Consider the following 72,089-nt stretch of genomic DNA (forward strand, 5'->3'; position numbering starts at 1 on the left):
ATATATGTATGTATATATATATATATATGTATGTATATATATATATATATATATCTGTATATATATATATATATGTATGTATATATATATATATATCTGTATATATATATATATATATATATATATATATATATATATATATATATATATATATATATATATATATATATATATATATATATATATATATATATGTATATATATATATATATATATATATATATATATATACAGATATATATATATATATATATATATATATATATATATATATATATACAGATATATATATATATATATATATATATATATATATATATATATATATATATATATATATATATATATATATATATATATATATATATATATATATATATATATATATATATATATATATATATATATATATATATATATATATATATATATATATAAATTTGATAGCTTTGAAGCTCAGCTCAAGTAATAATATGCTTTAAAAAAAACTCTTAGACGTATGCATTCAACTTAATTTTAACTGTAATCTTGATACACCCATTTAATTTGCATCTGCTGTTTACATGTGAGTCTATATTTCTTTTGGTATTTTTATTATTTATTTTAAACTTATAAATTTGTGTATATTGTTTTATAATTGCCCTATATTTTTATTATTCATTCAGTTTTTTTGGAAAAATAAATATGTAAGCCTAGTTTAATAAAAGTAGAAGCACCGTTGGGATTAATTTGATCGTTTTATGCCAGTTCTTATGATAATTTTCAAGATATAAGTGATTTTCGAAGTTCATATTATAAACTTATTCTAAATTGTTTTTAAGTATACTGTATCAAAATTTCGTGCTTTCATGTTGATATATAATCAAAGAAATATCTAAAGCAGCTAAAAGGATTATTTTGACCTTCATAAGTAAAACGTGCATTTTTGAAATTGTATGGCTGTTTGTGGTTTTGCAGAGCTATAAACTTTGTGAAGGTGATTTGTTGAATAGAAAATTAGGACTGTAGTGTTAAAAAAGGCCACATATTGAAATACATTGTAGTGTATAGTATCTTAGAAGCGATGTGCAAAATAGCTAAACTAAGCTCTTATTGATTTACAAATTCGTTATTTCGTCCTAAACTACATACATGCAGATTATTAACAGTTTTTTTGTTTCCTGTACATGAAAGAACTGTTGGTAAACATGTTGTTGCCATGTAAATCGTTTTTCAAATTTATAACATGACGAAACACCATTTAACTCTTTAGTTTTTGTTTTCATCCGATATAAAATGAGAAAAAATTGAAAAGCTATATTTTTTGATAAAATAGACAAATTAAAACTGGCATTTTAAAATAGACAAATGAATTTTAATTTATGAATAATATATGCATTCAAACCTCTATTTAACGCACTTCCATTTTTCAAATTTCTTTATTTTGTCATTTTTTTCGAGGAACCGAGAACATTTTGGAAATTTCTGCGTAAAATAATATCCGAATAGCGAAGTTAATTTTCAATTTAACGAACTTTTATTTGAGATCCACTCTCCCTATTTTCAAAATGTTTCAGAACATTTCAAACTTGTTAACGCATTTCCTGTTGGAAATGATCTTGAATAGATTTTCGAAGCCACTTAACTTTTGGAGAAAGCAGTAAAATCTTTTTCGCTTTTTGTTTGCATTTCAAACGAAAAACTCAGACAAAATTAACGAATTTTATCAGTCGCAATTAAATTTTGAAACGCATGCGGTAATGCATGTTTAAAATTACTTTTACAATAAATGCAGTAAGAATTGTATACATAGATTTAGCTTTTTTCTGTTTAAACTGTGTGTAGCATGATAATACAACTTTGGATAATGTTTTACTCTATTCTTGATTTCCATGCACATTTCTTTATGCTAGATACTAGCTTACAAGGTTCATCAATTTCCTTTTTAATCATGTTTATGAATTTAAAACCTGTTTTGTGTTGTTTAAGTATTTTTGGAGGTGGTTTTCCATTTAACGAATTTTCCATATAAAGAACTTATTATCGGTATTAAGAGACTTTGTTAAATGAAGGTCCGACCGTATTTGCAATAATTGTAGAACCACACCTAAACTCTCCACAGATAGTAAATTCAGATATTTTTTTTTACCTCTGAAAAACTAGTGGAGGATTTTTTTTCCCGAATCTTACATCAAATCTTTAAAAAAAAACTTACATTATTGCGATAGTACATCTTAAGAAAAAAAGTTTTTTTTAATATCAACAAATTTTCAATGATGCGCCGAGAAAGAGAAACATAATTGGTACTAAAAATACCATGATTCTGAATAGTATTTATGAGAATATGTTCTCAGACTACAGCACAGTGTAGAAGCTACGCATTGTCACTTACTACAAAATTACAAAACGTTATATACAAATTAGCAGACTGTATGGTAAGGAATTATTCTACTAAAACGGAAAATTTGCTGAAAACTTCCAAAACTTTTCTGATACTGCTGTCTTCTATGTTTGGATAGTTTTTAATGTATCCTTTATCATCCAAATTACGAATTGAGAATTCACTCATTGTAAAAAATTCGGTATCAAATTATGGTAAAAAGTTCCGGAACTCTGTGTTTCGATACGTTTTACCATTAAATTCATTTTTATCGGAACATGTTACGGAACAAAAGAAATCTGATGAACAGTAATTTTTACAGTATTAATCACAGTAAAGTCACTTAATAATTATTGCTGTTAAAAATACAGTATAATATTTTATGATATAAATGGATTTTACGAATAATGCGCCAAAAATGCCGGTACTTAATATTTCTTTTGCTTGTAATTTGTTCTGGAATATTTTTAGTGTTCTTTTGCTTGTTCAAAAACTACGGGTTACTGCTGTCTACATCAGATCGCAATTAATTGACATAATTTGTCTCTAAAATAAAATAAAATGCTTTTTTCATTGCAAGGGACCAAATAAAACTTCTGTTAGCTATGAGAGATGCCAAATACTAATTTGCGAATGTTTTGTTGACACTTTCGCATTGCGTAGATTTACTGTAGGCCAACACTAATGTCTTCAACGGTAAAGTTCACATTTTAAAACATGTTGTGTGTTAATTCATATTATTTGTATTCACATCTTTTACTTATTTTTGTATGATTTGCTTTCCGGCTAAAGAATAATCTGTAATACAATATTGCACTACATTGTATTTTACACTGGATTGTATTTTTCACTATATTGTATTTTTCACTATACTGTATTTTTCACTATATTGTATTTTTCACTATACTGTATTTTTCACTGTATTGTATTTTAATATAAATATATTGTATTACGTTAAATTGTATTTTAATACACTATTACACTATGCATATTACAATATATTGTGTTTAAATACAAGAAAAAGAGAAAAAGGATGTAATCTCTAAAACCTCTTAAATATTGTATTTTCAACTAAAAACATCTATTAAAAAATTATTTGCTTTTAAATGACATGAATTTCTTATGAAGGTCAAAATGACCCCCTATGGCGGGTTTGAGTAAATCTGAAATCCCGCAGTTCTAGTAATAACAAGCGTGAATATGCAGTTTGTGACCTTTTTTTTCATCATTCATTCAAATTACAACAGATCATTTTATAAAAGCCGCCAGGAATAAATGATATTTATAAATATGTGATCTTATAAGCCAATTGTCACTTTAATATTTTTTGTAGATATTTTATATTTCTTTGCATATATGTATCCTTCTCATTTAAATAAGCAAAGCACATTTTTTTTCTGTCAGCATAGAAAGTTAATATAATATTCAGAAAAAAATTACCGAGTCTTACAAGCAGTAATTTAAAAAAAAATAATGCATGATTAATAAAATATTAATTGCTGCATCTTCTGTAAAGATGAACTCAACTAAGCATAAATAGTTAATATGAAACATGTAGCAAAATAGAGTAAAATTTGCATTATGTATTACATATAATATAATGCAATCCCTCTTACACTATTTATTAAATGATTATAAATGCATCAGATTAAGCGAATTTAAAAGAATTTAAAGAACTCTCACATAAATAAGATTTAAAACATTTATTCTAAATCCTAAAAGATTTTGTACATTTTAAGAAGAATAACATCAACTCGTTGCAATGCATTTTTTATTCATCTATGTTAATATTTTTAAGCATTTCTACTTATTCCGAAACCATAAAACCATGTATCTATAAATTATTTATTACCATTGAAACATTTCTTTAATAAAAGCTTTCCAAAACGTTCTGAAATTTAAATCTGAGAGATTTTCAAATTTTATTCCATAACTATATTTATTTTTCTGTTTAAAACATGCCTGCATTAATCATTAGATTTGCGGTATATGCTATTTAAGCTGCTCTCCCTTTTAAAATCATGAATTTTAATATTTAAATTTTATGCTTCTAAAACTGAATTATGCTATTAGTTGATTAAAAGAAAGGAAAATAATGTTCATATAAGGGAAAAATAACTGATAAATTGATGGTTTTGGTCTTGAACAGTAATTATTAATATATTAGGGATATTATTAATATTATATAATGCACCAGGCAGCTACTTAATCTGTTATTTCTCTAGCCAACACTACTATAACTTCCTTCGTCCATTTTCTTTTTTTTTTATTAACTCAATATTGATTAATCCTCCAGAAATTAAAATTGTGCATTAAAAAATATTATTATTATTTTTTTTTTTTTGCATTGGCTCTTCCTAAAAATATTTCACTGTCTGAAAGAGTTAAGAGAGCGATTTTAAAAAGTTAAGTTTTAATGCCTAAGCATGTAAAAAGGGGATATTTTCTTTTTCGAAGCAAAGTAAAATTTTGCATTTTTCAACCAAATGGTTACAGCGCCATTCTGCGGTACAAAGTAGAACTAAGCGTTAGGCGAAGAGCGTATCGTTTCCTTTTCCTTTTTCTCAACTGAATTTATGAAATTATTTTTTACAGTTAAGTTATGTATTTCATTTTAATTCCATAAAACCCATAGTCATTTTTAAGGGCGTTGCAACATAAGACAAATAAACTCTAAGTCATGGGCGAAGAACTTTTTTTTTAGAAAATAAAATAAATTTGGAATTTGTTTAAATAGTTTAACTTATTTGTTGTTATTGCTTATTTGTTGCAAGCTGTTGTTCAAAAATTTTATATGTTCTTAAATTAGCAATTACGTAGAAAAAATACGTTAATGACATGCAACATTTATTTTTGGAAAATCATTCACCGTATTTCCTTTTAAATTAGAGTACCATTTATCCTTTTAAAAGAACTCATTTTACCTTTTTAAAAATAATTAACTTTATGATTTCACACTAATTGAAAATTAATACGGATATGAGTTATCACTTATAATTTCTTCCAAAATGTTTAAAGATAAATTATTAATTTACGTTATTTCCTTCTCTCTTCTTACACTATTGTACACGCAGATGCATTACACGACATTACATGACTAAAAAACAATTTAAGATTCAAAGAGCTAAAATCTATAAAACTTAGGAAGAGCTGTTTATTTTTTTTTATCCTGGAAGTGCACGATGTGGCTAAAAATTTCAAACACTAAAATAACTCTCTGAAATGATTTTTATTGAGATGAAAAATAAATTATTAACTTAAAATTAATGTGAATTAGTGGAAAATAAATAGAGGTGAACAGAATGGAAAATATAATCTAAAAAATGTCTTCGCCTGCAAAGATATGTCATGTCATTGTAGAGAAAAAAGAAAAACAAAGGTAAACGAAAACAGCATACGGAAATTAGTACTACTCATTTAATACAGTTTAGCAGTTTTTTTACTTATTTACGCTGACAAAAAGTTGTGGAATTGTTCCTACTACTCCGTAACATAATCACAAAGCACAAAGAATATATATATATATATATATATATATATATATATATATATATATATATATATATATATATATATATATATATATATATATATATACTTACTTAACCCGTTACTTAATTTTTATTTCTTATTTTCCTTATTTTCTTCTCCTAACTTTTTTATTTCCGTTTGCTTTTTTCTCTCATTTATGTAAGAATCTTTTTCTATTGATTTATGTTACTAAAGCTTTTATGATTATAAACAAGTGTTCTCAAGAAAGTGGTTTCGATTTTTACAATATGAGCAAACTAAAATACTGAAGCTGTTAAAATGCAGTGTGTGCAAAGGAAAAAATGGAACATCTTAATAACTTCTGATCTAAAGATCGGATTATCATATACTACGATGCAATCATAATGTTTTCATTTTTCAGATTAAAATATGCTACTTAATTTGAACCGATGGTATTTTAAGTTACTAAATTCAAAACAGGTAAGAAGTTTCTCTAAAAAATAACTATTATTCGACGGTTTTGGATATTTGATGCAAGTTGCAGCAGCAATCTAGAAAATATATCCGCGATAAAGTAATCAATAGATTGATTGAAATCTTGGATATTATGATATTGTTTTAGACGTATATTTGATCGATATCACACACGTGGCCAATTTATTTCATTATTTAATTTTTTTAGTTCAAGTTGTAAAATATTTAATTATATAAGACGTTGCATGCCCTAAAATTCAATAATTTTTCAATCATTATAAATAAGAAAAGCAAAAAATAATAAGTAATTGAAAATGATTTTATGAAAAACGTTTCTTTTTATATTTTTGTTTTCAAATTGTTTTTGATTCATTTAAATAATTCCAGCTTTGCGAAGATTATTGCGAATCGTTCAAATTAGCAGAAAGTTGCATTAAGTAGCATTAAAGTTGTATTAAAAACTTTTCTGATGCGACTATACAATGTGACTAGATATATTGTGACTGTCCCATATTTTAAGGGTCCAGAATCCGTATCAGTCAAATAAAATAAGTTTTAATGTCAGACTTTTTAAGAAACTAATCACTGGACAAAAATGATTTGCAAATTTAGGATTGCATCTAACATTAATATTACATATTGCAGTGAAATAAACTGCTCAGCAAATAAAACATTAGAAATAAATCAAGTTTTTTTAAACCACTACGACAATTGCTGAATTTTCTAGGAATTGAGACCTTTTAGAAAAATATATAAACACGGAATGAATCCCATTTTTATGGCATATTTCACGTCCCTTTTTTGCATTCTAAACATGCGACACAATCAATGCAAAATATCGAAAAATATATTCAACAAATTTCCTTTTTTTTTCTATTCCTTAGAATTTTTTCGCCATTCTTTTTCAAGTTTACAGGGGGAAAAATTTAAGTTGAAAAGTCTGTACTCCATCTGATAAAATACAGTTTTTTTTTATTCTTTTGCTGTGACAGCTGCCTCTTTGAATAAAATAGTTTCACTTTAACTTAAGTGTTAAAGTTTTTGAAAACTACTCTTTGTCCTTTCTGTTTTACGAATAAAAATACCGTTTATATTTACTAAAGGCAATACGTAGAGTTGTAATGGGTAGAAAAAACGAACTTAAATACTGATTTTCATTTTAAAAAAAAATTTCAGCGTAAAAATAAGACTGTTAAATAATATTTTATGCCAAAAAAAATTCCAAAGCTGTACATTTCTTCTTATTTCTATTGTTTTGAAATGAATTAAAGCATTTAAGCTAATTTAAAAACGTATTTATTTATAAATAGTATTGCAAAAAAATATATTTTGAAAAATTCTGTTCAGTCTACATAGATATACACCGTAACAATAATTCAAAACAAAACATAGATTTAAAATATTATAGTAATAGTAAGAATTAACCTTTCATAATATTGCTACACAATGCCTTTAACCAGTTTTATATTACACTATAAAAACTGTGCTGTAGTTGTCATTTCCAATGGTACTTGGACAAGCTATGCTTGTTTGTAAATTAAGAGAGGAAGGTTTGTCTTTTATTTGACAAAAAAGTACAGCAAAGGTGAAAGTATGTCTTAGTTCAGAACCCTGTGGACAGATGGCAGCATCTCTTATTCGCGAGGCCACTTCCTCAATTCAGACGCAGATCTGAAAGAGTTGAAAATTTTCTCCAGATCCCTGAACCCGAGGTACGGCATAATATATCACATGTATTTGATGGGTCTTAGCGGAGTCGAGGCTCGTCTTTTACGAACCGGAGTCCGATTTTCTAACCGCTTGGCCACCTCGATCCATAAAATCTGTGGTGCATACTTTTCTTAATTAGGACTTAAAAAACTCTAAAAAAATTAGATAATAAGAATTTTTTCCAATATTGACGATAATAATTCATTAATAATGCGAATTTGTTGTAAGCTTTATCATTTATCAAAGTTTGGATTTAGCACAACCTTTTAAAGCAATTGTGAACGCTCGATTTGGTATTAACTGTAAATAACACATTTTTTTGGAGTTTTTCTTAAACTGGAAGTGCAAAACTGGAAGAATAATGCTAATTATGAAATGATTAACATTTGAACTTCTAGAAGTATTGGTTAATTTAAAAAACTAATATTTATTTAAAGCTGAAGGAAGTTCATCAATTGGTATTATACATAAACATTAGGTAAGTGCTATCTGTTTATTCAAATAAATTTTTATTAAAATTATAAAAATTGATTTGACTTTTATTCTTATAGGAATTTATTTTCAACATATATCTTCGAAACCAATTAAATGACAAAATATTTTACATTGGCTTGCAATTCGGGACTGAAGTAATAACAATGAATTCTCCAAACATTATTTCTAAAATTTGAAATCCATCTAAATATTCAATTCACTCTAAAAGCTGTGTGAAATATTTTATTGTACTCAAGGGACTAGAATAAGATATAGGCCAGATTGTAAATAACAAGTTAAATATCTTTATTGTATTTAATTAAGTGTAATAAGAAAATTGCTCTCAAGGGTACTTTTTTAATGATGAATAGTTTTCGAATGAACCTGGTCGTATTCAGTAGATATTTCATTAAATAACATGCACGATAACTTGCATTGTCACTGTTAAAAAGAAAATATCTGAAAATAATTAAAAATATGTAAAGCATTCATATCCAATCGTAGAAAATTATATAGGATTAAAACGAAAAAAAAAATACGCAACTATGAAGAACGGGACTTATATACTGTAAAAAATTCCGATCAAATTATGGCATAAAGTACCGCCTCTTTGGGTGCATCATCCGTAAAATCCATTTTACCGTAAAATTAATTTTTACCGTATAATATTATACTGTAATTTCACAGTTATATAAATGTGGTTAGATTCATTAAATGATTTTACTGAGATTATTACTGTAAAGGTTACGGTACATCAATTTTTTTGTTAAATGACGTGTTCCGGTGAACATTGATTCTACCTTTAAGAAGTACTCGAACTCAGAGTGGTAGTACTTTTTACCGTAACTTGATGTGATTTACAGAAAAGGGAAAATTAAATTAGTTTATGCAATAGGGAACCACACCGAATCATAAAAGGGTGAACTTTGTGTTATGTATGAATAAAGAAAATTAATGCTCTTAATACTCGGATAAAGTACAGAAATTTGTTCACAATAGTTTCGACTCTGTAGACAAGAACAATCCTCAGTGTCCTTTTCAATTTCTTAGACACAGAGGAAGGTTCTTGTTTATAAGAATCAAAACTATTGTATATGCATTTCTGTATACAAGAACCAGATTCATAAAAAACCAATTTTCACACCGAGGAGATGGTTAGATGATGCAACAGAAGATCTATCATGAAAATATCAAACTGTAATCTAAGTTTAAAAGCGGAAAGTTTAAGAGAAACATTAATCACGAAGTAAAAACACACTACTAGCCGAACCATTATAAAGAAAAGAAACAAACAAAATAAATTTTAAAATATACTATGAAAATATGTTAGCAGATGAGCATGAAGGAGATTTGAGCCACCCTATATTTTTTATATTTAAAATTTTTAGTTTAGGATCACCAAATAGAATTATTCATTTTACATATAGCATGCAAGCAATTATTATTACATACAAACAGTATTAACCCTTCATATTACCTCTGTATATAAGCATTTTACAAATAAAATAAAGGGGAAATCATACAAGATATCATTTTCAACCAGAAAAAAATTCTTTTGGTAAGTTCTTAGCTTCTTTGCCTCTTGCTTTAAATATGTGTAGAAAAAAATTTATTTGTTTTGTATTTTTAGACTAGAAGCCATACGCTTATACTTGAAGTCATAACCCTCAATTAATATTTTTATTTTTTGAATACTTTTTTTAAAAAATTTGCTTCACAAAATGACTGTTAAAAATGTTTCAGCTCTTGCACTAATCTAAGAATTCAACAAATGTCTCAGTCAAAGAGAAAATTAAAATGAAGCAAGGCATTAAAAGTTAAAAAAAAAACAATCTGTACAAATTATTATAAAAATAGACAATGAAACAAAAAAGTAAAGAATGGAATTGTTTGAGATACTTCAATTTATTAAACATCAAATATAACTTATGTCGAAATTTCACTGCAGATTTGCAATTATAAATAATTCTTTGATATTTCTTCAGATAGAATTATTACCGCGCATTTGACTAATTGAGCTTAATACTTTTAATTCTGGTGGGTCAAACTTCTCTCATAACGGATCAAACTACTTTTAAGTAATACCCAACCCCAAGTAATAACCAATATCAAGTTTGACTCATTTTTTTTTTGGTCAAAAAAGGGTCATACCTTACATGTTTCCTACTTTATTTTCTAGAGATTTAAGCTCCAATTTTTTGCAAATACCTAATACTTAAGATTAGTTTCAGAAAAATTGCGCCATTTTATAGAGAATATTAGTAATTCGCTTCAATTCAAATGCAACACTGATTTTATCTTTTTGTTCTTAGGTATTAAAATTCAGTTATTAGGTATTAAAATTTAGGTATTATTAATTTAGGTATTTTTTGGCATTAAAATTTAGTTTAAATTATTATATAAGATTTATAGAAAATTTTTCAGATGTTAGTTTAAAAATATGAAAGCAACATTTTTTTTTCCACATTCTATTTAGACCAGCTTCAGGTTATTCGAGGTATTAAAATTAATAAAAAAGATAAATTTCTTAAATACTTTCAAAATATATTCAATTCCTTTACTATATCAATGACGCTTTAAGGTTTCTTAGAATACTTTAAATTTTTATAGACACTGTCATCTCTTAAATGTCTTAGAAGAACACTCATTTTTGTTTCGTTTAATATGTTTATTGGCATACTTCATACCTACACATAGAATTAGCTATAGTCTACTAAATATATACAAATTATTCTAATGTGAGATATTAAATAAGTAAGAGAAGCTGCCATCAGAGAATTTTGAGCAAACAATTTGCAAGACTTTTAATATGCTTCACGGAAATATCTCATAAAACACATTTTATACGACCCATTAAGATTTCTTCTCTCAACACAATAAGTAAATGTCTTATTGGCGTCAGAGATACTCCATTAAATTTGCTTAGATAATTCATTGAAGAAAATGTGCAATGCTTCAAGTGCAATGCTTCAAAAAATCCAAGGAATTCTTAAATATTTATAATACTAAGTTCCTACAAAAATTAATATTAACTTTATTTTATTTCATATCTTAACTTAAAACATACAATACGGGTTGTGGTTGTGTCAATGGAGTGGCAGAAGTAGAATTCCTGGCCATAGATGGCGCCACTGAAAAACAGGAACAATCGCACCCCCACTGCCTAAACAGGCATACGACAATATATATATATATATATATATATATATATATATATATATATATATATATATATATATATATATATATATATATATATATATATATATATATATATATATATACAATTAAGTCAATATTAATTAATTCACTGATAACATTGATAACATGCTGTTGTTGTTGTCATATGCCATTAAGGCATGGGGAAATTGTTCTTGTTTTCTAGTGCCTCTATCTATGGTCGAGAATTCGACTTCTAACTCACCCCATACATCACACCCGTTTATAGAACTGACACATTCATACATCCATTTATTCATCCACAGATCATATTTTTAACCTGAACCAGAGAACGATCAATCTCCAATCCAGCGCCCCCAGAGGTAAAATTTATTATGGGAACATGGAGAACTTTGTGAATCGATAAATTTATCGTGCACCAGTCACCATTTTCAACATGGGGAGTAGTCAGCCTGATGGATTCGAACTCCTGTTACCAACCAGGCTATCTCGGCCAAACTTATAAAGTAAAACTGGATATATTCTATCGAAAAAAGTATAGATAAATAATAAGAATGCTCTGTATAAGAATTGTCGATTAAAAGATTTATTAATAACTAAAAAAAGAGTTATTCATAAAAACCGTCTTGATAAATTGAATTTGATTTAGTCATAGTTAAAAATTCTTTTTTAAAATGAATTAATTTTTCAATGTGTTAACTCAAATTAAAAGGCGTAACGCCACTGAAATATTTATGATAGATATTTTTAATTTCGAAACTTGTTATATTGTTATTGAACAATATAATTTACTATTTGCTTAAAATTTCGTTTTTAACTTATAATTAACAGTTTGCTTATGAACTGTGAAATATTGCTAGTCCAAACGAACTTCCAATATATTAACTAAGATTTTATTGAAGCAACTAAGTGTTAATTTATTAGAAACATTTCTTAGTAGAAAATTACTATTCAGCATCGAAATGTTACGGAAAGCTTTCGATATTATTTAAAAATTTAAGTGAAATTTACTCATGAAAAGTTCGCTTATCAGCTTAATAGTCTTTATTTTAAATAACAAGCTCAGTTATAAAATATATTTTCAAAAATATAACTTTCTATTGGTTAATCGAGATTTAAATAAGTATATTCATTTAAATTTATATGATAAATACCTTTAATCACTGAACAGTTTTACATTTTATTCGCGAAATCCATTTGAAAAACATTTTTTAACTCAATTTTTTCTGAATTTAAAAAATTGTCCCTACACTGTAAAAACTGGTGTTAAAGCATCTAAAATGGCGGCCTAAGTGGTGTTTCACGAAGTGTTCTATTGCACCAAAACCAAGGATAGTTTCTGGTGTAGTGAAACACCTAGAATGTTCTTTTAACCTAATTGGTGGCAATAGCATCCCCTCTGCCTTAACGGCAACAACAACAACCTAATTGGTGTAAAATAATATGTTATTCAATAAAACTAAAATTTATAATTACAGTAAGATCTGATACACATAAGAATCATTAAAATTACTTTTACGATACAATCTTAAGCAAGAATCATAGATTTAGGTTGCCTATTTAAAATATTTCTTAAAATAAAAATAGTTTGATAATCAAACTGCACAAACAGCATATTACTATGAATTCGTAAAAAAACAGAAGTGAATAAAATTTAAATATAACAAAATTATTTTATGCAATTTTCTGATTTATGTAAATCTTGGGAGAATCTAAATATCTTTATTACTAAACTAAAAACAGGCATGGACTGTATAACAGTTTATAAGAGTAGCTTATCAAATCAATCCGACAGAAATAATGAAATTACTTGAAAAATTTCCTCCTATATGAACATTTTTATCTATCAGTAACGATTATTGAAATTTTCTTGGAATTAAATAAGCTATGTCTAGTTCATAAATTAAAATTTTATACTATAACTTTACAGTAATATTTATTTAAATACTGATTTTACAATAAATATTACTGTTAAAATTACAGTAAATCATGTTTTTTTCAGTAAAATTTAACGGTGAAAATGGATTTATGGTATTAAGTACTGGCACCTTTTACCGTAATTTGTTCTGGACTTTTTCTCAGTATAGTTTTACAATTTTTGTCATTACAGATATATTTCGATCAAAGTTTTTCGTTTCACCCACGCCTTTGGGTTGTAATGCTTCGTTGAGTTTTGATGCTTTTTTTCCCAATGGATCAAACTAATCTTTCTCAGAAAAGACAAACGCATTTGTCTTCTTTCCTCTGGATTAATGTTAGCTGTGATGATTTCTGCTACACGAGTTACATTTCAAATTGAAAGGACCATATAGTTCCAGTTACGGCTGGTAAACCCTGTAATAATATTTTCTCTATTTTATCCATATCATAATTGAAAACATAAATCTAAAAATACAAAAAAACACTACATTTTACTTCTTATATCTACAAGCAATGTAGGGTAAACTAACCAGTGAAGGAACACTTAAGCTTCTCTTGCCTTTTAAAAAATCATATTAATTTCAAAATTCGTAATTTTAGTTAAATGACAGTGTCAACATATTTGTTACTAATTGCAAATTATGTAAAAAAAATTGTAGTAAGTAAGAAACCCTCTTGTATATTTTCCCTAATGGTGATTATGTAGATTTGATAATTTATACTTTGGTAAAAATAATTATTTATATTTTAAATTCGGTAAAACCAGTAAATATTTCATTTAAATTTGATAAAAATGATCTCTTTTATTTCACGTTATCTAAAAAATAGTGCGTGGAGTCCCTCCGCGCGGAACAAGTTAAACTTAGCAACCTGCGGCGTTAATTGTAGAAGAATCAGCAGTCGTAGAAGGATCACTAGTTCTATTCAACGACTCTTTTTCCTGCTCCGCTCGCTTCCGTGCTCTGTAATCACGGTAATATTGTGCATTGTGTAATTATTGTGTAATTATAGCAATGTAGATTTTAAAACTTAGTTTAGGTGCGAATTTGTTTCCATATTTTACCGAAATTTGGCTACAGAGATTTATCGTTTATATTTTGGTAAACTGTTTTCTGTATATTAAATAAAGAGATTTTAATACTTATACAAAGAGAAATAAAAATCTTATAAAACTACCGTGCAGTATGCTAATCACATTTCTAGTAAAAAAAATCACAATAAATCATAAAAAATCATGGTAATTTTTCCATTCCGTTATTTAGACATTTCTATGCTTTTTTATAATTAATTCTGGTTTTAACAACTAAAATATACCGTATTTAAACCTTCCAGTTAGTAGTTTTTCCTTTCATGTAGCAACGGATTACTAAAAATTCTGGTTTTCAAAATTATACGTCTTTATAGCCACACATATAGCAAAAAATGCAAAACTGAAAAGTATATTTAACCAAGTAAATGCATTCCATTCCATGTTCTAAAATATCGAGATAAAATTACCATGTTTTACCGCATTTACCAAATTGAACAAAGTATTATAAGACTATAATTTGTTGATAATTTTACCAGAATGATTACCAAAATGCTTCTGAGCAATTTAGCGTGCTTTTTGGTGTTCTCACAGAGCGAGAAACACTGTAAATTATACCAAAGTCTGGTAGCTTTGCAAATATTTTTTTAATTGTACTTATATTTAAAAAAATTATATTTCTCTTAATTTTTAAACTTGGGTAAATTATTTAACATGTACAAACAATGAAATGAAATTCAAACTGTGTTTTCAAAATAATCATGGTTCAAAACAAAGACAATGAGAGAATATAAACGATATTTAAACAAAATTGTAGCAAAATAAAGCGTCATCAATATGGAAAGTATCATACAAAAATATTCAATTATTAAATTTTTTAGCATAGACAATTAATTAAAAATCAGTTAAAAAAAACTTCTAAATGAGCAAAACATCTAAGTGAGAAAACAGTACTTAGTGCAATATTTAGCTGTGTAGTACAAGCAACATTAATGTAATGTAATATAATATAATATAATATAATATAATATAATATAATATAATATAATATAATATAATATAATATAATATAATATAATATAATATAATATAATATAATATAATATAATATAATATATTATAAAACATGTATATTATATTATGTTACATGTGTATTATGTTATAACATAATACACATGTAACACAGGTTTTCCCTCAAATGTGAGGAAACACTAGTTTAATGAAGTTCAAAGGATAGCTTTCTATCTTTAATTTCTAATGTTTACCCGTATTGCATGAGATTAAATGTTCCTTATTACGCTTTTTTAATTGTTTACGAACTAAGATGAAACGGTTTAATTACGTAAGAACCTATTTCTTTTATGCAAGTTTAAAGTTTTTCCAATAGGGAGTTTGTTTTTTAAAATTGCTATTTAAATCTCAGTATGAAAACTACGTAACTTGTTTTTTCAAATTGAATTAATAAAACATTTTTGAAAGAGCTTTTTAAATTAAAACATTTGTTTCTTGAATTGCGTGTACAATAAATTGGCTCCATCTTTCTGGAAATTGCTTGAAAAAAATAACAAAATAACTAATTTAAGTAACGAGAGTTGAAATTAAAATCAATTAATTTTGACGGTCTTGAAAGATAATTTAGTTGATAGTTCTAAAAACAGTTTTTTTTTTCTTTTTTTTTGCCTGCAGTTAATTTATTCGATTTCTTTTTAAATTAGAATAGACCACCCACCTCACACCGATAACAGTGCTGACGCAAAATATATTGGATGGTAGAAGGGTCATGGGTTAGAGTCCCTATGCGGTCAGGCTAACCATGGGAGGTTTTCCTGGTTTTCTATTCCATGTTTCTCAAATATGGGTTAGTTCCATCAAAATGTCCTCCATGATGACAAATGTCTCCCAATACTTGATCAAAGATAGATTTCAAATATAGAGTTCAAAATTACAAACCTACTTAGTTTAATATTTTTAGTTGCAAACTGAAAAATTGAGTCGCCTGTTCAACTACGGTTATAAAATAAAATGAAATGAAATGACAAACACAAAAAAAAACTATATGTGTTTTTTTAAACTATAATCTTTAAATTAAACTCGTCGGTAAGCATGTGGAATGTCCACTTAACTTTAAAAGGGCTGTTGATATATTTATAAAATTGATGTCTACTCTTTAAAAATGTTTGCGTATCTTAACACCAAAATTAGTGGCAACTACTTCACACTAAAGTGGTTTTTTCACCACTACACCAAAAATGTTCTTTTACACTACTTGGTGGAAAGTAGTGAAATGTTTGTTATTCAGTAATAATAAAAATTTATAAACGCAAAAATTCAGAAAGTGTCAGTACAATATTTCTTTAAAAAAAAGGTAATCAAAAGGTATTTGTATATCCAACATATACACAGTACAGAAAGAACATTAACAGGAATTTGAACTGGGCTTAATAGAACCGATGTGAATAGAAATTTAATTTATAATTAACTTTTTGATCTAGTTCACAGAAATTTGAAAAGTAAAATTTTAAAACCTTATCACACGACCAAATAGTACAACTAAAGGCAACTTAAGCAGAACTTATTACACAACTAAACAGTATTAATCCTTATTACACAAATAAAAGCATACATTAAATTTTAACGGTGATTTTTAGTTTCAGTAAATATTTTATAGCGGTGTGGAAGAAAACAACGAATTCACGCCAACTATTACTCAAAGTAAACAAAATTTTGGCGATATTTAAGAAGCGTTAAGAAGCGAGTGTTTTCGAAATTCAAAATGACTCATCTTTTTGTAAATGTGTGCAAAGTTTGGTGTAATTTTTTTCTACGTTAGGTTTTATTCTACGCTACGTTTGATTGTATACGAAAGCTCCAATTGGTGTTTACATAAAGTGCTCCTTTGCACAATGCTTTAGTTTGCTCAACTTGAAATTCGAAGAAATATTACACCACAGTTTTTGTAGTGTAGAAGTTGTAAAATGACTCTGCCCTAAAACATGAGATCACCCACAGCTCCACCTGTGGGAAAACTGGGGAATTCAAACTAAAAATCAAATAAGAAATGGGGTAAAATGAAATGCAAAGTTGCAGAGCATTCTGTATTTGGTGTTGATTCATAAAATTACATTGTAGTTTTATATTTTCTTGTAAAAGCGTAAAGTACATATTATTTTATTTGTTAAGAACTTAAACGAATGAGCTAAATTATACAGAGTGCATGTACATTTAAAATAACTACAATCATCACCTACGCTTTATATTGCTTTTATAATTTTCTCATTTATTCGGAGATACATAAAATTACATTGTAGTTTTATATTTTCTTGTAAAAGCTTAAAGTAAATATTATTTTATTTGTTAAGAACTTAAACGAATGAGCTAAATTATACAGAGTGCATGTACATTTAAAATAACTACAATCATCACCTACACTTTATATTGCTTTTATAATTTTCTCATTTATTCGGAGATACATAAAATTACATTGTAGTTTTATATTTTCTTGTAAAATCTTAAAGTAAATATTATTTTATTTGTTAAGAACTTAAACGAATGAGCTAAATTATACAGAGTGCATGTACATTTAAAATAACTACAATCATCACCTACACTTTATATTGCTTTTATAATTTTCTCATTTATTCGGAGATACATAAAATTACATTGTAGTTTTATATTTTCTTGTAAAAGCTTAAAGTAAATATTATTTTATTTGTTAAGAACTTAAACGAATGAGCTAAATTATACAGAGTGCATGTACATTTAAAATAACTACAATCATAACCTACACTTTATATTGCTTTTATAATTTTCTCATTTATTCGGAGATACATAAAGTTACATTGTAGTTTTATATTTTCTTGTAAAAGCTTAAAGTAAATATTATTTTATTTGTTAAGAACTTAAACGAATGAGCTAAATTATACAGAGTGCATGTACATTTAAAATAACTACAATCATCACCAACACTTTATATTGCTTTTATAATTTTCTCATTTATTCGGAGATACATAAAATTACATTGTAGTTTTATATTTTCTTGTAAAAGCTTAAAGTAAATATTATTTTATTTGTTAAGAACTTAAACGAATGAGCTAAATTACACAGAGTGCATGTACATTTAAAATAACTACAATCATCACCTACACTTTATATTGCTTTTATAATTTTCTCATTTATTCGGAGATACATAAAATTACATTGTAGTTTTATATTTTCTTGTAAAAGCTTAAAGTAAATATTATTTTATTTGTTAAGAACTTACACGAATGAGTTAAATTATGCTGAGTGCATGTACATTTAAAATAACTTCAATCATCACCTACGCTTTACATTGCTTTTATAATTTTCTCATTTTTCCTTAGAAAAAATTAAATTAAGAATTCTGTCGAAGACAAACAACTTTAGTTCTAAATGTTGCATACTTGATAAGTGGATAAGTCTTAACTCCAAGAAGCGTGTCTGTTTTGGACAGCTTTGTTTATGACTCTTGGATTTTTTAAGAAAATATACTTCTGACTATCATTCGAATATCTTCATGAAAAGTATTCAGAATATTTTAAATTGAAACTCGTGTCAATGTAAAGCTAAACTGAGAAACAGAAATGTTTATGTTTTTCATCAAATTTGTTAAAACGAGCTTTGAAAGTTTAGCTTGATATTTTGAATTTTTCTTTGAGATGCATACGACTTTTTTATTATATTTAAACAAGAATAAAACTTGAAGTATTTCAGGAAGCTTTATATTGAAGGATAAACAATACTAGTTAAATGAGGAATTAAATTTATTTAGAAAGAACAAAGGGTGTAGATTAAGATTTTTTAGAAGAAATAAAAAGTATAGATTAAGATTTTTTTGGAAAGAGCAGAAGGCATGGATTTAAATTTATTTAGAAAGAACAAAAGGTGTTTATTAAAAAATACTAAAACAAAAAAAGGAGATTTAGATTTGTTTAGAAAGAACTAAAGCATAGATTTAGATTTAAAAAGGAGGGGGAGCAATGAGAAAAAACGAAGATATTACTTGCATAAATCATGTTTCCTGTTTTGATCATTATTTCGAAAATATACCTTGTTACTGAAAAGGAAGCACCTTAAGTGTTTCTAGAAAATCAAACTGAATTTTTTTTGTAGAAAACTTTCAAAATACTAACAATTTATATAAAATTTTGATAAAATTTTGTATTTCTATTTCAAAATAATAATTTAAATCAGAAATGATAGAAAATAACAATTTTTATTTTGAATAGGCGTCAGCTTTAAATCATTCTACAAACAAAGAGTATTGTTTGCAGCAGTTGGTTGTTACACTGAAAAAACATTCCGTATCAAATTATGGTACAAAGTACCAGCACTTTGGGTGCATCATCAGTAAAATCTCTCTTTTGCCGTAAAATCCAGTATTGTCGCAAAATACTATGCCATAATTTTTACAGTAATATTTATTTAAATAGAGTTATTCAGTGATTTTATGGTAATTATTGCTGTAATGTTCGGTTTATTAGATTTATTTTTAGTAAGATGTCCTGGTAAAAATGGATTTTACGGTAGAAGAAACCGGAATGTTTTTGCTGTGTAATTTAAGGTATTTATTCTTAAACAGAAATTTCAATGTTTGTGTTTTTACACGGTAAAATTTAAAATTTAAAATGTAAGCATTTAAATGAAAATTCATTTCTTTTCATTGCTGAATTCCAAAGCTAATACATAATTTTACAGGTATTTTTATAACAACGATTTATTAGCTGAATTAAAACCCCACCGATGAATATTTCTAAATTAATTATTTTAAAACATCTTAAACACTACTTTTTGAACTTATTTAATTATCATGGCATTGGTGAAATTTCTGCTGCTTATTCTTCAACTAATATTTTTCGTAGTTTATGACAAATTCAAAATAAACAAAATATTTTATACGCATTATTTCATAGCAAAAAAAATTAGAAAAAAAATTATTAATATGATTAAAAATTCAGCTTGATTTGAGAGTAACAATTTGAGTGCTTTTCTTGCATGTAGCTATTGGACATCATGTGAGAAAATGTACCGGAAATTTGCTTTCAGATACTGTTAGCAGCTTTCAGAGAATGAGAAATTTAAAAAAAAAGAGATTTACGAAATGATAAGCATTTTATAGAATATTTTTAAAGAAAAATTTAAAGAATATTTCTTATTGCCGTTTAAGAAAATTTTAAACTTTTTAAGGAACATTTTTTTTAATTTTTTAACATTTTATGAAATATTTTAAATTTGTAAAGAATTCTTTCTAAAAGGAAATTAAAAAAAAATTTACAGTTTAGAAAGCAATAAAAATTTAATCTATAATCAGCAGTTTCAAAAATAAAAATAATTATCTTCAGCTTAAATAAACACAAATTCGAAACAAATCAATAAATTAGAAACATAACTTAAAAATAATCAGCAGAATATAGTTTAGAAATTAAAAAATTATTTTATAAACATCTTAATAAGTTATTGAAAAATAAACCAAAATTAAAAAAAAATAGGAAACAAAAACTTAAAAAAAAATGGAACAAAAAGTGGACAGGAAGTTTTATTAAAATTAATGAAAAATATTTCACCTGATTGGGCTTAACTCCTTTTTTTAATTTTAATTCTTTAGTTTTAAAATGTTTTCAAATTTGCATTTGCGGCATTTTTGAAAATGAAATTAAATTTATATATACTTGGTTATCAATTTTTGTCTCATTATACCATTTACTTTCTTAACAACATGGCTCACATTTTGTACACTTATTATAAGATCTCATTGCAGAAAACTACATAAAAAGATACATGCATACTGTCATATAAGACATTCAAACTTGACTTTAAAAAAATAAAATTTCTTTCAAATATCTGTAATTTGTTTGCTGCCCTGGCATATCAGTAGAATGTGATGTGTAATGAGCCAGTAAATAGTAAAATTTTTTAGAAAGTTTTTAGTCTAAGATCTTGCAAAAGAATGCCAAGAAAACATGAAGATAAGAAATTACCTGACAGGGAAAATGTCGAGAAAATATACTCTCTTAGCGGGGAAAATAACTTCTATGCATTCGATAAATCTTCTACCGGTGTTGCCAAAGTGTGTTTTGAAAAGTGCAACCAAATTTTTTCTGTTGCTCTAATATTGATTTTTTTTCGTGTAGATTGCCGTATTTTAGAACAACTCTTTTGATGCTGTATTATCACTTCCTTAAACTGAATATGCTGAAAATCTGCCATCTTTGATATAATAAGAACGTATTAAATAAGTTTTGAAGAACAGTATTAAAAATTATAAGAAAATACGAAAAATCAAACTGTATATTTATTTTAGGTTAATACTTTCAAACAAAAATTGACTCCTTTTGACCATACCCATTTAACTTCTTTATAAGTTAACTTGTTTAAAAAAAATTAGCAATTGTCGCTCGAGATAAGGACAATTCCATAAGAATTCACGAATCCTAAAAAACTTTGCATATACTGAACATTTTTTGGAACGGGTACCTTATCTATAGCTGATATTTTCTCATAAGCTTGGTGTAATCCATTTGCATCATATTTATAAAAAAAAACTAAATAAGAACTAACCTATGAGCTTTATTTAATTTTGAAAAAAATATTGCTTTTCGATAAATTGTGTGTGATCAATTTATGCAATTAAATTAATAAATACAAAAATATAAGTCTTTATTAGGAATTAAATTTTGCACGCTATTCCTAGATAATCACTTCGTCAAGAAACATTTAACGAGTTTTTATTGTTACCAGAAATCTGAATGAAACTTAAAAATAAAAAAAAAATATGGTCGATGAAGCGATGATAACTGTGTAAAATAATTAGATTTAAACTATGTTCCAAAGGAATCAGGAACTAAATCTGTGGAACCAAGCCTGCGTTAACACAATAAAAAATTCAGATATTTTAATTGTGTCATTTTTAATTAAAACTGTTTTAATGTCAGGAAAAGGTTAAAGAAAAAAAAATGATTAAAAAGTAATCGCTGGGTTTGGCATAGAAAGTGGCACTAAATGAAAGACTATTCTTAAAATGTGTCTTTCACAGAACCTAATGTTTTGAAAATTTACGAAATTTTCCGTAAGACATAATAAAGGAAAGGATATTTGCTTTAAATAAAAAATAGCTGATAAAAAATTAGTTTTTAAATTCAATTTCGTTAAACATAAATTTGGAAAATTTTTGAAATTTTGTGTAAGACATAATGAAAGAAATGGGACTTGTTTAAAATTAAAAAATAGCTAATAATAAATTAGTTCCAAATTTCACCACCGGGGACTTTTTTTAATGAATAAATACATAAATATACAATACATAAATGAATAATTTATAATTGCACAAATAAATTACAATAGTTTAAAATTCTTATCAGAAAAAACTTGCTCATCATGACTAACTATCACTTGCTCATCAGTTAAAATAACATCACACAATACATTTTACTATAAGTTGTATTGTCTCATGAAGTCACACAAATCCTTTAATAGAGTGTAATAATAATTAAAACTTTTCAAACCTAATTGGTCACCTCAACAATACTTCACAAAAGAGCGTGCCTTTAGTCACCACTTTTATATTCTGTGCCATTCTTTCTGGTCCACAAATCCAACGGCTTAAAGCGTGTGGACAGCGTTTAAGGACATATTCTTGGCATTTCAAAGAATACACTGTGGTCAGAGCTGAAACATACATCCATACAGTTCAACCATATAGGACATGTTATGCTGAAATTAAAGGTTTTTAGCTTCCATAAATGTTTACACATTCATATAAAAAAAATTCGGGCCAAATTATCAGACACACTATAAGATTCTATGTAAAATCTTAATCATCAAGTGATACTATGCAGCTTTATTGTTTTTACCCGACTGAAACCGGTTTGCACTTGTTTACGTTCGGGTACCAATTGGTTAATTAAGTGATATATAATATAAATTTGACGATTAGATAAATTAGATGATATATTATAGAATATTTATTATATCAGGTATTATATTATTATATTGTAATAATTAGATAAAATAATTAGACACACTGTATTTTTTTAAATAATTATATGTTTTGCAACAGTTTATATGCAATACTTTTATATTTAAACATACATGTAATGGGTTTTTATTCAGGAGATTTTTAATATACTTCCTATTTGTATTTATTCTTAAGGTATTGCATTACAATGTTAATCAATTGATACACGAACGTAAACAAGTGTAAACCGGTTTCAGCTGGGTAAAAACAATAAAGCTGTGTAGTATCCCCTGATAATTAAGGTTTTACATAGAATCTTATAGTGTGTCTAATAATTTGGACAGGTACTGTATATATCTGGGAATTTCCAACTAGTTTTTCATTAGCTCAAACGAATTTTCATTGCTTCAATACACTCTACATGAAATTTTCTAGGTTTTTAAACATTAGTTTCAGTTAATTTAAAGTTAGATAATTTAATTACAGAAACATTTACATGTATAAAATGTGAAAAAATAATTTTAAAAAAAATAGTGCGTGGAGTCCCTCCGCGCGGAGGAAGTTAAACTTCGTAACCTGCGACGTTAATTGTAGACGAATCAGCAGTCGTAGAAGGATAACTAGTTCTATTCAACGACTCTTTTTTCTGCTCCGCTCGCTTCCGTGCTCTGTAATAACGGTAATTTTGTGCATTTTTTCCTCGTGGACCTCTTGAACCAGTGGAGGTGCTTGTGGTTGCCTCATCGTCTCGCCATGGAAAATGTATTTGTATTAATTATGTATGTGAATGCGTCATAATGTAATTTCAAAAGAGAAAACCTAACAATCAATTGATATTCACAAGAGACGTACCTTGACATGACCTTGAATCCGTCGCATTGTCCGTGGGATTGTTTTCACTCATTTCTTACAATTGTTATCCACTAAATTTGAAAATAAAAAATACTATCCTATTAAATTATATGAGTATCAAATCAAACTAAAAAAATATTTATAGAAAAACAATACTTTTATTTTTATGCTAGTGAGAACCAAAACAATATGGAAATGAATGAGGGAAAGCTGGATCCTACCACGTGATTTCCCAGCCAATAAAACAGCTTTAAACGTTTAACGTAACCTTGTTGGAAGTCGCATAAGAAGTATAACTTCAAAAAAAATGTATGAATTATTGAATATGGTACAGTGGTGAGATTGTCTCGTAATGTATGAACATTAAGATGTGGAAAATATTTAGCTTATGTGTAAATTTATGCGCATTACAATGCATTATTTATATTTCAAAGGAGCACTTCATCCTTAAACAATGCACTTCTAAGCGCAATTTTTAGAAAATATAAAAAATTTAAATTTTTAAAAAAATAATCGATTTCCTGAGTGTAATTATATATAAAAGTAATTGCGGTCAGAAAATCTAGTATTAACTATAAAATTTGAAAATGCTTTTCAATTTAACTACATAAAATAATTTAAACTATTACAAAATTAATTTGAAAAATAAATATTAAAACTAAATATATGATTTTCAGTTAGAAAAAGAAATCAGAAAGATCTCATGAATAATAAATGCATTCTTATAATATTTTATGGTGTCAGAATATATGCGAAATATTTAACGCAAAAAAAGGCCAGTTATGAAGATATTTTGCAATTATGAAAATTTTAGCATAAAAGAAAAAGATTTTCAAGGCAAAATTGAATTTCAAATCGACAAAGGTTTTACTTTTTGAAACTGACAGCTCTCATTTTCATAAAATCAAGAAAATATACGCTTATAAATTAACTAGTTAAAGCTTTAATGGATTGAGTCCGTCTTAACTATTACGTTAAACCATTTAAACCCAAATTTTGATAGATTAGTCTCAAGCTTTGCCTTCGAAATTAGAACAGTCTACCAACTTTCAATTTGATTAGGAGACTTACGTGACGCTCGTATAGTTAGAACAAAGTTTTATTGGTTGAAATAGTTTTAAGTGATTTTATGTATTCTTATGACAAAACAAAATTTGACATTTTAGATTAGTTTAAACAATATTTTTCAGTTCATATCATGTTCTGATTTGTTTACAAATCTAGTATTCACGCAGACGTATACATTGAAAGTTTTTTTTTTTGGACATAGTTAATTATTTACATACATAAATGGCTAACGCAACTTCGAAAAGAAAGTCTGGACTCGTTTATAGCCGGTGGCAATGGTAATGGTTTAATTAGGTTAAAAACTGATGGATATTCTGTAATTAAACGAAAAGGATAAAAAAACTGAACGTTTGGTTATTGATATCTTTAGACGATTCATGACATATGTTATGTAAAATATGCGAATATTACGCTTGTGAATTAATCAATTTACCCTAAAATCTTTACTTATTAAAAAGCAGAGAGAAGTAATATTATTTTGATGGCTCTTAAAAATCACTCCAAGATTAAACTTCCATTGCTTATTAAATACAGTTACATTGCTTATTAAATCAATTAATTTAATTGACTAATAAGTGAAACTAAATTAGACATGGGAATTCACTTAGCAATTTATTTTGAAACTAATAAGCAGTGTGACAAACAGCTTATTTTTGTTTATTGAGAATAATTTTGATTTTAAATCATGAAATGACATATGCTGAGACTAACTAGAGTTCCTGATATCTAACTCTTAGTGAGAGAGTAAGGACAATTGCTTTAAAATGTCTATAACAGCTGGGTTGCGAAAGAGAAAGATAATGGAATGGTTACCACACTTGGCGACACTTCTCCAAAATCTCTTTTTCTTCCTTCGTGTTGGGAAATTTTAGCTTTCACAGTGATTTTTAGTGGTATTTCAAATTATTTTTTTAGTATCATGAGATGTTTAAATCAAAGAGAAAATAATAATAAAAAAACTGAAATGAATAGTATTTTAATTGAAAGAGAAAATTATGCAGCTCTATGTTGAATTAGAGTATCATTTGCAATAATATCACGACTGTTACCAGCAGAATTTAGCATGAAATTATTAGCAAAGGAGACTTATCACCTGTTAAATTTTCAACCACTTTTTGATTGAATAAAGTGCTTTATGAGAGCCTCGCCGACAATTTAAGTTTCAATCCTTCCCAAAACAATCAGAATTTATCAACACATTATCGCAAAGTTAACTGGTTGCTGGTAAAAATGGTGTCCATTTTCCGAATAACTAGAGTATTTACACATGATCTAGAGATCCGAGCCTTATGACAAAATAAATAACAATTATTCCCTGGTAAGTTTGTCACCACAAAATTTATAGCCGCAATATTTCTACAATAAATTTTTAATCAATCAAAATTTCAACTACTGTCCGATTACTTAGAGGGCCACTATATACATATATAAATGAGTTAACTAGTTAAATGAGTAGTCAGGGGCTTTTATTAGTTTATTATTCTAGTAGACCCCACAAGCTGCTCAATCGTTCCGAGCACCAAGACTTCTTGATTGCTTCCTATCTTATTTAATTTTTTTCTTAGAAGTCAATAAAAAGATCATTTCGTTTATATAATTATTATATTTTTATGGAAGCACATTTTTTACATTTTTTAAGCGTATTGAAATTAACAAATGCCCGAGTTTGAAGGACTTAAATAATCAACTGCACTTGAAAACAATAATCTTTGTAAAATTATTGTAATTGAATGAATAAACAAATATTCTGTAACATAAATATAGATTTTTTTTAGAAAAAAAAGATAAAAAATCATTATGTAAGTCAAGTGAAATTCAAATTTAATTTTTATTTATTTATTTTATTTTGTTCTTGAAGGAAACTTTTCAATAATAATAAATTGTCATTGGTTTGATTACAATTTAATGCCTATAGCATTCATGATTTAACTAGTAGTTTTATTTGTTTTATTAAAATTCACTTAATACATGTTCCTACAGGAAGAAAAAAAAACATTTCACTTTTTACGGATACTCTTGAAAATAAGAATTATATATTTTAACAAGTTCTTAACATGACTCAAAAGGCAGAAAAAAAATCAAGAATTTGAAAGATAGACAGTTGAAAAAAAACGTCACAAGATTCAGTTTAATTTTTTTTCTTTTTTTCAGTCTGATGTCTCTAGATAAAATGTCTGAAGACAGAAATGCAAGTATTACATGAAAATAATATTTTCTCTATGCTTCAAAATGTTTTTATCATGCTTTGACAGTGACTGAAGATCTGAAAAATTTTTCTTTCGGATCACTTTCACTATAATACAATAAATTAAGTATAAATAAAATAGAATATCGAGTAAAACTTGAATATTTTACTAATATACAAGAAAATTTATTGAGTTACGTAGAAAAAGTTTTATTTTAACTCTAAGTCTTAAAACTCTGGGGAAATTAATTTAACACAACTTTACTTCATTTTACCTAAATCTTTTTTAGGACTCTAAGAGTAGAAACTTCTGCAAACAAAATCTTGTCCACATTTTTGCAATTTAGAGTACTCAACTTTAGACACGAGAACTCCGCGATTTATGAAAATTCAAGCTTGAATCGTTTACTAGCCGCTACTTTTATTTACTTTGATTGTCCACGAAAATTTATGTTAAATCAAAAATTCGCCTCTTCGTGGGGTTCGCCTCTTCATGGGTGGGTTAATTACGTAGCTTTAATTAAATCTAAAGGTCAGTACTGAAGGAAAATACGATTTTCATTTATTTCTTTCGACTATACGATTTTCATTTATTTTTATTTATTGACAGCTAAAAATGGAATTTATCTCCACATTTTTGCCGAATGGAATTTACGGTCAATAAGAAATTTGATCCTTCCCACTACTGGAGAGCTTAAACTTTAACTTGATCTAGGTTTAATGAGCTAACGAGATTGGCTCACCAATGGTTGCAAAGTAAACAGGTAGTACGATATTACAGAAATATAAAATTTATTGTTAATCGAAATAACACCTTTTGACCAGATATAATACACAAATTTCATCTATAACCCCAAGCCTGATTTCTGCGTAAATTCCAATGTATCCCAAGCCTTAATTTTTCTGACATTAAATTAATTATTAGGTATAAATCTAAAGCGAAGAAATAAGTAACAAAACAAAATAAAAATTTAATAGCTACGCTTTGTAAGGCTAAGAAATAAAGATTTTCTTTTAAGTCTACTTAAAAATTTTAATTTTTAAAATTTGTAATTTAATATTAATATATTTATCTGATAACAAATAATATTTCATTCAAAATTATGAAATATATTTAGTCTCAAACGGAGAAAAAAGAATCTGGTGAAACTACCGTACGGTAAGTAATGATATTTTTAGTAAAAAATCATATTTCTGGTATATAAAACCAAAATATACGGTGCTTGAGCAATACATTTTGTAATTTTTCGTTCATATGGTAAGAGTTCACTGAAAATCCTGATTCTCAAAATTATAGTACTTTATTACCACACATTTAGAACAAAATACAAAACTGAAAAGTTAATTTAAGTGAAAAAATAGTTTTTATGTTATTCTCTAATGTATCATTGTAAAATTACCGAATGTGAGAGCATATACCAAATATTATCACATATAATAAAGCAATAGTTCATTTTTAATTTTACCAAAAGTCATTCCAAAGGGCTTCGGTAAAAATTACCGATCTTTTTGACGTCCCCATAGAGTCAGAAGCAAGGTAAGTTTATATACCATATTCTAGTAGTTTTGACTATACTTTTTTCTCGGAGCATGTAAAAAAATGTTATGTGACTGTCGTTCCTAACCGGATTGACTGTGTTTGTGAGAGGCATCTTGTCTATTGATTGATAACGTTTAAAAACAGGCAAAACAAAACATTTATTTTAAATAAAAAACAACAAAAAACAAAACAAAACACAGCGTTCCAAAGATATTTCAAAAAGCCAATTCAACGATATTTTCAGTTCTCTCTTTTTTCTCTTGCCATACTCAGAGTAACCTACATATTCTGAATACTTTTGGTGGCGCCAACTAATTGGAGTTAGTGTTTGCCGCAACATTCTCCCCACTTGAGTTTTATGTAGGAGAAAACTCAACACAATAAATTACAAAAAAAAATACTAAAATTATGGCAGACATACAATTGTTATGTTATAAAATTTAAAGAATTTTAAAAGATACAAATCTGTATTTAACGTCCAAAAATGTTCATAGTTATTTAATGTTCACTGACATCTTCAGTTACCTCTAAGGGATATAGTCTTTGAATAGGTCTTAGTAAAGTCCCTTTGTCCGTTTTCAATTTGACTAGTCTTACTCGTCCATCTCTTCCAGGGAACAGCTCAATAACTTTTCCTAACGGCCAGAAAATTCGTTTTCTGTCTTCTCTGCCAATCAGGACGATGTCTCCAATATTTATTTGGTCAAGTCTCTTGGAAACAGATGAACGCAAGAAACCTAAATATTCGATCCTGAATCTTTCTTTTAGTCTTTCTCTCAATCTTTGAACATATCTGTATCTCTTGTCTAAATTAGTTTTGTCAATTTTGTCTAAGTCGGCTACGTCGTTAGTAGGGAGGTCTTGAAGGAATGAAGATGGTGTTAAAGCTCTCAAATCTGGTTCTTCAGACACATAAGTCAAAGGTCTATTGTTCATGATCGACTCACATTCACAAACAAGAGTTGAGAGTTCTTCATGAGTCAGAGATGACCGTCCCAAGTTTTTTCTTAAGAGGTCTTTGAGAATTCCGATTAATCTTTCCCAGAATCCTCCCCACCATGGGGCGGATGGTGGATTGAATTTCCATTGGATTTGGGAAACTTCAAATTCTTTCATGATTTTGTTCCAATCAAGGCGCTTTAAGGAGGCGTTGAGGCCAGTGAAATTGGTACCATTGTCTGAGTATAGTGTAGCTACTCTACCTCTTCTGGCAATAAAACGCCGTAATGCTTGAACAAAAGCGTTTGTGCTAAGAGAAGGTATCAGCTCTAAGTGAACAGTTCTATATACAGCACAGGAGAAAAGGACGATCCAAACCTTCTCATTAGTCTTGGTCATCAAAGGTCCGGCCAGATCGACACCGGACACTTCGAATACAGCCGATAATCTAGTTCGATCAGGAGGCAGAGGTGGAAATGGTACTTCAAGATTTTTAACCTTTTGTCTCTTGCAGGTGACACATCCTCTAATAACGGAGCGAACAGTTCTTCTACCTTTTATAATCCAAAATCTCTCTCTCAGGATTGTTAGAAGAATGGACGTTCCTGCATGTTTATTCAACAGGTGTTCTTGTTCAATAAGTCGGGCGACAACAAGATGCTTTGACGGAAGAATCAAAGGCGCAATGAATTCAGGGGTTTCATCTTCATTCAAAAGTCTAGACTTTAATCGAAGTATCTCCTCATGATCTGAAAACACTTGAAAGTTTTTCAAAGATTTTTTACCTTCTTCGTCATTGAAGCACTCTTTTTGTACGGACCGCAGAAGAGTCTTTTGTGCATTTCTTATTTCTTCTTGCGTTAAATCAACATTATTTCTTAAATCCTTAGCTTTTGGTTGGAAGCGTAACAACCATGCTACAACTCTGATTATCTTAGAAAACTTCGAAATTCTGGATGCTAAAGTAGTTGCAATGGATTCCGAGTCTACATTGATGGCCGAAACAACAGTCTTTCGTTTTTCCTTTTCAACTTCCTCTTCATTAACATTAGCTACTGTCATCGGCCAATCATCCTTAGAATTCTTCAGCCAGGCAAGCCCTAGCCACCACTTGGACTTCAGAAGTTGTTTAGCTCCACATCCTCTCGAGAGAAGATCGGCCGGGTTCTGGCTTCCTGGTACATGATACCAATTCTCAGGTGATGTCAGTCTATTTATTTCAGATATTCGATTGTTCACGAACACTGACCACTGTTCTTTCCTCTTAATCCAAGTTAACACAGTCGACGAATCTGTCCAAAAGTAGGTGTCAATGTTTCCTTTTTCGAGTTTTAAAGCAGAGTCCATAGAATTGAACAGTCTAGCTCCAATAGTTGCTCCCATCAATTCAAGACGAGGGATCGTTATTTTTTTCAGTGGAGTTATTCTTGACTTAGCTTGGAGTAGCTGGACATTTACAGAGCCATCAGGGAATTCACTTCTTAGGAATATACAAGCTGAATAAGCTGTTTTGCTTGCATCAACAAATGTATGGAAGCTGAGTTTAGATAAGGCAGTAACTCCCAACCATCTTGGGATCTTAATATCATTTAAGTAATGTAAGTCTTTGAACCATGAATTGAATTTTTTCTTTATTTCTTCATTAACTTCCGAATCCCAATGATCTTTAGTCTTCCAGGTTGCTTGAAGTAAAAGCTTAGGTCTTATTAAAGCTGGAGCAAGAAATACAATCGGATCAAAGATTCGGCTTATCAGGGACAAAATTTTTCTCTTAGTTAATTTTTCGAATTCTTCCAGCTTCAGTGAGTCAGAATCAATTTTTAACGAGTCTAAGTTTTTATCCCATACGTAGCCTAAGACTCGCGCTTCAGTAGCTGCAGACGGGCAATCTAATAATTGGTTGCTTTCCCAACTTCTTAGGTCAAATTGACCTTCTTTCATAATTTCTGTAGCTGACTTTATAAAAGTTTCTAATTCAGTTAAATCTTGTACACTCGTTACGCAATTGTCTACATAAAAACTGTTTCGGAGTTTTTCCAACTGTTCTTCAGAATATTGTATCTTGAATGTCTGTTTGGACAGATGATGATGAATGACAGCCATCAATAAGAAAGGACTACTGGTTAGACCGAAAACAACTCGGCGATGTCTATAAGTCTTCAGTTCATTTTGTTCATCAATCAAAAGAAATCGTAAATAATTCCTATCTCTTTCATTTAGAGAGATTTGCAGAAATGCTCTTCTAATGTCAGAAATAACACCAATTTCATACAATCGAAATCGAGCCAAAATGGATGGTATTGTCTCAATAAAACTTATTCCAGTCTCTAAACAATCATTTAGTGATGGGAAGTTCGGATTCTTGGCTGAAGCGTCAAAGACGGGTCTGATTTTCAAAGAAGTTGTCGTTGACTTTTCCTTAATAATTGGGCGATGTGGGAGGTAATGTGTACCTTTAATTGACAATTCTTCTTGTGGAACTTTCTCAATCACTTCTTCTTCTATCCATTCATCAAAAACTTGCTGGTATTTCTTTTCATATCCCGTTTTTTCTAATTTCTTGTTAGTAGATTTTAATCTTTTAAGAGACAACCCATAATTATTCGGTAATAAAGCATGATCCTTTTTCCATGGTAAGCTTACTTCGTATCTTCCATCTGAATTTTGATAAACTGTGTCTCGAAAATGAATCATAACTGCCCTCTGTGTATCTTCTCTAGTGTTTTGTTCCACAGAGTCTCTAATACCAAGTAATTCTAAATCCCATAAAAATGAAACAGGTAATTCTTGAGAAAGCATATTTACAACCGTCATATTTAAATTATCATGGTTTTCAAACTGAGGAACCTTCCCTATTAATGTCCATCCTAATTTAGTGTCGATGGCGACTAATCCAGATTTTAATTGTTCTTGTTTACCCGTAAATAGTTTACCAACAACATCAGCCCCTAAAAGAACTTCAATAGGTCCTGAATTCCTACAATCAGTTATAAATATCCTTTTTTGTCTCAATTCTCGAATCCACGGCCCTTGTCTAATGCTAGAAACATTATTACAAATTATTTCCTGATCCAATGCATCTAAATTACAACTATATTTACCATCAAGGCTATCGAGATATATTTTATAACATTTGTGCCGTTGAATTTCTGTTTTCTTTCCCCCAAATAATGAGGTCGAAAATTCTTCTTCCCTTTCAAAATCAAAACCTAACTCTTCTGCAGTAGATTTCATAATATAAGACTTTTGAGAACCCGTATCTAAAATAATTCTAGCTTTACGCTGCGCTTTATTTCCCTTAATAATTACTACAAGAGTCTGTAAAAATACTTCTTTAGTTGCATGCACGCGCGAATGTAAGGTGCCAGTCTCTTTTTCTTCGCTTTCATTATTATCTTGTTTTCTTTCATCCGATCGATTACATTCTAAGTCAGGACACATAAATTTTAAATGTTTTCTTGTGCAAATAGAACATTTAATGTTTGATTTACAAGAAAAAGCCAGGTGCCCTTTCAATAAACAAATTTTACATAAACCCTTCCTTCTAATAACAGACTGTTTTTCTTCTAAAGGCATATAAAACGCTTTCTTGCAAAAACGAGTCTCGTGGTTTTTAAAACAAAATAAACAAAGGATATCATCGTTTGAATTATGACTAATTAATTCAGCCGCAGACGATTTCCGATCTCTCAAATTCAGATTCGCCGGTGGTGTCAAGTTCCTTCGTTCGAAGGGGGGATGAAATATTTCAGTTCTACTCAATTTTATTTTTTCTTCCGCTTGTACTTCGTTTTTCAAAAAATAAATTATCGCATCAAGACTGGATAGTTTTTGTTCGCTTTCTAAATTTTTTCTTTGGCGTTCAAATGAGCGTAACACATTTAATGGTAATGAACTTTCAACAAGGGGATACAAAATTACACCACACATCTCAGATGTAACTCCTAGTGAGTTTAATGCTCTCAATTGAGTTGACAGTTTATTGTATAAACAGCTTAAAGAATCATTCTTATTCTTATTCGCATTATTTAATACGAGTTTCAGGAGTTCTCTAACATAAAAATCTATCAATAGATCTTTTCGGCCATACCTTTCGGTTAAACTTTCAACAGCTAAAGGATAATTTTCATCTGTTACAGGAAAAGATTCCACAATTTCCCTAGCTTCCGATTTCAGCTTCGTCGACTGAATTAAATAATGAAATTTATCAGCTTTCGTTAAATTAACATTTTCATGAATATTTTTAAATTGGTTCCAAAACGTTAACCAATCTTTCAAATCTCCGCCGAATTTATATAATTCAACTTCGGGGAGCCGTTGACATAAAGCTTTCGGAGATTTAGTGTTCAGTAATTCGCCGTTGTTTTCGGAAGTAACAATTTCGTTTTCACACGAGTTCTTTTTCAAATTATCTAAGGAACGTTTAGCTTTTAATTGAATTCTCAAAGCTTTTTCTCTGTATTCTTCAACGGAATTATATTCAGTTTCGAATTCTTTTTCATCTTGCAAACTATCTAAATAACTATTATGTGTTATTTCCAAAATGTCTACCTTCTGTTTAAATAAACAAAGATCCGTTTCAATTTCGTCATACGTCACACTATCGCCAATTAATAAATTTTCTAGTTTCTTGTAGGCCTTAGTAAATGAAGCTCTTTGAGCGGTTTTATTTCTTTTTATTATTTCCATTTTTACTATCTTAATATCAAATTCTTAGTTTCTAAAACTATCGATTCTAAGCACATATAAATTACCGTTCTGGTATCAAATATTCAAATAAATATATATATATTTCAAATCTTCAAAAGTATTCAAATTGTCAAATATTTAATCTTCAAAATGGAAATTAATAAATCTTCGCCTACCTTTCTTACCAATCCTTAAGACAAGGCCGCCCACCCGGGGGCGCCAGAAATGTCGTTCCTAACCGGATTGACTGTGTTTGTGAGAGGCATCTTGTCTATTGATTGATAACGTTTAAAAACAGGCAAAACAAAACATTTATTTTAAATAAAAAACAACAAAAAACAAAACAAAACACAGCGTTCCAAAGATATTTCAAAAAGCCAATTCAACGATATTTTCAGTTCTCTCTTTTTTCTCTTGCCATACTCAGAGTAACCTACATATTCTGAATACTTTTGGTGGCGCCAACTAATTGGAGTTAGTGTTTGCCGCAACAGTGACTCCGAAATGTTATGGTAATGCCTTCTTTAAAATACTACATTTTGTAATAATAATACTTTTTTTCGTAATGTTGCTTATGCACTTTCAATTTCATTTTTTATGTGTTTTTTTTCTATACCCATTAAAGTAATATTTTTCATGTAAATAGAAGGTATTTTAAAACAGTTTTAAATATCTCTACTATGTATATGAGATATTTTTTAAGCATTTTTGTTGGTTAAAATAATCATTATTGTTATACAGTAAAAATACTTCCTGCATCATTTGTGGTACATAAACTTCAACATTAAATGAAGGATGAAAATATCCTATCGATTTCCCGCTCATATATTCTTTTGGTCATCAAAAAGTAAAAAATATAAATCAAAAAAGATGCACCTTTAAGCACTTTCAAAATATTTTATGAATAACAACAAAAATAGCCAGAAAAAGTTTACTTAAAGCTCATTGTAAAGAAACTCTCTGAAATTAATGGCAAAAAATTTTAGCACTCCGAGTGCTTCTATATTTTGCTATAAATTTATATGTTACCGCATAATTTTATTGAATGAAAAACTTAAAAGTTGGACTAATGAACAACTCTATCACCATAAGGAATTTAATTCTCAAATCGAAAGAACCTGTTTAACAAAGATATGCATTGCCACCTGTACCATCCCGTTTTAAAATTTTGAGTGGTTGATTTCCTGTTAATTATTTTCATGATTTAAGCGTCAGTAAAAATATATATATTAGAGTCAGATTCAATAGATACGTTAGAAAACTAGTCATGACATTATCAATTGCACTCCATTTTTCCTATAGTTTACAATATAAGTCAAGTGCTTTTGTTGATATCATGTTTATTAATTATTAATTAGCATATCTCAAAAATCCCCTGAGCTCTTACGGTGTCCTTTTTTTCAACAATGAAAAAAATTGCAATAAAAAATAAATATATTGCATTGTTGTTGGATAAAAATGCGATTTTTGTAATATTTTTTCGTATTGTTTATTCTTATTAATTTTTTGTCGTTATAAATCTTAGACTACACAATAAAAATAAAATAAATATTGATATTTCACATACTTTTTTTAAAGCACAATACTTGTTTATACAATTGTTTTCTTTAAGTATAAATCCATTGTTATAATTATTGATAAAAAATATTATTAACCACAGTGATAGATAATAAAAATTTTTATTTATTATTCAACGGAAAAACAATATTCTTTCCTAGAAAATAAGTCATCTCTTCCTGGAAAATAAGAAATCTAAGAACTTTTGCCTTACTTTTTTTTTATACAAAAGCAATTTGTTTTTTAGTTTATAAAGTTCAAAATACTCATTTTAAAATAGTAAAAAAAAAAACCAAAAATGAAAAAAGATCCTCGTTTTACTTCCCGCTGGCTTTACTTTTGAAACTTCCTTGGGGTTTTGCATGAATGATTTTCATTCGCAATCATTTTCAATTTTCAACCACCTCCGGTTACAACCAAAATCAGATTTATTTCGCAATGCGAAGATGAAATGAGATCTCTTTAAGGGAAAAAAAGTTCATTTAATAGTTAAGAGTTTACATTCATTTTAAAGAAACAAATGCAGTTTTTTTTAAATCACTTCAAATCCTTCTGATGATTTAGTTTAAAGAAGAAATTTTATGCCAGAAGTAATTAATGAGATGTTTATGCCGAATTCCATGTTTAAATTGAAAGCATTATTTATTCTTTAGTAAATATTTCCTAATTCTAAACTTGGAATAACTAACCAGTTAAATTATGTGGTAAAAATAATTATATGGTCGTCGACAAGGTTCTGTGTATTAATGACATGATCGTAGATAACATTTTATATTAATAAATAATTACATTGTTAATCATTATTATATTTCTTGCCAACCATTAATTACATATAATATCATTAGGTACATTAGGTATATAAATCTGGAGCTGCCAAAATCCATTTTGCAAAGTATGAAATTCTCAAATTGAGCTACCGTATGGCCAAATGTACGAAATATCAAATAGGAATATTTCATATATTCAATGGGCATAATTATGGTTTATTAGTATTAGTTGATAGAAATTTTCGATGCAACAGTGGACTTCCATATTATTTTGTTTTTTTAATATCAAGGGCATACATTTCTTTAATCTTTATGTATTTTTAAAATAATACTGGTTATTATAAATTAAACAAAAATCACAAAAATAGTGATGACTCTCCCAAAAATAAGCCAAATCCTAATAAAACTTGAATATGTTGTCAAATAAAAGTTGCTAAGTAAAACTGCAATATGTCAATTAGTAGCGCTACAATGGAATGATGTCATCTGCAATGAGCATAAAATTGTGTGTTTTGCGAATTTCACCGTGCTTCTGAAACTACAAATTTGAGATCAATTTGTAACATTGATCTCCAATTAAAATTTTCCCGAAGAACTGCGAAGAAGATCTATTAAAAGACTAGAGGCAAAGTCAGAAAAAAGTGACCAGATGATTAAATTTGAGTTCTTCGGTGATTCATAGACTTTGACAACGATTTCCAACTATTTTGGCATCCAGAAGGTTTAGCCAAGTACGACCAAATGTTAAGACGAGAACCGATATCTGATATTTATCGTTACGTGCAAGGAGGAATATGACAGATTCTCTCTTAAAGCAGCTATCAGGTTGGCTTCATGAATTTGGTTTGCTTGCAAGGCAACTATAACTCTCCCCGCCACAAAGTCTGAGGCCGTCTGTTGCTATGGAAACGAGAATAGCGCATTTCAGGGAGGGTAGCTTCTATTCACTTTATATCAAACACAATAAACCGGAGAAAAAGATTCCCTTTCTCTCTCCCACCCGAGCCAAAAACTGTCCTAAACTGCGACCCAACACCCCTACTAGAAATAGTTATACTGCTTTACTATAGTCACAGCCACGGATCCAGACGAACAGCTAGGAGAGTTCTTTCTTTAGATCATTAATATAGCCATTTGCGTGCCATTTTCGTCACACCATAGAAGGAAACGTTTAAGGTGGGCACACGGCTGAGCAATGGAGAACTGTTCTCTTCAGAATGGAATCCAAGTTTAGCCTCCAAACGATAGTAGGCGTTGTTTGATTTGGAGAGAGCCTGGAAACCGATGCCACCAATCAAACATCCGTGAAAGAGATGCATACCAAGAGGGAAATGTCTGAGTGTGGGGTGGTATCTCTTTGGGTGAGCTTACAGACCTACATGACCACGTGGAGCTGAGAATACTCACGTGCATAAAGATGATATCCTTAATGTTTATATGCACTCTTATGCTGGTGCAAAAGGTGATGATTTCGTGCTACAGAACGATAACGCAACGTTGCCCGTGCCCCGCATTGTGGATGATTATCTTCCGCAGCAAACAATTTAGCTCATGGAGTGGCCAGCTCAATCACTGAACTTGGAGCATATGAATCATGTTTGGTATGATTTATAATGGCGTGTAGCTGCTCTCAATACTCCTCCTCGCACCCTTTCCCCGCTTGCAACTGCTTTGCAAGAACAATGGCTCGCACTTCCAAAGGAATTGGCAGACCGTGTAAATTAAAGCATATCACACATCACGGTATGTGCTTTATTGCTGCTAGAGGTGATCATACTCCATACTCTATTCCAAAATGGCTATCTAAGTTATTAATTTCATACATATGCTAATTTCTATAACATCATAATTGCCAGTTAATACTTTTTATGTTACTTTACACATTATCACGTGCACTATGTGTTCCAGTTTCATTAAATTCCACGCATAATTTTTTAAGTTATGGTAATTTTGGTGATTTTTCCTTAATTTATCATAACCAATGTAGTTGTGCATAAATCAGGATAATAACCTGGTAGTTAACGTAAAAATAAATATAATTTTTTAGTGTCTGTAGGCATTAGGATTTTATATAACATTTTAGATCCGTATTATTTAGATTTGGTATCACATTATTAAAATATTATAATGATATTAAATGCGTTAAAAGCATACGCAAGAATGAATAAAAATTCTTCCTACGAATTTATCAATGTCCATTTCGAATGCATTTATTTTCTCCTGGTATTTGATCTTTTTTATTCCATTTTATCTTTTGGAGACATCTGATATAGTTCTTTTTCCCCATAGCAAAAAGCACACCATACATTTTATAAATGAAAAAACTCCTATATAAATCTACAAACTTATAAACATAAAAAATAACTTCATAGTAAATAATGTTTTAAGCAACATAAAACAAATTATTATTTAGATGTAGATGAAGCAAGACTTTCATCAATATTGTACTACTAGTTTTTAAAGCGTTTTATAGAAATATTGATGGCTGAAATAATTATGTTTGTGTTAGTTCATAACTCTCATGTGATATTGTTATGGAAAAAGAACACATTAACGCACTAAAGTACTAAAGTACGAATATACCACATAAGTACTAAGTGCCAATTCAGCACTGAGAAATTTATAACATAGCTGAAAAATTAATATATAGATAAATAATTATATAACAGTAATATATAACAAACACTCATCATTTAGAGGATGTCAGATGTTGTTCAATTGATCAGGTGCCTTTTTTTCCAAACAGAACTATGTAAAACTACGAGCTTAAGTTTTACAATGAATTAAATTTAATCAGAATACTAAATGCTATTTAATTCACATGGCCCTTTTTTATAGATTGGAATATATTGTTATTTATAGATTATTATATAATGGTATATTTGTATATATTGGTTTATATTGAACACCACATTAAGATAATCTGATTAATTGCCATTTTCTATGCAGCGCTTAGTAAGACAAGAATCTTGAATTATATATAATAAATAAATTTATTCCTAATGTTATTTGCTATTTAATTCCCATGTATTCTTTTTTATAAATTGTTACATATTGTCATATTTTTATAGATTATTTTAAATTGGCATAGAATTGGTATATATTAGGCATATATGTATATTAAGATCAATTGACTAAAAGCTATTTTTCCAACACACAGCTGGGAAAGGTACAAGCTTGAAATATCAATAATTAATGAAAGTTACTTAGAATACCATATACTATTTAATTCACACATAATTTCTTTTATATAGTTTGTTACAAATTAGTATATTTTTATTATGCATTGTAATATTTAATAAGGTATACAATTTTTTACATCATTTTGAGGAATATAATTTTGCATGACAAAATCCAAAGTTTGAGCGAGAATGGTTGAATAAATTTAAAAAAGTCAGTGATGAAAATAATTAGAATTAATTTTCATTAGATAAAGATTAATAAGAATTTAAAACTCCAAGCAGCGCTGTGTAAAACTACAAGTTTCAGTTTTAAATAATAATTTAAATTAGTTCAGAATATTATATGCTATTTAATTTACGCATATTCTTTTTTTAACAGATTGGTATATATTGTTAGATATTATATTTTATTTATATTGGGTGTACAAATTAGTTCAACCGTTTTTAAAAAATGGCTCTGCTGTTATGAATGTTATATACTGACAGCTGGTTTCAGTGGTTTCAAAGAGGTTAAACATCTGTCAATAATATTCAGTTTATATCGCTTTGAGTTTCATACAAAAACCTTGTTTTTTCAATGTTTTCTTGTTTTTGAATATGTCAAATTTTGCGGTAATGAAGCACCACTTGCGGGAGGTTTTATGTTTCTGCTTTAATTGGAAGAAAAGTGCAGCTGAAGCGCATCGAATGCTTGTAGAAGTTTATGTTGACAATGCTCCATCTGATAAATCATGTAGGGAATATTTTAGACGTTTCAAGAATGGTTAATGGTGAATAAAGAATGGAAAATGGTGAATGATAAATGGTGAATAGTTTTGTATACTATGAGCTGCTACAAACTGGTGATTCCATTACGGGCGATTGGTATAGGCTACAGTTGATTCATTTGAGCCGTGCATTGCGAGAAAAAAGGGCGGAATACAAGCAAAGGCATGACAAAGTTATTCTTCTGCATAATAACGGTCAGCACGATGTCTTAAAAGTCGTAAAAAACTATTTGGAAACGCTCAAGTGGGATATTTTACCGCACCCGCTGTATTCTCTGGACATTGCTCCTTCTGATTACTGATTGTTCCGATGGATGCAGCATGATTTTGCAGGTCACCAGTTCACTTCTTTCGCAGAAATCGAAAATTGGCTCCTAACTTGGATCGTCTCAAAAGACGAGACATTTTTTCGAGATGGAATTCGAAAATTGCCTGAGAGGTTGGAAAAAGTAGTAGCCAGCGATAGACAATGCTTTGATTAATCTGTTCATTCATTTTGTTCTGAAATAAATGCATTTTTGACCACAAAAAAAACGGACAGAACTTATTTGTACTCCCAATATTTATTCTTTATATATATTTTTATGTATCGATATATTGGTATTGGTATAGATTATTATATATCGGCATATTTTTATAGATTGTGTATGCATGTCCACTAAGATCATTAAATTAATCGTCATTTCCTGCCAAGAAGTGATGGATAAAACTGCAAGTTTGAAATATAAATATTGAATTCAATTAATTTATAGTCTGATATGATCTTTAATTCAGACAAATTCTTTTCTATATATAGAAAGAGAGATTGATTCTTTGAGAATGGTCTGAAATCAAATTTAATATTTGTATAACGTCTAGACACACTTCCTAAAATGGTTCAGTAGGTCGAAACGGTAATCTCTTTTATATTAGTAAGATATCAAATATTTGCAGTTAGGGCTCTGACCTCCACCTTGATATATTAAAATTTGTGTAAACGTGATCGTCACCTCTTATTTCGAATTTATTTGTATAGGAGGGTAGACAAACAGAGATTGATAAACTCATTTGGTGAGAAGTCAATGGTGAGAAAATTGGCTTCTAAAATTTATTCTTGCTAAGTTAAGATAATGGTTTATATTTAACTGTACAGCTAAGGTTATGTACCCCATAAGTAATGATGAGGACATACTTTTTAAAGAAGTAAAATACAATTACATCTCTCTATATCGTTTATTTGAATATATTAATGTATGACATGTTTAAAAAGTAAATAAAATTCTTCAAAAAATATTTACGTAAAAAATCTAAACATGATCAAAAACCGCAACTACCAAAATAATAATAAAATAAGACAGTAATAAAATAAGAACAGTAAAATAAGACAGTAATAAGACAGTAAAATAAGAAGTACATATTTTTTTATTGCACAAATAATAATTGAAAGTTCATGTTTCTGCTCTTGATCCATATTATATGAAACCTTAATACGCATAACAATATAAAAACAATAATAATATCATATAAAAAAATAACAAAATGTTTATTTTGTTGAAATGATATTATTACTTCTCTGTTGGAAAGGGATAGAACGTTCGTCATTCAATGAGAGGACCGGGTTCGAATCCCAGCGATGGTTGGTCTATGCAAATTCCGCACCCATCACGTACCGGCCACATTGCTGATGTAAAATATCCTCAGTGGTAGACGGCTCGTGGGTAACTAACTTCTTTCAAATAAATAATATACAGAAAGATAACAAAAAGGTACCAAGACCCGTAGGCCAAAAATAAATTTTAATTATTAAATTATTCGTATAGAGCTTAAATATTTAACAAATAAAATATTATCCTATACTCTGAATAATAAATGTATTTTCAATTTATTTTTCCTTATATTTCTTATTTCAACAATTACAATCGCGATTTGTAGCTTCAAATTAATTTTTATAAAGTTAATTTTCAATAGATTTTCAATACACTGTGAAGCAAAAATTACTTCTTGTTCCGTATCTTGTGATAACCAGAAAGATAACTTCTTACAAGAGAAAATAATGAACTGGAAGATAGCAGGAAGAAATCAGGTTATCAGTCTTAGAATGAAAATAAATTTATTAATAACGTATACAATGGTTTGTGTTAAGCTAAAATCTTCAATTATTCAAAATTTTCTTATGCTTTCTAAATAATAAGTAAATTTTCAATTTGTTTTAAAGCACCTTATTTAAAGATATTTTTATTTTTGCAAAATTACACAACTATTTTTTACTTCAAATTTATTTTTTAAGCTTAATTTTCAATAAGTCTTTTTACGTTATAAAGCATAAATTACTTTTCGACTTCCATAACCGGTAGCAATTTATCTGTGATAAAGAATAATAGCTCTTTACTTGCAAGTAAACAGAGATTTAGCATCTGACAATAAATAATAAACAGTAAGATAACAAGAATATTACCCCAAGAACAAAAATAAATTTATTAAATTATTAAATACTTCTTGCTAAACCTAAATCTTCAGTAAATTAAGCATTTCTAAAACATTTTTAATTTACTTTTTAATTAACTTTATTTAATAATATTTTTTTTTGTTTTCAGAAAAATAAAATTGCATTTCCCAAATCCAAGTGATTTGAGTTTCATTAGACGAAGGAAAAATTACTTCCAGTTCAGTAGCCTGCGGAATTTTATTTCAAATTAAAACGGGAGAAAAATCATCTTGCAAATAACAATGAAGATTAAGTTAATCAAAGTTTGCGCGGCTATATATAACTCAGTGTAATTTCTGAGTTTATAAAATGAGAATTCACGAAACTATTTTTAGAATTGCATTCGTCTTAAAAGTAATTTTTATTCAACCCACTCAATTTAAACTTATTTCTAATTTTCAAAGAAACTGAGGGAATGTGTTTTAATCAAATATATAAATCTGAAATATTTTTTTAAGAAAAATGTCAGAATTAAGCCATAAAAGAATAGTATTTAAACAGAAATCTTTCATTTTAAGCATATCTAGAGTTGTTTTATTCAAAAAAATTACCATGTTTTATTAAAAACTTGCAAAACATTCACATTCATCAATAATTTTGTTAATCATTGATGAATGTGAGGAAGTACTCGTATTTGTTTCAAATTTAGAAAGAAAAAACAATTAAAAAGTTTTTAAAAATATTGAAATTCCCTTTTCTTTTTTCAAAGCAGTTTTCGGGTCCCAATTTTTAAATAAATTTATGTTATATCTACCGATAAAAATATTTTTTAAAATGCCAATTTTCATTAATTTTGATAGATGTGTATTACCATGTTTATTAACATTTCAATAGAGTAAGCATTATTAAAATGATCCTAATTAAAAATATACTTACTGTGAGTTGATCTCGTGATTGCTAGACTGTATATTTGAGAGGTGAAAAAAAGCAATAGAACATGAAATTAGAAACTGCGTGGGTTAAAAAAGTCGTAAAAAAGTTGTTTTTTTTTATATTTCCAATGAGCTGCACAATCAGTCTTCCCGATGAGCAGACCTAGTGCGTTCTCTAGAAGTGGTATCCACTCTTTCAGGACCACCACAATGGGTGAGATACCGTTGGCCATGCTAATTTGGACGTCTAGTTTCTGCCACACTAGATGGCAGCACTGAGACTCTATTTGGATGCTAAAGTGCACTAGGAATTTAATTTTGCCGGAAATGCCAAGAGCCATAATCATACCACACGGCCGCTGAGGTTTTTCTGCATCCCGAAAATCCGGTGTCTGGGCCGGGGATCGAACCCGCAGACTTTGTCTCAGAAGTGCAGACGACAAATCAACTGCGCCATCCAGCCACAGTCGTAAAAAAGTTGAAACTGGTCTTTGATTGGAATCTTCAGAGAAAAAAAAACCCAAAAACAAATTAATAAAAGATAATTCCCAAATTAAAAAATAAAGGAAAGTGTTGGAAACTAATAGGGAGAGAAGAAAGGACATGATGCTCCAATCTGTGAGATGAGGTACAAGCAAGTTTTTAATGACTCGCTCTCATATCTGTAAAGGTAGAGTCCTGCATTAGAAATTTCGATTTCTTTCTGACCAGTTAAAACACTCAAATCTTAAAAATCCTTGCTTGTAGACAATGCAAGTTTTACTTACTTTTCCAATGTCCAGCATTTATTGTTGCTTTATTGTCAAAAGGGAGTTATCGTCAATCAAATTTCCAAACATATTCCTATTAACTAAAATGTTCCAACTGACTAAAATATTCACACATCTAGATATCTGTGCCTGATGATAATGCAAGTTTCAATAATTTTCTGGCTGTTGCAAGTAAAATGCATCGATGTATTATCATCACCGGAAATTTATTTTCTATCAAAAATGTTTCCATTTTTTTTTCCTTGAATTCAATTGGAAGTAAGGCATGATGCCTAAACTAATTAAATTTTTATCCTCAAAGGCACAAGAAAAAGTTATCGCTTTCCAAAGTTTTAACATCTTAGCATATAAGAAAGAATAACATATAAGAAAATGGGCTGTAAAAACAATTGAAGAGAAGAACGAAATATATCTAAATCAAAATTTTAAAAATTATATTTGCCAAGTGGGCTACAAACGAGATAATAATTTTATTTCTTTCAAGTAATATTTAAAAAACTTTCGCAATGATTTTCTATTACCACCTAAACTTCCTCACGTCTTTCAAACGTATGGCATTCAATGTTTTTTTTTTCTTTCTTGTTTAACTTTTTTCTCCGTTAAAGTTTAAAGCTATCTGGAAAACGTAGCTTTAAAAATTTTTATTTTGTTATTTCTATTGTTTTTTTCTTTAATTGAAAGTTTCTATTAATGCTTAGTGTTTCATAATATCCTTTTACTTAGTAATAAATTATGTCACACCCGTCTAGACACTGTAACAATACGATAACGATATAAGTTGTATTTCGTTAATAAAGATATCATTTCAACTATGACAGCTATTGTGATCAAATTCTTATGCAATCTTTACGAAAATAAAAGTTACTCGATTGAAAAATTTATCTAAAATGTTTCTTCTATTGCTCTCATTGCTAAGATTGCGAGATATGACACTAAGTAAAAAGAAAATTATATCATTTTTTGACATACTGTTCTAGCAATAAAAAAATTCCATCACCTGTAGTGCCACTGATCTTGTCATGGTCAAGGTATTATTCAGATATTGTATTTATTTATTTTTCAAATCATGTAACATTTGCTTTAAATCAAATTATAAAAAAAATTAAAAAAGAAACTACTTCAAAGAATAACTTTTAACAACCAGTCATTAAAAGGTGTTGCAGTTATTATTCTTACAAATTTCCAATGTGTTTCTATGAATCTTACTACATAAAGTACATTTTATTTATATATATATTTGAAACATAAAAAAATTTAGTTACAATAAATCGACAATGAAAGCTTTCGTTTGTAAAGTCCATTTTACTTTATAACTGGCATTGAACATACGACACAATTCAGAGTTTACGGCTACCAATAATCAACTCCGCAGCCTTTTAATTTTGAACCCAACCCAGAAGACAAGAGAACGAATGGAGCACTCATTGAGGTAACCTCGTGGATAATCCTTCTCGGACGTCATAGTGGAGAACATTTACATGGAACTAAACGACATTTGTATAAAGTCTGACATCAGGGGGATTCTAACCCATAATCCGTTTACCACTGACGGTATTTTTGCGTCACTACTGTGATCTGTGACACCCGGAAGCAGAATTTAGGTTTATCAGCCATCGCTGAGATTGGAACCTGGTTCAGCTGATTGGGAAACGAACGCTCGATACTCTGAACCACTGAGGCTCACAATGGGGTACTTGCCCTTATTCCCATGATTGCGTCTAATCACGTGATAGTGCATGGCTTGTTGATGGTAGAGCCTTGAAGCTCGGATTTAATATCACGCTGAATCAATTTTCGGATCAAATTTAATTACCGATGTCATGCGTGGGTCTCGAACATGATTGGCTTACTCACTATTGACAGTTCCATTTTATTTTACTTAATTCATAAACATCGTTGAACAGCCGACTCAAAATTGAGTTTACAACTACCAATGTTCAACTCCGTAGACTTGTAATTTTGAACACAATCCAGAAGAGAAGGGAATTCCTGGATCATGTATTGGTAGAAATTTGCCTTCGTAGAGCACTTTTTGATGGAACTAACCTGCATTTGTATAACACTGAGAGAAAACCACGAAAACCTTCCACGGTTAGCCTGACGACAAGGGGTGTAAAGGACGCTAAGTGTATAATTCGAAAGGATCCGATCAATCCGTCGAAATTAAATTCTGTAATTGAATTTCAGCGGATATTAGATCAACGAGCATTGCTTTTTTTACTGCAAGTCTTACAGTAAATAACTCTTGAATCAATAATCAAATCGTAATATTATTTTAATACATCGAAATCCTTGTACATTTTTCTGCCCGCCCTCATGATTGCAAGTTTTTAAAATTTTGAGCAACAAAGCAAAATGTACCGTAAAACAAAAATGGTGCAAATAAATTCGCAAAAAGAGAAAAATTAAAATTGCAATAACTTTCGAACAAATTGGAATCTTGGAAACATCTCTACGTTAAGTTCATAAACAAACGCTGCAAGACAAGATGCAACTTTAAGATGAAACACCCAATACAGCTGTTGCATTTACGATTTTTAATATAGAGAGGCATAAAATAATGAAATAAATACTTACCCATAGATTATAAGACTGTTATTTCAGAAAATTTCTATGAATTTCAGCTTAAGATTCCTATTACTGACACCAATATCCTCTTACATTTAGGAGTGACAAAATATTAATTTCATGTTTTAGTTTTGAACATTACTTGCTTTATAATTGATAGTTAGTAACAAAAAAGAGTAAAAAACGAAACATTTTTTTTACTAAAATTAAATAAAAATAAACAAATATTAAGTTTTAAAGTAGTCGAAGAATAAAGTTCCACTATTTCTTCGTATGAAAAAAATTGCGGGACACGTTTTTCATTTATGCATCAGCAATTTTCAATAATATTCTGAGTAGAATAAAATCTAAGCATCATTTTTGTTCTTATTGTGTTTATTATGGCATTTATTTTATCTATTGTTATTTTTTTATTAGATCTGTATAAAAAAGGAAAATGTGATTGCCTGTATCTAGTCCAGTAATTGAAAATTTGATACGTAATTAATATATGAAAGAGCATTGATTTTTATTCTTAGCTTAACTGCCAATTCAAGAAAGTCATTGTACTAGGTTCCTTCAATATTCCTTAGATTCCTTTTAGAAAGATAAAAAGAGATAGATCCTTTAATTTTTGATGTTGTTAAGAGAGTGATTCACACCCAGTTCGACAATTTACTGTAACTGCCACAGGGGCAATATTATGCAATAAAATATTGAGATTTTTTAAATTTTGGTTCACATGATCATTCATAACATTTTAGAATGATTTTTCTCTGATTTGGCTTCAACAAAATGTGTGCTGAGTTTTGAACTGTCATTTAGCAAATCACCAGAAAAAAAATTCAAAAATTGCGTTAAAACTGCATTCTTCTCCTTTTATGTTTGATTTTTCACTTCCACTAAGAGGATCCACCCCTTGTTCTCTTCGCTCACAAACCCCTGTGGTTGTTTTTCATTCAAATTTCGAACAAACTAACATGTTGAAAAATACTCAGTATTAAATTCATAAACGAAAATGGCTCATTCAGCAAGTCAAGCTTCAACTTTGTAGTTGCATTTCTATGGTTTGTAATGTGGTATTTTTTCCAACAAGTTTAACATTTGATAATTCTAGAACAAATTATTGAATGTTAATTGTTCTTATTTCATCGTAATTCCAGTTCGTTCATTTTTATATTCACCTTCATTATTTCAAGTCTCTAAGTCTAGCAGCTTTTGGGCAGTGAAATAAAATGTAAAGTTAAGTTGAACACCCAAAACAGCTGCTGGATTTTAATGATTAGAACATCCAAAAAAGCGGCTGGAGTTTTCTGGAAGATGCCAAACGTACAATAGGAAAGATGGATTTCATTTTAAAATTTTGAAATCTAACTCATTCATCTCCCAAGAAGTAAAAGTTGGAGACGAGCATGCATCGTTTGAGAAAAATTCGCAAGTGTGCTTTTAGATATTTGATCTAATTCTTATTTCTTGGGATTTTAAGCCATTTCTATACTTTTCAGGCACTTACATTATCACTGAATTTTTATATCTCCAGAAAGATTGTCTAAAATAAAGACATTTAAATCAAAATTTTACGATTGCTCATTTATAACTAATTCCACCTGCTTGTAATAATTTTACTTACATTTACTTTCAGTAACTTTGCGATGCATAAAACCACAATATGGGGCAAAATTGTGACACACTTAGGCAATGCAAAGTCAGGCAATTTTAGAATGAAAAACTTCTGTATTCTTTGATGTGGTACCAAGTTTAACTATTGGGTGTACAAATTAGTTCGGTCCGATTTTAAAAAATGGCTCTGCTGTTATGAATGTTCTACAGTGACAACTGGTTTCAGTGGTTTCAGAGAGGTTAAACATCTGTTAATAATATTCAGTTTATATCGCTTTGAGTTTCACACAAAAACCTTGTTTTTTGCTTTGTTGAATATGTCAAATTTTGCGGTAATGAAGCACCATTTGCGGGAGGTTTTATGTTTCTGAATTAATTGGAAGAAAAGTGCAGCTGAAGAGCATCGAATGCTTGTAGAAGTTTATGTTGACTATGCTCCAACTGATAAATCATGTAGGAAATGGTTTCGACGTTTCAAGAATGGTTAATGGTGAATAAAGAATAGTAAATGATGAATAGTTTTGTACACTATGAGCTGCTACAAACTGGTGATTCCATTACGGGCGATTGGTACAGGCTACAATTGATTCATTTGAGCCGTGTATTACTAGAAAAAAGGGCGGAATACGAGCAAAGACATGACAAAGTTATTCTTCTGCATAATAACGGTCAGCCTGATGCCTCAAAAGTCGTAAAAAAAACTATTTGGAAACGCTCAAGTGGGATATTTTACCGCACCCGCTGTATTCTCTGGACATTGCTCCTTCTGATTACTGGTTCTTCCGACTTATGCAGCATGATTTTGCAGGTCACCAGCTCACTTCTTTCGCAGAAATCGAAAATTGGCTCCTAACTTGGATCACCTCAAAAGACGAGACATTTTTTCGAGATGGAATTCGAAAATTGCCTGAGAGGTGGGGAAAAGTAGTAGCCAGCGATAGACAATGCTTTGATTAATCTGTTCATTCATTTTGTTCTGAAATAAATGCATTTTTGACCACAAAAAAACGGACAGAACTAATTTGTACTCCCAATGCGTAATCAGTGAAAAATACATGTTTGAAGTGGTGTTGAGATTAAGCACATTTTCGTGCAAATAAAATTCTTAATTAACTTGGCTGCAAATTGTTATGGTTAAGCTTAACATCTTATTAAGGTTACTCAAAATATACATGGCACAATAGTTCAAAATATAGATATTACGGTTAAACGTTAAAACAATTTCTGAGAGTGTATACAAGATTTCTTATGAGAAATAAAAGCGTCATATTCGCTTTATGGGAAAAGCAAATAAAAATTTCCGAAGCCACTTTATTTGAAAAGGAAACAATCTCTTGTGTTCATTATCTTATATTGGTTAGAACAATGAAAAAGAAACACATTGACAACCTCATGTAAATTTAAAGTTTCAACACTAGCTTTAAAAAACTTATTTGCATTTTAATGTACAATATTCATTAAATTTTGAACATTTTTTTATACTTTTATATATTAATTTTAAGATTCATTATTTTTTGCATGCTTTTGTTAGGAGTTTCTGTGATTATTTAATAAAGTATCGGAAAAGACAGTTTATTACATAGAGTTCCTTTAAAAGTTTAAATATATATATGCTTTTTCAGTAATAAAGTTTCAACCGAAAACATGTTTATTATGTAGCTACAAGCAATTTAGTCATTTTGTCTGAACAAGCATTTTAGACAGTAAAAATAATTATGTGTTCATTCTTAAAGATATTTAAAATATTATTTCTCAAAATCTTTGCCACTACTTTAATGGACTTAAGTACAGAGAGAACAAAGAAATTTTTATCTACTCTTCAGAAATTATGTTTGCACCTAATATATTGTTCCAAAGTATTATATTTTTGGCCTGCTTGTAATTTTAAAACTAAGTTTCTTATACATAAATTCATTTGAAAATAATTCTGAAAAGAAAAACTGTTAATAAAAAGATATTTCTGTATTATTTTTTTAAATACTGTTATGTGTACTTTTATTGTCTATCACATACATCACATTTATCAGCTACACTTTTATTATTGATACAGTTCAACTCTAATCGATATACAAGTAAGTAACAAGAAAAACATATTTTTAAATAAGACACTGATTTGACTCTATTTTTATTTCTAATTACAGACTTAACACTTTAAGATTCTGTGAAATTATCATTGAAAAAAAAATTAGGGATAAAATTAGCCTTAATTTTGAAACACCTAATAAAATATTCAAAAGGAATTACTTACTGTTAACGTCAAGGATGCATGTTATAAACATTTCAACTTACGTCTGCAATAGGAAATTGCAGCGTGCAATTAGAGAAAAATAAAAATGCGTGATTAGATAATATTTGGAAAATAAATACGGAGAAGAAAAATGTTGTAAAACTACAAGAATGCAGTAAAGTTTACCATGTTACTGACTCTATCAAGACACTAAAAATACTCGGTAATTTTTAAAGCATTTTGGTAATGATTTTAGTAAATAAAATAATGTTTTAAAATATGAAATAAAGTTTGATTAATTTCGTAATTTTATCATGATACCATAGAGCATGGCTTAAAAATCCTTTATTCAGTTAAATTTACTTTTCAGTTTTCTATTTTGTATAAAATGTGTGGTAATAAGCTCAATAATTTTGAAAAAGAGAAATAAACTGATACCATTTGAACGGTAAAGTTGCTAAGTTAATGGTTTAAATATCGTATATTTTTTGTCTCATTGCTTCGCTAACAAAAAATATTCTTTTTTACTATTATTAGAAATATTATTATCATACATTACGTCTTGATAATGGTCATGACTGCTTTGCCAGATATTTGAATCTCATAGATGTACTTGATTACTCGTTCTGTTTGCTCTGTGACCTTCAATCGTTAGTGAAATTACCTGGAGAACCTTTAAGGAACCGCTGTGGGGAGGCTAGGAACCGAATGTAATCGTAATTGTTTTATCTCACACTTTCTTGTTATTTCTTCATTCTCCTGTTATTTGGTTTCAGGTCTCAAAATTATCTTTTGTACCAATTGGAAACCAAGCAAAAGCTTTTCTAGATTAAAAAAAGTTGATGTTTTACAATAACACCCTTTTTAATATTATTATGAACCAGCATTACAGAATGACAGCAATATAAAATATTTAAAAAATTGAAAAATTTTTCTAAGCTAGAAGCATTAGGTTATTATGATGCTTATTTAAGATATTTTTATTTCTTAGTGTTTGCCATAATTAGCCAATCATTTCTACTAAAAAGGTGGAGTTAATCAGAGCAGTTAAATTTTAGTTAATTTCATCAGCAACCAAAACAAAAACGGCTAAAGCACTTTGGCAACGAATCAATCTAATTAAAAAAATATTGTTCTAATTCTTTCCTTTTTTTTTCTCTAATTAAAATTCCACTTTTTGAAATTTTTGTGCCTTTTTAATCATAAGGTTGAAACAATTACTCATATTGCTATGATACTTGTTTACAAGTGTCATAGTAATATGAGTTATAAATCTACTAATATATGGCCTGAAAACCATATAAAACTAATATATGACCTGAAACTAATAAGATTAGAAATTGGAACAGAGTTCCCATGGATGGGATGCCCTGGCATTCGTCAACTGTTGAGGCAGCCAAGGCCCAAAAGGGGCAGTTGTGCTGAGAAAGAAGAGGAAGGAGAATATAAATAATCTCTTCTGAAGGAGAATATACTGTGATCTCTCTTACTAATGTACGCAATCAGAGGAGATATATATCAGAGGAGATATAGAATTTCATTCACGAAAAAAATTTGAAAAATATTATTTTTACGGTTTTTCTTTTCATTATGAGCTGAATTCTGTGCCAAACTTTACCTGATGACCTTTGAATGAACTTTACCTTTCTGAATGGATAAATAAATCAATAAAATAGGGAATGAATCAGTGAGACAATAAAAATATAATGAATGGAATTGACAAATAAAAATAAAGAATCAATGAGTAATGAATCAGTAAATGTGCAAATCGCAATTACACCAAACAGTGAAGGGCAAAATTGGGCTCAGCAATGAAAAATTTGTCCAATTAACAAACAATTTAAAAACTAAAAAAAATATATTTTTATTTTACTACACTTGACGATCACATATTTTGATACTTTTATTTATGTTTATCTATTTAATTTCTAACAAATTAAATCTTACGAATTGTAATCTGTAAATTTTTTTCAACCTAACTTATAAAGAAACCCTAGTATTATTATTATGATTTAAATAGTACCATTTACAAAGTGAGTATTTAAATGGCTTTCCATTCCTCAAAATAAAACTTAAAATAAATAAATGAAAACGAAATATTAACTAAATGAATCATTATAGGAATATTTTTTTTCACTTTCTCTTGCAGAAAGATTCGTATTATCTTTATCTACATTCTTTATTCCCATCCCATCTAATGAGAAGATATAGGTTTTCACTGAAACTTCTACCAAGACTCATTTTGCTAATGCAAATGACAGACGCTGCAACCCTTACATTATACATATACGACAAAACATATATGTGTGTGTGTGTGTGTGTGTGTGCGTGTATGCGTGCGTGCGTGCGTGCGTGCGTGTGTGTGTGTGTTAATAACAGATTATGATGAAAAGGACACGCAAAACTATGTGTTCTTACGTTTTATACCAACACAGATTTGAGGTAAAAAGGCACACTGTCGTACATTCCTTGTAACCTTACGCATTAAGGAAAATCATTTCTGCTTCCTTATAAGGAAGTGAAAAAGGGAACGATTCTAAAAATAACTCTTCCTTTGAAATATAAATCTATTTATATTTCAATGGTATGTTTTCATCCTTGAATCTCTCGACGTTTATTCTTTAACAAAGACATTTTATGAAAACGAAAGAGTTTTAATTCTTTTATTAATACAAAAGTATTTAATTTTTGTATTACATATATATATATATATATATATATATATATATATATATATATATATATATATATATATATACATATATATATATATATATATATTTATATATATGTCTGTGTGTGGGTGTCGTGGGTGTAAATATGTGTAATAATATGCCATTAAAGGCTAGATAATGAGACTAGATCCAAGAGGCTTTAATTCAAATAAATAGGCATCTTTTGAATTTATATTAAGTTTTTTTAATCAGTTCACGTTGGATTTTTCCATTTATGGCAATGATGGTTTCGCATCGACGGAATGTTAGGATTTGCCACATATTAATCTAGCCCAGGAAATATGAAAATGCCACTCATTTTCAATGGTTCCCGCTATTTTAACAGGAATTCTTCAACGAAATCGGAAGCAAGAATATCCGTGACTTAATCAAGCGTCATTCGTGGCTTAATCAAACGTCCATCGAACGGAAAAATTTAGAGATTTTGATATGTTCCAAAACATGAAGCCGTTTAGATAATAAGAAACTATATATATGGGTCATTCTTACAAAAACAGTCGTTTTCATGTCCCCAGTATATTTTATGTTTGTTTTACAACTTACGAAAAAAAATTTTTCAGGGAAAGTGTCCTTCAGAATGCAAGCTAACAAAAGAATAAAAATAAAATTATCAGTTTTTATTTTTTATTAATTTTAGGTAATAAAAATATACCAATATGTCATTCCCTCACTTGTCCCCACTGCTGATTTAAAAACAAAAAAATATGGTTTCTGAAATAAAATTTTTTTTTTTACAAATTTGTGTTTTTTATTTGAGAATATTGAAATATAGAATTCAGAAAATAAATTTTAAATTTAATTTCTGATAAAAATATTAACACAGCACTATTTTAAACTTTGTCCCCAGTGTTTCGCGTCATTCCCTCACAACAATGTTCTTATCACCTGTAATCATCTTAGAATAAAAATATTTTAATAAAAACTTCAGAAGTTAACAACTGGCATCATAGAACAAAATTACAGTATGTTTCCATCTTCAACTTAAAGAAGCTTTGCTGTGGAATAAATTTGAATGAATCAAACCAGGTAAAATTTTTTACATTTGTCATTCCCTCATGTCGTTTTTTAGAGTAAAATAAAATACAACTTCATCGAGAAAGTGGATAATTATATGTTGCTTTCTTGTATGAATATAATTGTATGTGATTGACTTCAGAAATTAATCAGGACTAACTGTTATTTTTAAATTTTAATGAATTCGTCATTATTCGTATAAAGTGAGGGAATGACGCTGAAGTGAGGGAATGATTCAAGATGAGTATATTATTAAATTTTTTTTTGTTCAATCGTGCCAGCCAATTTTATTTCCCAAACCTGTAAAAACTATTAAATATATAAGACTAAATTATAATAAATATTAGATATACTTAGTATGTTATTATTAGATATACTTAGTATAAATATCATTCCCTCACTATTAGTGTCAGTCCCTCACTTTTTAAATAGTGAAAATAATTAATTTACTTATTAATTAATTTGAAAAATAAATTAATAAATTATTAAATTGATTTATTAAACTAATTAATTAATTTATTAAATTAATTAATAAATTATTAATTATTATAAATTAATAATTATAAATTAATTATTTAAAAAATTAATTAATTTAAATATTAAGTACAATTTATAGGATATATACTTTCTTTATAATGCCATTACATATTTCTATTAATATAGAAAGTTTCAGAGCTTTTTATTCACTTTACTTTTTGGGGATTTTATGAACTGAAAAATGACAGTTTTCGTGAGAGTGACCCATATATATATATATATATACATATATATATATATATATATATATATATATATATATATATATATATATATATATATATATATATATATATATATATATATATATATATATATATATATATATATATATATATATATATATATATATATATATATATATATATATATAAATTAATTAAATTAGGCCCTTTTCTTATAATATTATTAAATTTATAATTTTGGCGTTATGAAATAGTTTTTATCGAAGCATAACACTACCCTTCCACACCAACCTTTGCTAGCCTACCAAAACGAAAAAATATCAAAATTTTATCTTGAACTTAACTTAAAATTTTATCTTGAACTAAACTTCTTGAACTTAAGTGAACTTCTTTCGCACTAAATGCTTCATTTTGTTTTGTAAATTTGATAAATTACAGCTGATTTACCATCAAAAGTCTATAAATTAATTATGCCTCTTTCAGTGTTAACTGCTCATTTCCTCTTGTTTTTTTTTCCTGTTTCTTCTAAATGTACAAAAAATGTATTTTTTTGAAGAAAGGAAATAGTTAAAATCTTTAATCTAATTATAATGTTGTTAACTTTAGTATTAGTTGAATTCAACTCAAGCTTGTTGAAAAAATATCTGCGATATTAAATACTGTTTTCATGTCTATGATATTAAATATTGTTGCTTTTTTGTAAAGAACTGTGTAGCTACTTGTTATTTTAAGCCTAATATTATCGAAAAATATCTAAGATATTTGGTGTTGTTTTCAATATATAATGTATAGATGATTTTTTTTTTTCATTTTATGTTACAAAATAAAGCAATGTGGTATTATAATTATTATTTCAACCAAACGTTGCTGAATAAAATAGTGTGATGTTATATATTGATTTCAGCTTAATCCGCTGCTGTAGCATTCAGTTTATACGAAATTTTCACACTGGTTAGAATTAGTTTTTGCTCGAAAAATAATAAAAAAATAATAATTTTTTTTTCAATGGAATAACGCTACAACATTTAAACATAAAGTGTACAATATTATTTTGAATTTTTTATAGCTTCAAAGCCTAACGACTTAAGTAAACACAAATTTCGCAGTAATATAAGATCCGTATATTTTCAGTAACATAAGGTCACTATATTTTCAGTAATATAAGATCAATTTATTTTCAGTAATATAAGGTCAATACATTTTCAGTAATATAAGATCTGTATATTTTCAGTAATATAAGATCTATATATTTTCAGTTATATAAGATCAGTATTGTTCTTTGCTATAAAGGCTAAGAGTAGGCTTAAACAACAAAAAAATACTTCGGTGACTAAGAGCGCACTGATACGGTAAAAAAAATACTTTAGTGACTGAAAGCAGAACTAAAACGGTAAAATTAAAAAAAAAACTTTGGTGACTGTGATTAGACATACTATCATAAAAATTACTCTTTTAATAAAAAGCTGTGGTATTAGTCTTTTCCATGAAATAATTGCTGTAGAAAAACACAAATGGTGGAATATACTGATGTTTTCTACCTATTGTAGTATAAAAAGCATTGTGGTATAATTTTAGTTGTATTCAAAATAATGTTAAATAAAGAATATGGGAGTTAATTTTTTAAACCTAGTTTTCCTGAAATTTAACTTTGGTATTATGCTTTGATTTCAAATCATCGTTGTTCAATAAAAACTGTAGAACTGATTGTTGTTTCGAATCTAATAATGTTAATTAAGAAACTGTAGACAGGTTTTTGTTTTACTTTTATTGTTGTTTTATAAAGCTCTGTAGTATTATAGCTAAAATCTTCAACCTAATATTGCCGAATAAGAAAAATTTATTATTTGTTACTTTCAAGTTGAAATTTTTTAATATAATTTAAAATTACTCGTTGTTATCAACCGTGAATTAAAACTGTTGTGTTAATTTTTATTTTCACCATATTGTTTGGCTATAGATTTTCTATAGATTAAAAATTTTAAATTTATTCCAGATTCATCTACACACTGTTAAAAATATATATGTGGGTATATTTTTTCAAACCGCACAAAGGCATATTTCAATACTAGGAGTAAAAATAAGAATTAATCTAAATTAAAAATAAACTATTCGAGACATTTATCATAAAATAAATATCATTTGCTTCAATATATTTTAATCTATTAATGTGCTTACCTTAAACTTTTACTTCTATTATTATTTTTTTTGTTGGCAATAAGGTACATTTTTGTTGAATTAATGTTAAAAAATAATATTATTTGACTACATTAATAGTAGTAATGTTTAAAGAAAGAAATGAATAGTTTAGTCCAGACAAAATTGCTGTTACACAATTAGTATTTTTTTTCCAGAATGATAAACCATTGTCCTAAAGCAAAGAAAAACATTTGTTATTGTGCATAAGTTCATGTCGTAACTCTAAGTCATTTTTTACTATTTAACAGCTTAGTTTCAGGGGTGAAAAAATAATGCTTTATCAGACTTTTATCTTAATTAAATTACGATAAACTGCGGAGAAAATAAATTAGATGCCTTTTATTCTTATTAAAAAAACCATCAAATTACTTAGAAACACATTTCTGAAAGAAAAATACTTTTGTGCTACATTTCTGTAATCAGCAAAAAATATCAAACATAGAATTACAATTTTCCAACACGAAGTGTAATTGAAAAAAAACTGCAAACTCTTATAACGATGTACTTTAATGAAGGCTATTTAATATTACGGCACATTTTTATGGCAAATCATAAATTTGAAGAAGGGTTGCTTAATAAGGGCCGAGCTTTTTAATAATGTCACATTAAAGTTTTAAGCGATTTATTTTTTAGTTACTCAGCAATTTTTTTTTTTTTTTTGGTAGAATGAATTTCTAAAAACATGATCTGCTTAATCTCATACCTTAAAGTCAACGGGAAGGGCCATAATTAAAATATAAGAAAAATAGTGTAATTGTTTCACGTGTCTTAACTCCTTCGGTAAATTTTCAGGAAAACGGTCATAAAAGTGCCTATTTTTTTATCCCTGAAAATTATAACAAAGTAGATGTAAGAGCAATATACATATATTCATTTTTAATTTTTGATTTGTTTTTAGCTTGAAATTTTAAAAATTAAATTTTTAGAAAAGCTAACATTCTATGACTTAATGTTGGTTTTCCAGCAAGAAAGGAAAATTTTAAAAATATGTGTTTTAAACATTAAAAAAGAACTTTATTAAACTTACTTATAATATAAATAAAGATTAGTAATTTCTTCTTGTGTGATAAATTTCAAAGCATGAGATACAGAGGCCAACGTCACAATCTGCACAGTAGTACCAAGTTTCCTTCCTACATCTCTTATTGCTTTCATCTCCTCTGGAGTGACAAACTTTCTTCTAAAATCTAACTATCCACAATTACCTTAAAAATATCCTGGTATTGCCATCTGGGGTGTAAAATGAGAAATAAAACGTTTTTCGGGCAAAAGAAATTAATTAGTTTTATTCTTATCGGCGCGTTACTGCTGAACAATCCAGCCCGGAAATATCACGGGGTGGAGAAATAGAGGGCGAAACCTCACCCCGTCATTTTCGCAGAATATTTAAAGTGCGTTGATGAATTCTCTTCTCGACAGTTATGATGAGATACGATGTTCTCACCGAGCATGGTTAACCACTTCTATATTTTTGCTATGCATATTATAAAAATATGTATTTTGCAACTTCTACATACATTCTGATATTCTCTCTTATTATAACTTATATCCTAACTTCTTCTTCTATAGTTTTTTCATATATTCTGTACATTATATATTTAATAATGCTGTTGGCTCCTAAAAAAAGGAAAGTCATTTGCTACGATTTCCGCACGGGTAAAAAGAAAATTCTAGAAAAAATTACCGCGCTGTATAATAATAACGCTGCTGGTAAAAAAAAATTTACAAAAAAAAACGTAATTTTAGTTAACAAAACCAATATATAAGGTATTTAAACTATTCTTTTATAATTGTTTCGTTCGTATATTAATTATTTACCATAAATTCTGGTTTTCAAAATTATAGTTCTTATTTCCTCACATTTAGTAAAAAATAATACAAAACTGAAAGTTATTTTATTATTTAAAAGTAAGTAATTGAGTAAATGGTTTTTATACCATGCTGTAAAGTAACGGAAATAATGTAAATTTACAATTGAGTTCAAAAACTTTTAGAACTTCATTAATAGTTACAGAGATGTTACAAAATATACAGAAAATTAAGTTAAAATTAAGGGACAGTCACTTTACCGTCCAAGCTATTTAGACCACGTCTTATAGATTTTGATTCCCCCCACACATATTTTGAAGGTCATAAAGGCCCATATTCGTAAAAAATGCAATGTTTATTCAGAATAAAAACATGTTTGTGTCTGATTTCGTATTTTAAAATATTGTCCGCAAAAACTAAATGGCATTGTTAAGATTGACCCGACCTGGTGGCCGAGTGGTTAGCCTGGTGGTTAGCGTGCCTGACGGCGGAGCCGCTGGTCGCGGGTTGGAATCCTGCTCAGGGCATGGATGTTTTTCTCTCTCTGAGTTCTATGTCCTTTCTCCTTTGTGTGAGATTGTGTGAATGTGACCCGCCCTATAACCAGGTTTGTGGTTGTGTGACGTGGGCGATGCTGATCCACCGCCGTGGCATCGCCACAGGTGCCCACTGGGTAACGAGAAGAGAGTAGCAGTTCTGACATTTCTGTGGCCAATGAGACAACCTCAAGTTCCCGCCGTTTAAAAAAAAAAGGAAAAAGATTGACCCTTTGAACCATTAAGAATGAATCTTAGTATGTGACAATCTCATTGCTAGATCATATAAGTAATTCAGATGGCGTGTTTTTCTCATACTTATTAAGCCGATTCCGTTAAAAAAAGCGTTTGCGATTTTTTTTTTTAGATAATTTGCTGAGGGAAAATTCAAATTAATTTGTTTTTATTTTCTTCTATATTTATTAAATTAATAAGAAAATTGTTTGCGATTTTATTAAAATAATCTTCTTTAAGAACATTAAAAACTATTTGCTTACATTTCCATCTGTACTTATCAAATTATTACCTTCATTTATTTTAGAATGAATTTTCAGTCGTATAAATGACAAGGTAAAATAATTACTTGGTGTTTTTTTATTTTGTTTTGAAGTTAATTAGTAAGAAACTCGAATAATTTGAAAATATATTTGTTTGAATAAAAAATTGAAAATGCAAGTAATTAAAATTATTTTTAATTGTTTAATTCGACCAATAAACAGAAGTTTTTAAGCTTAAAATTTTAATACCTTACAAAATGCAATATTCAGTTAATGTGTATAATTAAATCTTCGCTTTAATTTTCTTTTTATAAAATAGTGTTAAAATAGAGTATGAAATAAATTTTTCGATGTGAAAGTTACTGAATATTCAAAAATGTTGTCAGAATTATATTACTAATAAAAAATACTAATCTAATAAAAAAGTTCCATCGCTCATTAAAATATATTAATTAAGTTTTATATTTAAGTTTTTTAGTCCAGTAACAAAAGCAAAAAATTTATTTCTTCGCTAAAATTAATACTCATTTTTTTTCAGAGAATGCTTTCTCGTGTCATTATTAATGAAAATTCCTTAATCGATACAATTATGGGATGCATTGTTTCCAATGATTTATTCATGCTAAATCGAATGAAACTAACTTTCAGACGATATCTCTAATATCTCAGAACTTTACATTTTTTTTGTGCATAAAAAGTGCAATATTGGACTAGTACCTACTTGCTAATCTTACATTGCTATTTGAAACGATGACATTTTTCCTGCTTACTTTTTTAAGCAGAATGGAATGAGGACATACGCGAGTCGAAAAGGATGAATAGAAGAAACATTGCAAGGAATTTTTAGCATTAAAAATTACACGTTTTATTCATACTTTTTATATTGCAACACAGACTATTGCGTCACTGTTTTTGGTATGTTTGGTACTAAGTAACTAAGACTAAGACGTGAATAAAGCACAAATGATTCATTTGTGGTTTATTCACGGTGATTTTTTTTCTTAAGTCAGCATAGCACAAAATTTTACCCTTTCCTTTGTTGGATAAGACAGTATAGATAAAAAGATCAATGAAGTAAAAGTCAAAAACAGTACCTTTTAGGTATACATTCGAGAAACCGTAAAAGAAAAATACATTGTAAACATTATTTCATTACCATTTTAGACAATTCAAAAGATTAAATTTCAACTTTTGTACTTTTTTCATTATAAAACCTTTATAACGTTCAAGTATTAGTTCTGTCGTCTCCAAATTAATTTCATTCGATTTATGTTTGAAAAGTGTGCAATAGTCATTAAACCGAAGGTCAAAATTTAAAATTTATTTTTAAGCTGATTTAAGAAATTCCGGGTATTTTTTTTGTGGTTAGGAACAATTAAAACCTAAACTGACATCAAGTACAGAGCCATACGTAGTGAAAATATATATTAAGTCACGCAAAAGTGTATAAAACGTAAATTTAGAGTGCATAAATTTTAACATTGCTTAAGTGACTTTTTTTTCAAACTGGAAAATAAAGATGCATACAATTTAAAATTGAATCCCTCAACGAAATAAATACTAATGTTTGTGCCTATGCATTTGATACTTTACAATTAAAATTTATTTAATACTTCAGATATTCATTTAAATCTGTTTTTTCATACCTAAAATTTTTGTAGTATTGTTAATGTTTACACAATCTAGCACTGCCACTAGAATTGTTTTGTTTCATCTAATTAACTTTAAAATAAGTTATTACAAAAATATTATTTTCCAAAAACTTGTATATCAAAGATAAAAATATAAAAAAATATATTTTGAAACAAAAGATTTCCTTCTGGGTGCCATTAATTTTCAAATTGAAAACCAGTAGTGTTTTAATAATTGGGATAATAACGTTTTTTTAAAATATAGCAATAAAATTCAATGCATTTTCTATGAGTCAAAAAATTCCAAAAACCCACTTATTTCGTTGCAATTGCATATAGATAATTTGAAATAAATTTGAAATTAGAAAATGATGAGGATTAAAAGTTTAAACAGAACGGTATAAATTTTTCGAATATAATCGTACGATGTCGAAATATATTTTTTAATGTTCTTAAAGACATCAAAGTATTTAAATATTTAGTTTAAACTATACAAATAAATATCTTTATTATAATTTTGGAGAGAAACTTCCTGAGACATGTCATAGGCAGATGCTACCATATCGCTTTTTTTTCTCTGTTGTCACATTGTATGCAAATATATCTGTCAAAACTCTATCATATCAATATGATGCTGTAAAAATATTTCATGACAGCAAAATATCAAACTATTCTTTACAAAACTATAATACTAACTATTAGTTTTGAGAAAAAAAGCACTTTAAATTGTGTACGTGGTAATTAATAGCAAGCAATTTTTTGTGAAAATAATAATGTAAAAGCTTGAATAAACTATTAAATAAGAAGTGAACTTAAAATTTCTGCAAGTTTTAATTAAAAATAATTTCCATACCTAAAGCTCGTTTTATCTATTGAAGTGTTTAGTATTCAACAAAAATAATATAAAATGTACTTGCTTTTAACTTACTGGGAAATAATTTAAAATAAAGTAATTTAAGCTATTTCTAATTTAGAAACATACCAGATAGAAGGTTTAGAAAAATTAATTAATAGATAGCACTTTTTTCTAAAGGGTATTTGTACTTTTGGAACTCAAGTTTGAATTATGTATTCATGAGAGTTTCGCAAGTACTTCTGGTGTTCGCAGGTTCTTGGACCATTTACTAACCTAGAAAGTAGGTTTATTTATAACTAAAATCTCTTCCCCTGTCGTTATAACTGGAAGCGGTTCCAAATTAAAAAGTTTTATACCTAAGTGCACGTTTAAAGTGGACAAAGTGAAACAAAGTTCAATGATATGAAATGCTATTTATTACCCCCTTAATCTCTTCAAAGCACTTGTTGTACCTGATTGTCAACTTTTTTTTCCATCATGGAGGAAATTCAAGCAAAAGTCTATGGCATCGTCAAGGGCTTCAAATCTGAAGAAGAATATGATTGTGTTCATAATTGGAATTTAATGAAAATATTCGGGAATGAAGCTTATTCTACCTTTCATTTTTTATTAGAAACATTTTTTGGGCATGAAATAGATATAGATACAGAGAAAGAGAGAGAGAGAGAGAGAGAGAGATAAATACATATATAACTTTTTTTGTAAAGGAAGATATTATTTATTAACTAAACCAAAAAATAATATTTCTTTCGCGCCCAAAAACTGTAATAACTTTCCAATTAATTTTATCGATCACCTCTTAATCCAATTTAAATTTAAATTTCAAGTTGGAACTTATGTTTTGTGATTTACACTGTCCAGAAATGCCTAAATTGTAGCCGTCACTTATATTCCTTTATGGCGCACCATCTTCAATCCAATAATTTGGAAGGATTGCTGATGATGTCGTAATTGTGAACGTGGACTAGGATAGAATTTGGTTTTGCATTCACTATAAGTAAAAACATTTTTGGATTTATATTTAAAATATTTTTGCTTTCGCATGTTATTATTATTAGTGTTAAGGTTCAACCAATGGCTACATGCTACAACGACACTTCTCTTGTTTATAGGTATGTAGTGTTTAAGAAACCTTCAGCTTTTGCTCGTGTTTATTGGATTATCATGGCTTTTTATGATTTTTATAAGAATTTTCTAAATACTTAATTTTATATATATATGTATATATATATATATATATATATATATATATATATATATATATATATATATATATATATATATATATATATATGTTACGCTTTGAAAGCCTAAACATTCTAAGTTCGTAGTGTGGCCGGTGCTTCTTGAAAAAGATACAGGAAAGTGCAGGAATCATAATATAATTTTATTAAAGTAAGGGCCAGAGCCCCAGAATGACAACCTTACATGCTGGTGGATAGGTATAGAATAGCACATTTGACCTTGGAAAGAGGGTTTTTATATCTTTCTGGACAATATATTTAAATGTTAATAGGTCTCAGTAGCGTGGGACTGATCAATTTCCCAAGCTGCTAAAGCCACATCATCACATTTTTTGAGATAATTAGATCAATATTATTACTTTCTTGTGAGAAAGGTTTTTAAACGTTTGCGCGTTAGATAAATGCTCTATTTAAGGATTATATTTACTATATAATTCTTTTAACATTACATAATATTCCCCCCCCCCTCTGAAGAAAGGTCTGATCAATATGCTAGCCTATTGGTCAGAACTTCCCCCTTCACGCGATTTCAAATTAAAATTTGTTATTTTTGGTATATTGTCCAATATTATACATTTATAAATAAAGTATTACAACAATAACATTTATATAAAAGTAACTAAATATTTCTGCATAACTTTGAATAACAATAATTAATAACTTTATAATAATTAATAATGATTATGTACATTTTTCCTTTTCCTGTTTAAAAGAATAAGAAATATCAAAACAACTCTAGAATATCTAAAACAAAAATACCATGACATATCTAAAATAAAAATAAATCAAACCACAATTTCACAACTTGTGAAAAGTTCTTTTCTTGAAATAAACTGGATCCATTGTTCAGGCCTAAATTTATTAAGTTATTCATCCATTTCAGAAGAAAAAAAAAGTTTATGTTCTTAATCATCATTGTTTCATTTTCGAAACAATTATTATTCATAAAGTCATTTAAATTCACTTATTATTTACACAGTTTTTCTTACTTTCTCATTAGTAATTATGTATTTTCACAAATATTGTGTAGAATTATTCATAACATATGAGATACACTTAAAAAATCAATAGAAATAAAATAATACAAGTAATACAAATAATATAAGCAATCTAGTTTAAAATGTTTACTTTTCCACATAATAATTAAATTCTTCGATAGCATAAAAATTTACGTACAAAGTGCATTATAAATCTTTGTAGAAAATGATATGCTTTATTCCAAAATAATAAAAATATAAGCGTTATCCATTGATAACAATTGATAGTCTAAGTTGGGTAAAATATTCCAAACTAGACGGGAAAAAAATAGGGTTTTAAGTTTGTTTACTCATGCTTGATCCTTAATTGAGGAGAAAACATCAGTAAAGAAACATTCTATGTGAGGAGTCCCACGGTTCAAAAAACCATTTCTATATATTACATTTGCAAAAATTAAAATTTAGGAAATTTACCTAAATTTTCCGAAGTAACTCTCAAACATCATGTAATAAAAAATTCAGACATAGATGCATTAAAAAAAAATAACGGGACTCCAAAAATAGGGGCAGAAAATAAAAATGAAAAACATATGAAAATACCAGCATTGAAAAGCTATTCTGAATTTTTTACATACAATTGAAACTGTTGACTTGGATAAAATTTCCTTAATTTGTTTACTTGTACTATTTCTGATTCTTTCTTAGTGAGAAAATTAGGTTTATCAATTTCAAATGACACCTCAGATAATTTCTTTAAAATTTTGTATGGACCAGAATATGGTGAACTTAATTTCCTTGTGTTAGGATAATGGAATTCTTCGTAAATTACTAAATCATTAACTTTAAAATTAGGTTCCAAAATATATATATATATATATATATATATATATATATATATATATATATATATATATATATATATATATATATATATATATATATATATATATATATATATATATATATATATATATATATATATATATATATATATATATATATATATATATATATATATATATATAGCTAAGTAACTGAGTTTTTAGTCTTTTATTGCAATGCTATATCGGATAATACAACAATGGTATATTTTCAATAAAACAACTTTCAGATCTTAAACAATGCTATGAAATTGTGAACAATAACTGATTTTTCACCTAGTCGTTATTTTAACAATTAAATTGTTAAAATAGCGATATTCTAAAAAAAACTGTCATTCTTGATTGAACTGCTTTGAAAAGAGGTTTGATTAAGTGCTTGAAATATTTCAAAATGCCTTTTGGTGTAAAAAAGTGGATAAGAAAGCAAATGTAAGTCAACTTATTACATGTTGATCATTTGTTTGGATATTTATTTGAGTTGTGGTCTCATACTATACAAATTATTAAAAAAAATTTCTGAATATCTAGTACGTAATATTAGTTTTGCAATTCATTTCCTGTGTATAAGATATTGCGTTACTTTTATTTTTGAGTTAAAATCCTAATAATCGCATATAAGATGGTTTAATTCATAAGTGCTTCTGAAAGAAATATGACAAATGTTTAATTAATACTCATGAAATAATACATTTGCGATTATTTAAATTTAACTTAAGTTTCATCTAAGTAACCGTGCTTACAAATTTTTTCAGTTTCTTCAGAAATTAAGATACCTATCTCACTATGAAATATGATTAAAAAACTAAATATTTGTTATTGAAGCTAATGTTGTTTTTCTTTAGATGATTTAAAAAATTGTTATAAAGTAATACTGAACATTCTCCAATTAAATGATGTATTTTTTAAAGGGCCAACGAGCTTTCAGAGTTTGCTCCAATATTGGATTTTAGAGCTTTATATTTAGTGATATTATTAAATTATAGAGCATTGGATTTTGTACCACTATCTGAAAATAGAACATTAAATTTAATGCCAAATAACAGAGTGTATAGGATTATAGTATTATAGTACCAGTATCATAGTATAGGGCATTTTCAGAGACAGTAATAAAATATAAATAATTTGATTCAGTGGTACTATCATAGTATGGGGCATTGGATGCGATGCCAATAATCAATGCACAGAGCATTTGATATATTTTATTTTACTGTTGAAATGATTTTCCCTTTTTTTCTTATTGTATTTGCCACTGTAAACGGATTTCATCTATGGTGTGTTTTAAAACAATTAAAATATTTTAACACAATGTTTTAAAAAACTGTAAAGTATCTAATAATTTTTTTAATCATGCTTGATAAAAAATATATGAAAATCTGTATAAATTATGCAATCCTATATAATTACAAATGAGCTTAAAAGTATTCATTTAAATTAAATATGAATTTTCTCAATTTACAGAAAACTGAATCTTATTTAAAATATTTGAACGTTAAATTGCATTATTTAAAAATTTATAGAAAAATATTAATCAAGACAAATTTTGACGACATTTCAATGATGGAGCATCAAAAATATTTTGCAATGAGAAGAAAAGGAAGATCAAGAGTATATTGCTATTTAGTGTTATAACATAAAAAAAAACTTCTTAAATTCTTTCGATTCAATATTTTTTTATTCTTATTGTAGGTACTCCTAATAATAATACAATATCCCAAAGTAGAATTGAGTAAATTTAAATAAAGCATTTTGGAGTTTTCTCAATAGTTATGTCCACAGTTTTGCGTTTTATAATACGAAGTTGCAACCAGTTTCATAAAGTAAATTATTTATCTAATGTGAAAAATCAAGATTTGATTGAAAAATAACACCAAGATTTGTAATAATATTGAAACGGGTCAAAATTGTTAAGATAAAGTCGATATTAAATTATGCGATACTGAATATAGCCCATTTTATTCAGTGGCAATGTAAAGCACTCTGATTGAAATTTTTTTATTATGTTATTTTAATAAATTTGAAATCAATTATTATGACCCTCTTTAGATCAAGAAATGATTCGATTTTTTTTTAAAATTCTTAACTAAAATAGCCAATATTTCTATAACCAAATACCTCTTATCGAAAGTTTTTTATATAAAATTTGAGGTAAGTTGAACAAAGTAAACCGGTAAATAACTTTTAATGTAAAGGTTAAATTTTTGCGTACCAAGACTCTATCTTAATGCTTTGAAGAAACATTTGGGAATTCAAGGGAGTTATGAAATAACATTTAACTTGCTAATAAATTAGAGCAAATAATAGTTTAAGTTATGAAAACAAGCAAAAAAAGGGCATATATTCTCTGAATAAACACAGCCTTTTTCGACGAGTTCCAATTTTAGACCCTGAACCTGTCGAAGGGGGGTTGGAGCAATTTGGAAAATAGGGTAGCTATTGTTAAGGCTGGAGAGCAGTCGAAAATTCGATCTACTATGCACTGTTAAAATTTTCATTCTAAAATTATGGTAAAATAACTGGTAGCTGCCTGATTAACCGTAAAGTTTACGGTAAAGAACATTTTTTACTTTATGGTATTGAAACCATTTACAGAAAGTATGGTTATAAAACAATGAATACAAAACTATACGGTTTTTTACCTATTTATAACTAGCATTTTCGAAAACATACAAAAAATTAATTATTTAACTAGACATAAGAGCTCTGCTTTTCATAAGGTAATGGGCATTGGAGAGTGCCGGACACTGGTAATTCTTCATGTGTTGAAGGGAGAGGAGAAAACATTGTGGTGTCAGCACTAGGACTCGAACTTTAGTTCTGCAGATCACAGATAAGCCCGCTCGGCTATGATATGTACGCAGTTGAGAAGAACTAAGTAGCTTCATTAGATGCTTCTAGTTGGTGCGATAAAATTCTGGTTGCTGAACTGTATTAGGTGAAAGCAGTTGATAAACAGTTTTTCTCAAACTTAACGGTTTGATTACAATTTTATTTATGGTTATTTGACTGTTTTGATTAAATATGGTTAAATAACCATTCAATAAATTGTTATTTCACCATTTTTCCCGAGAAATTTCCAACAGTGTAGAAACTATTCTGCACTATTGAAGAAGGATGTTAGACACCATTATTAGAAACGCTTTTAATTAAAATTATTAAAAATGCGCTGAAAATTTCCTTGAAAATCTAACGTTGCGTCATTTTTCTTAAAACTTGTCTCACAGGTCAATTTTTTATTTTTTTTTAATGATTTTTATTTACTTAATGAATAATATTTATTTCAAATAGTAAAATGTTAAATCATATGCTTATGGGGATAAATAGATGGTATAAGTTTATTTTATGTTATTTTAAATTTTCCTTTTAGAGTCAACGTTAAAAGATCTGGCGTCAAAAAGTATGACTATCTGTTGGATGATGGTGAGAAAAAAAAGGGAAAACCCTTCAATCACAAATCGTATTTCAAAGATGTTGTTTTAGACAACTATGATGTGATTAAACCATTCGTGGGAAGAATTGGCTCAGAATATCTAGATCTCAATTTGGCTCAGGTAATTTAGTAATGCTTATTCATGCATCATTGATGCTTATTTTATTTCAAAATTAATTTGAGTTCTCGATTCTGTCTTATGAATCTGAACAAAGGGCTTTTTCTGTTCCACTTTTATATATGCATGTTACCCAGATAGAAGAGTTGACCATATTCATTTGCAGCAGATCTTAATCAAATTTTTAAATAATTCTAAAACAATCAGAGAGAGATTATTATTATTTTAAAAATTAGAACTTATTGTAAAATGCGTAATGTAAAATTAGCAGATATGAGGTTGATAAAAATTATACACAAAGAGATATAAATTTTTTTAATTAAATTTTTAATGTACTTTTAAGTGAAAGGGGAAGTGAATAGTTGAGATTTGAAAATGAAATCACTCTGTACGCAGTCTCTAAACAAAAAGCGATAAATATTGTTATTAAGAACTTATTTTTAAAATTCCTTTTTGCCTTTTAAATTCGTTATTTCTCAAAATTCCTGTTAAATAAAGAGAAATATTTATAATCTTTTAAAGATCGGAAAATTTAAAAGTTCTTTTCTTCAGAAATGTAGTTACTAATTAAATAAACTCATTATTTATTTCCTTATGTGCAATTAGAGTATTCTGATTTCGATTATATCACTTACAGTTCAAGTAAAAATCTCAATTTACCTTTTCTTAAAAAAAATCACGGGGCATTCAATAACGACACTACGAGAGTAAAGTGCATTTCAACACCGAATTTGGATGGGTGTTACACCACAATTTTTTCAATGTACGTATTAGTCGAGGGAGTTGTTCAAAATTTAATTGGTTCATTGCTTTTTCTTAATTTTTAGTTTCTTCTCCTTAAATATTAGCCATTTAATTAAAGCAAATTTTCCTTATATGCTTAATATATTATTATTTACTTTCCATTGTCTTTTTACAGCCTGAAAATCTTGATGCGTTTGGTGGTCCTAATACATGTTTGGGTGATCCTAATGACAGTGGTGGTTCAGAGATCAAAAACAATCTAAATGACTGTCAGAACTAAATTGCCCATACCTTGAACATCAATACCTTTGCAAAATATTCAGCTGGCATATGAAGAATGAGACGGAAAAAATTTGTGTGACATGAGCCTCTAAAGAAGTGGACTCTGTTTAAGAAGTTGAAAAACCGCTTAAAGATTTTGAAAGAAAGTCGACGATTACGTGATAAGAGCACCGAACAGGGTGGACTCTCTTTTTGAGCCCCTATATGGCTGAACTCTGTTTAAAAGGTCAAAAAACTGCTTAAATATTTTGAAAGACTGATGACGATTGTGCGGTATAAACCATTAAAAAGGTGGACTCTACTTTTCAACATGCAAGCTTTTCCGATATTTTCGTAAAATCCTAAGGATTTAAAAGATTCGTGACTACTGTGTGATCTGAGTCCCGAAAAGAGTGAACTCTGTTTTTGAGCCCTTTAGAGGATGGACTCTTTTTTTGAGCCCCTAAAAGGTTGGACTCTATTTAAGAAGTTAGAAAACTGTTTAAATATTTTGAAAGACTAATGATGATTGTGTCATATAAGGCCTTATAAAAGGTGGACTCTTTTTTTGAGCCCCTAAAGTTTGGACCCTGTTTAAGAAGTTGGAAAATTGTTTAAATATTTTGAAAGATTTATGACTATTGCGTTATATGAGCCCCTAAAAGAATGGACTCTGTTTTATGACAACAATTTTTGCAAAAAAAAAATTCTCTGCACTTGTACGTTTGATAAGTTATAGCTTTTTCTTTAAGTAATACTAAAAATTAAAAAAAGTAATAAAAATAAAA

The 72,089-nt window shown here is 28.2% G+C and overlaps 1 protein-coding gene across 1 annotated transcript; it reads right to left on the minus strand.

Moving 5' to 3' along the window:
- Positions 1-29,750: 29,750 nt before the first annotated feature.
- On the minus strand, positions 29,751-34,880 carry LOC147802777 (uncharacterized). The gene is made up of 3 exons (XM_087152776.1): positions 34,497-34,880; positions 34,282-34,376; positions 29,751-33,648 (listed from the first exon to the last, which is right to left on the minus strand). The coding sequence occupies exons 1-3, from the start codon at positions 34,878-34,880 to the stop codon at positions 29,751-29,753; spliced, it is 4,377 nt and encodes a 1,458-aa protein (XP_087008902.1).
- Positions 34,881-72,089: the final 37,209 nt, after the last annotated feature.

Source organism: Parasteatoda tepidariorum, chromosome 10 (genome assembly GCF_982258835.1).
Source record: "Parasteatoda tepidariorum strain Cologne lab strain chromosome 10, Ptep-v5.0, whole genome shotgun sequence".
Taxonomy (NCBI): Eukaryota; Metazoa; Arthropoda; class Arachnida; order Araneae; family Theridiidae; genus Parasteatoda; species Parasteatoda tepidariorum.

What these genes read in the sequence shown, in the direction of transcription:
- LOC147802777 (XM_087152776.1), bottom strand. Translation starts at nt 34,880, where the DNA reads ATGGAAATAATAAAAAGAAATAAAACCGCTCAAAGAGCTTCATTTACT. An exon ending in TATGTCAACGGCTCCCCGAA is followed by an intron (nt 34,377 to 34,496) that starts GTTGAATTATAT and finishes TATTTAATTCAG; the next exon opens with TCGACGAAGCTGAAATCGGA. An exon ending in GTTGAAAGTTTAACCGAAAG is followed by an intron (nt 33,649 to 34,281) that starts GTATGGCCGAAA and finishes TATTTGCACAAG; the next exon opens with AAAACATTTAAAATTTATGT.